General features: G+C 40.2%; 1 protein-coding gene across 1 annotated transcript; it reads right to left on the bottom strand.

Annotated features, from left to right (window-relative positions):
• Positions 1-21,201: 21,201 nt before the first annotated feature.
• Positions 21,202-55,353, bottom strand: AQP9 (aquaporin 9). The gene is made up of 6 exons (XM_067748230.1): positions 55,036-55,353; positions 36,240-36,366; positions 30,871-31,008; positions 29,357-29,475; positions 27,137-27,354; positions 21,202-22,197 (listed from the first exon to the last, which is right to left on the bottom strand). Exons 1-6 carry the CDS (start codon positions 55,144-55,146, stop codon positions 22,023-22,025), a joined length of 888 nt encoding a protein of 295 aa, XP_067604331.1. The 5' UTR covers positions 55,147-55,353; the 3' UTR covers positions 21,202-22,022.
• Positions 55,354-72,089: the final 16,736 nt, after the last annotated feature.

Genomic DNA, 72,089 nt, shown 5'->3' with positions numbered 1-72,089 from the left:
TGAGTGATTTGTTATACAGCAACGGATAACTTGAAACAACCCATTCAAAAAATATTCCCAGAAACAAAATTGATATGTCTAGTGCTGAGGATGGAAGGAATAGTGCCTCTGTTTATTCTGAGACTATTAACACTGTCCTGGATTTAATTTACATTTAGCGACCACATCACCAGATTGAACCATAAATCCCTGGCATTTGTCACAGGATGGCTGTTTGGCAACTTCTCTCCAATATCTTCCTAAGTGGTGTTATGGACCTAAAAAAGGACTTCAGATTTTTTTTTTCTTGATAATGTTCATCTTGTCTGTTGTGATTCATCATTCCAGCTTGATGAGATTTTTAGAACAAATCTTAGTTCTGTCATCTAATTTAATAATTATCCCTTGTGTCCTCTGCAATTTGACAAGCATATCATACATATTTTATCAAAATCATTGATAAAATTGATGAATAAGACCAGGCAAATCCGATCCATTTTCAGGCACCTGAGTAGATTTAGATGCATTAATTGAGCAACACTTTTAGGAAATGGTCATTCCAGCTAAAAAATCTCTTCAAATCTGTCATCCAATGTATAATTACCCCTCATGGCCTCTGCATATTAACACATACCATACATATTGTATCCAAGTCGTTGACAAAACGGTTGACTAGGACAGGGCAAACTCAGGGTCCCTTGGCAGGGCACTAACATCCTCCCGCTGAGTAGGGTTTTTTCCGCTGATTGAGGAGCACTTTTAGGAAACGATCGTTCCAGCTACGGGTCTATTTAATCTGTTGTCCACCAAGCTGCTTTTCTTCTTTTGATTCACAGTGACATTGCAGACAATGTGCCTTGCTAAGTCAAGGAATATTTGGCCTCTAGCCTTTCCCTGAACTTTCTGGATAAAACTTTCCAATAAAGTGGCTTAAATTTAGTCTGATATGACTGGCTGTTAATCAACTCATGTGGGTTCCTAATGGACACCACTTTATTTCCTACACAGTCAAGAGCAATATGTTTTAGAGTTTGAAGAGCACAAGTTTTGTAGTCAAACACACCTAGGTTGAAATCCTGGCTATTTTTACTGTGAACTAAGGCAAGTTACTCACCTTCTCTGAGCCTCAGTTTCCTCATCTGTAAAATGAGGATAAGAATACTTTCTTCATAGGTTTGATGTGATGATTAAAATGAGATTATGTGTGGAAAGCAGACAGCATCACACCTGGCATGTAGTAACTCAACACATGTTGAGTTTCATTATTGTTACTGTTTTTTTTAATTGTAATGATAAGTTAATCTATAGTTTCTAAAACTGATCTCTTTCTTTTCACTTTTCTGAAAATTTGAATAACACATGCCTATCCCTAATCTTATGGCACTGTGTTGAAGAATATAATAAAAATAAAGTAGTGCTGCTTTCTACCTGCCATCTGTTAACTTGAACCATCTGCCCAGAGCTGTGGGCCTATCCCTTTTTTGTTCTTCCTGCTCAAAACATCGATTAAAATGTGTCTCCCACCCCTGTACCCAACTTGAACCTTTTTCAGCCCCAGCATATTTCACATGACTCAACTGTTCTGGGGCTCCAACTGCCATCACACAGACCCTTTGGGGCCATCTTTTGTTCCTGCCTTTTTGCATAGGTGTGTCACCACCAGGAGCGGTTAAGTCCAGACCTAGAAGTCATTTAGGTCTTCCAGAATGGGGTAGAAAATGGGGTAGTCAACATCAAGAAATTATGAGATCTAGGATTAGGGAGCAGGACTTGGAGAAGCAGGAAAGCATCCTAGTCATGGGGAAACTAGGGCACCAGGAGGGGAAATGAAATAGGATAATAGTAACAAGGACGTGGCTACCAGGTCATAGAACCAGGCACCAGGCTGACATAGTGAGAGACCAGGAAGTACAAACCCACCTCTAAAGTTGGTGCTACCAGATCTTGGGTTTGAGTTGATTCTGTGAGTAGTATTAGGTGGCCTAGCAGTGGGGGTTACTGTGCTGCCCCAGCAGAGAGTCAAGCAAGGTGCTAAGATATCCTCCAAGAGAATTTTCAAGATTCCTGACACTTGCTCATCCCATTCAGTTCTTCCAGCTGGTCCTGAATTAAATCCTGGAGAGCACCTCTTTTTACTCGTTTCTGAGCCTTTTGTGAGATGACCTTATTGTAAGGACAGTCAGAAATCTATCAGATGCCTTTTTTTTCAGCAGGATGACAGTATTTGACTACAGCTGGGTGGTATCCAGGTCACTGGTGACTCTCTGAGTACTCAAAATGTCAGTTTAAGGCTAGGACAAATCTGATAAGAATGGAGCGAGGCAGTGATGGGTTATACTTTATGGGACAGTCATTTTTAATCCACTTTAATAACCCAAGGGAATGGTACTGGTTGTAACTGTCTGTACCATCAAGGTGCCCTTAAGTGTCACTCAAAAGCCATCTAAGACTTTTGCCATTTTTAAAACTAAAAAAATATTTAAAAATTTTTTAAAGAAATGGAGAAATAAACTGCATCACAATCCCACCTTCTGGAGAAAATCTGTTAAAATTTTGGAGTGTATCTGAGCTAGTTTCTTTCTGCCCTCCTGTCCACCCCGCCGCCATGTACCCCCTTTCTTGTCCTCTTCTTTCTCTTTCTCTCTTTGGACCTCAGGGGCAGAGAGTTGAGTTATTTATGCTTTTCAGGCATGACGCATTATCAACGTTAGCATGTCCTTGGCTTTGCTTCTATTTTACTTTATTATTTTCCCCCTTTCTACTGAATCTTTACTCTCAGTCCCCCCTCTTACTACTGGTGGCCATTCTAAGATGCTGTATTCTTGCATTTGCACTCATCATTGAAGAATATATTGTGTTTACGTATTTTCAGTTTACATACATGGTACTTGCTATAGGTCTTGTTCTGTTTCCTTTTTATTTTTTAGCACATGATCTGTTTATAGTGCAGATGTCCATCTGGCTCATTGCTGCGTACAGCTGCATGATGTTTGATAGTATATATTCACCACATTTTATTTGTCTATTTCCCTGAGTGATGGACTTTCAGGTTGTTTCTAACATCTTCCTGTCAAAAACAACACAATAAACATCCCCATGTATATACCCCTGTGCATCTGATTATCAGAAGTATATACACAGGAGTGAGATTGCTGAATCATAGGGATACACATATTTAGTATCACTAAGGTGTTCCAGATTGTTCTTCAAATGGTCATAACATTCTTTTTTATCGAGAAATGATTCACATTCCATAAAATTCACGCTTTTATGGTATATAATTCAGTGCTTTTTAGATTATTCACAGAGTGGTACATCTAATTCCAGAACAGTTTCAGTTCCTCCAGAAGAAACCTGATAACTATTAGCAGTCACTCCCCATTTCCTCTCCTCCCAGCCCCTGTCAACCAGGGGCTGAAAATCTACTTTCTGTCTCTGTATATTTGCCTACTTTGGACATTTCATATAAATGGAATCATTCTGTATGTGGCCTTTTGTGTCTGGTTTCTCTTACTTATTAAACTGTTTTCAGGGTTCATCCATGTTGTAAAATGTATCAGTACTTCATTCCTTTTTATTGCTGAATAACATTCTATTGTATGGAGATACAATATTTTTTTAATCCATTCATCAGATGATGCACCTTTGGGCTGCTTTTTGGCTATTATAGATTATGCTGCTATGGCTATGTATGTATAAGTTTTTGTGTGGACACACATTTCCAATTCTCTTGAATATAGACCTAGGAGGGAATTGCTTGGTCTTATGGTAACTTCACTTAATTATTGAGGACTGTTCCAAAGCAGCTGCACCATTCCATGTTTCTACCAGCAGTATATGAAGGATCTAATTTCTGCACTTCCTCACCAATACTTATTATTATCAATCTTTTTTATTTTAGTATATGTGCTGCCGAAGCAAGCACCAATCTTTTTTATTATAGCCAACAAAGTAGGTGGCTTCGCATTGTGGTTTTGATTTGCATCTCCTAATGACTAATTATTTTGAGCATCTTTCTATGTACTTATTGGCCATTTATGTATCTTAATTTGAAGGAATGTCTATTTAAATCCTTTGCCCATTTAAAATTGGCTTATTTGTCCATTTATTGTCTAATTGTAATGGTTTTTTAAAAAATACTATGGATAAAAGTTCCTTATCAGAAACATTCCCATTTACCATTGAAACAAAAAGAATAAAATACCTAGGAGTAAACCTACCTAAGGAGACAAAAGATCTGTATGCAGAAAACTAGAAGACACTGATGAAAGAAATTAAAGATGATACAAACAGATGGACAGATACACCATGTTCTTGGATTGGAAGAATCAACACTGTGAAAATGACTCTACTACCCAAAGCAGTCTACAGATTCAGTGCAATCCCTATCAACTACCAATGGCATTTTTCACAGAACTAGAACAAAAAATTTTACAATTTATATGGAAACACAAAAGACCCTGAATAACCAAAGCAATCTTGAGAAAGAAAAACAGAGCTGGAGGAATCAGGCTCCCTGACTTCACACTATACTAGAAGGCTACAGTAATCAAGACAGTATGGTACTGGCACAAAAACAGAAATCTAGATCAATGGAACAGGGTAGAAAGTGCAGAGATAAGTCCACGCACTTACAGTCACCTTATCTTTGATAAAGGGGCCAAGAATATACAATGGAGAAAAGACAGCCTCTTCAGTAAGTGGTGCTGGGAAAACTGGACAGCTACATGTTAAAGAATGAAATTAGAACACGCCCTACTACCGTACACAAAAATAAATTCAAAATGGATTAAAGACCTAAATGGAAGGCCAGACACTATAAAACTCTTAGAGGAAAACATAGGAAGAACACTCTGTGACATAAATCAGCAAGATCCTTTTTGACCCACGTCCTAGAAAAAGGGAAATAAAAACAAAAATAAACAAATGGGGCCTAATGAAACTTAAAAGCTTTTGCACAGCAAAGGAAACCATAAACAAGATGAAAAGACAACCCTCAGAATGGGAGAAAATATTTGCAAACAAAGCAGCTGACAAAGGATTAATCTCCAAAATATACAAGCAGCTCATGTGGCTCAATATCAAACAAAGAACCCAATCGAAAAATGGGCAAAAGACCTAAATCGACGTTTCTCCAAAGAAGATATACAGACTGCCAACAAACACATGAAAGGATGGTCAACATCACTAATTATTAGAGAAATGCAAATCAAAACTATAATGAGGTATCACCTCACACCAGTCAGAATGGCCATCATCAAAAAGTCTACAAACAATAAATGCTGCAGAGGGTGTAGACAAAAGGGAACCCTCTTGCACTGTTGGTGGGAATGTAAATTGATACAGCCACTATGGAGAAAAGCATGGAGGTTCCTTAAAAAACTAAAAATAGAACTACCATACTACCCAGCAATTCCACCACTGGGCATATACCCTGAGAAAACCATAATTCAAAAAGAGTCATGTACCACGATATTCACTGCAGCTCTGTTTACAATATCCAGGACATGGAAGCAACCTAAGTGTCCACTGACAGATGACTGGATAAAGAAGATGTAGCACATATATACAATGAATATTACTGAGCCATAAAAAAGAAATGAAATTGAATTATTTTTAGTGAGGTGGATGGACCTAGAGTCTGTCATACAGAGTGAAGTAAGACAGAAAGAGAAAAACAAATAATGTGCTAACACATATATATGGAATCTAAAAAAAAAAAAAGGTTCTGAAGAATATGGGGGTAGGACAGGAATAAAGTCGCAGACATAGAGAATGGACTTAAGGCCTTGGGGAGGGCAAAGGGTAAGTTGGGACGAAGTGAGAAGAGTGGCATGGACATATATACACTACCAAATGTAAAATAGATAGCTAGTTGGAAGCGGCCGCATTGCACAGGGAGATCAGCTCGTTGCTTTGTGACCAGCTAGAGGGGTGGGATGTGGGGGTAGGATAGGGAAGGTGGAAGGGAGATGCAAGAGGAAGGGGATATGGGGATATATGTATACGTATAGCTAATTCACTTTGTTATACAGCAGAAACTAACACACCATTATAAAGCAATTATACTCCAATAAAGATGTTAAAAACAAAAAGAGCTCCTTATCAGATATATGATTGCAAATATTTTTACCCATTCTGTAGATTGTGTCCTTGAAGCTCAAAAGTTAAAGTCCAATTTATCTATTAATTTTTGTTGTTGATTATGCTTTTGGTATAAACCACTGTCTAATCCAAGGTCATAAAATTTTATGCCTTTGTTTTTTTCTAAGAGTTTTATAGTTTTAGCTCTTATATTTAGAGACTTTGATCCATTGTGAATTAATTTTTGTACATCTTACAAAGTATTGATCCACATTCATCTTTTGCATGTGGATATACAGATATCCAGTTGTTCCAGCACCATTTGTTGAAAAGACCATTCTTTTCTCCATTGAATTGTCTGTGTACCCTTGTTGAAAATCAGTTGACTATAAATGTGAAGATTTATTTCTGGACTCTCAATTCGATTCCATTTTTATATGTCTATTCTTATCCACACTGTCTTGATTACTGCAGCTTTGTACTACGTTGTAAAATTGGGAATCATGAGTCTTCCAACTTTGTTCTTTTTCAAGATTGTTTTGGGAGTGTTTGGGCGTGTTAACCATCTGTATTAATTTTCTATGGCTCCTGTTATAAATTAGCACCAACCTAGTGGCTTAAAACAACAGAATTTTGTTATATTACAGTTCCACATGGATTCACCAAAATCACAAATTTCACATGGGTTCACCAAAATCAAGGTGTTTGCAGGTTTGTGTTCCTCCCTAGTTGCTCCAGGGGAGAATCTATTTTCTTGTCTTTTCTAGCTTCTAGAGGCCACCCTCGTTCCTTGGCTCCATGATATGCTTTTCCATCTTCAAAGCCAGTGGTGGCAGGCCTAGTTCTTCTCACGCTGCTCTCTCACACATTCTCTCTTTTGAAGGAGGCACACCTCCCTCCCAAAATAATGTTTTGTAGTTTTCAGTATACAAGACTTGCACGTCTTTCATTAAATTTATTTGTAAATGTTATTCTTTTTGGTACTATTGTAAATGGAATTGTTTTTGTAATTTTGTTTTCAGATGCTTTGTTGCTAGTGTATAGAAATAAAATCTATTTTTGTTTTCTTGATCTACCCTGCAAACTTCCTAAACTCCTTTATTAATCCAATGATTTTTTTGTGTGTGAAATCTTTAGGATTTCCCACAAGAAATATCATGTCATCTCAAAATAGAAGTAGTTTTACTTTGTGTTTTCCAATCTAGCTGTCTTTTTCTTGGCTTATTGCTATGACCTCCAATAAAATGTTGAATAGATGTACCAGAGTGGACAACCTTGTCTTGTTCCTGATCTTTGGGGGAAAGATTTCAGTTTTTCACCATTAAGTTTGATGTTGCTTTGTGTTTTTAATGTAGATTCCCTTTATCCCATTAAATAAGTTCCCTTCTACTACTAATTTGTTCAGTGTTTTTTTATAAAAAAGTGTTTTGAATTTTTGTCAAATGATTTTTCTACTTCTGTTAAGATGACAATATATCCTCCCATGTTTTTCTCTAAAAGCTTAATAGTTTTAGCTTTTATTCTGAAGTCTATGATCCATCTTGAATTATTTTTTGTGCATTGGGTTATCCTGAAGTAGGAGTCAAGGTTTCCTTTTTTCTAGTTGTTCAGTACCATTTGCTGAAAATAGTTTCCTTTCTCTATAGGATTGCATGGGCTCCTTTACTGAAAATCAATTTACTGCATAAGCATGGGTCAAAGTCTGAATTCTCTCTTCTGTTCCATTTATCTATTTGTCCCTCCTTATGCCAATAGCATACTGTCTTGATTACCATGGCTTTATAGAAAGTCTTAATATTATATAGTATAAGTCCTCTAACTTTGTTCCTCTTTTTCAAGGTTGTTTTGGCTCTTCTAGCTCCTTTGTATTTCACATACATTTTATTTTTTTTACACATCTTTATTGGGGTATAATTGCTTTACAATGGTGTGTTAGTTTCTGCTGTATGACAAAGTGAATCAACTATACATATACATATATCTCCATATCTCCTCCCTCTTGCGTCTCCCTCCCACCCTCCCTATCCCACCCCTCTAGGTGGACACAAAACACCGAGCTGATCTCCCTGTGCTTTGTGACTGCTTCCCACTAGCTATCTATTTTACATTTGGTAGTGTATATAGGTCCATGCCACTCTCTCACTTTGTCCCAGCTTACCCTTCCGCCTCCCCATGTCCTCAAGTCTATACCCTATGTCTGCGTCTTTATTCCTGTCCTGCTCCTATGTTCTTCAGAACCATTTTTTTTTTAGATTCCATATATATGTGTTAGCATACGGTATTTGTTTTTCTCTTTTTGACTTACTTCACTACGTATGAGTCTCCATGTCCATCCACCTCACTACAAATAACTCAATTTCGTTTCTTTTTATGGCTGAGTAATATTCCATTGTATATATGTGCCACATCTTCTTTATCCATTCATCTGTCGATGGACACTTAGGTTGCTTCAATGTCCTGGCTATTATAAATAGAGCTGCAGTGCACATCGTGGTACATGACTCTTTTTGAATTATGGTTTTCTCAGGATATACTCTCAGTAGTGGGATTGCTGGGTAGGATGGTGGTTCTATTTTTAGTTTTTTAAGGAACCTCCATACTGTTATCCATAGTGGCTATATCAGTTTACATTCCCACCAACGGTTCAAGAGGATTCCCTTTTCTCCACACCCTCTCCAGCATTTATTCTTTGTAAATTTTTTTTTGGTTTTCTGTACGTGGGCCTCTCACTATTGTGGCCTCTCCTGTTGCGGAGCACAGGCTCCTGACGCACAGGATCAGCAGCCATGGCTCATGGGCGCAGCCTCGGTGGCATGTGGGATCTTCCCAGACTGGGGCACGAACCCATGTCCCCTGAATCGGCAGGTGGACTCTCGACCACTGCGCCACCAGGGAAGCCCTGTTTGTAGACTTTTTGATGATGGCTATTCTGACTGGTGTGAGGTGATACCTCATTGTACTTTTGATTTGTGTTTCTCTAATAATTAGTGATGTTGACCATCCTTTCATGTGTTTGTTGGCAATCTGTATATCTTCTTTGGAGAAATGTCTATTTAGGTCTTTTGCCCATTTTTGCATTGGGTTCTTGGTTTTGTTGATATTGAGCTGCCTGAGCTGCTTTTATATTTTGGAGATTAATCCTTTGTCAGTTGCTTCATTTGCAAATATTTTCTCCCTTTCTGAGGGTTGTCTTTTCATCTTGTTTATGGTTTCCTTTGCTGTGCAAAAGCTTTTAAGTTTCATTAGGTCGCATTTGTTTATTTTTGCTTTTATTTCCATTTCTCTAGGACGTGGGTCAAAAAGGATCTTGCTGTGATTTATGTCATAGAGTATTCTTCCTATGTTTTCCTCTTAAGAGTTTTATGGTGTCTGGCCTTCCATTTAGGTCTTTAATCCATTTGGAGTCTATTTTTGTGTATGGTGTTAGGGAGTATTCTAATTTCATTCTTTTACTTGTAGCTGTCCAGTTTTCCCAGCACCACTTATTGAAGTGGCTGTCTTTTCTCCATTTTATATTCTTGCCCCGTTTATCAAAGATAAGGTGACCATAAGTGCGTGGGTTTATTTCTGGGCTTTCTATCCTGTTCCACTGATCTATATTTCTGTTTTTGTGCCAGTACCATACTGTCTTGATTACTGTAGCTTTGTAGTATAGTCTGAAGTCAGGGAGCCTGATTCCTCCAGCTCTGTTTTTCTTTCTCAAGATTGCTTTGGCTATTCGGGATCTTTTGTGTTTCCATACAGATGGTGAAATTTTTTGTTCTAGTTTTGTGAAAAATGCCTTTGGTAGTTTGATAGGAATTGCATTGAATCTGTAGACTGCTTTGGGTAGTATAGTCATTTTCACAATGTTGATTCTTCCAATCCAAGAACATGGTATGTCTCTCCATCTGTTGGTATCATCTTTAATTTCTTTCATCAGTGTCTTATAGTTTTCTGCATACAGGTCTTTTGTCTCCTTAGGTAGGTTTATTCCTAGGTATTTAATTCTTCTCGTTGCAGTGGTAAATGGGACTGTTTCCTTAATTTCCCTTTCAGATTTTTCGTCATTAGTGTATAGGAATGCAAGAGATTTCTGTGCATTAATTTTGTATCCTGCTATTTTACCAAATTCATTGATTAGCTCTGGTAGTTTTCTGGTAGCATCTTTAGGATTCTCCCAGTATAATATCATGTCATCTGCAAACAGTGATAGTTTTACTTCTTTTCTGATTTGCATTCCTTTTGTTTTTTTCTTCTCTGATTGTTGTGGTGAAAACTTCCAAAACTCTGTTGAATAATAGTGGTGAGAGTGGGCAACCTTGTCTTGTTCCTGATCTTAGTGGAAATGGTTTCTGTTTTTCACCATTGAGGATGATGTTGGCTGTGGCTTTGTCATATATGTCCTTTATTATGTTGAGATAAGTTCCCTCTATGCCTACTTTCTGGAGGGTTTTTAAAATTATAAATGGTGTTGAATTTTATCAAAATCTTTTTCTGCATCTATTGAGATGATCATATGGTTTTTCCCCTTTAGTTTGTTAGTATGATGTATCACATTGATTGGTTTGTGTATATTGAAGAATCCTTGCATTCCTGGAATAAACCCCACTTGATCATGGTGTATTATCCTTTGAATGTGCTGTTGGATTCTATTTGCTAGTATTTTGTTGAGGATTTCTGCATCTATGTTCATGTGTGATATTGGCCTGTAGTTTTTTTTTCGTGGCATTTTGGCTGGTTTTGGTATCAGGGTGATGGTGGCCTTATAGAATGAGTTTGGGAGTGTTCCTCCCTCTGCTATATTTTGGAAGAGCTTGAGAAGGATAGGTGTTAGCTCTTCTCTAGATGTTTCATAGAATTCGCCAGTGAAGCCATCTGGTCCTGGGCTTTTGTTTGTTGGAAGATTTTTAATCACAGTCTCAATTTCAGTGCTTGTGATTGGTCTGTTCATATTTTCTATTTCTTCTTGGTTCAGTCTTGGAAGGTTGTGCTTTTCTAAGAATTTGTCCATTTCTTCCAGATTGTCCATTTTATTGGCATATAGTTGCTTGTAGTAATCTCTCATTATCCTTTGTATTTCTACAGTGTCAGTTGTTACTTTTCCTTTTTCATTTCTAATTCTATTGATTTGAGTCTTCTCCCTTTTTTTCTTGATGAGTCTGGCTAATGGTTTATCAATTTTGTTTATCTTCTCAAAGAACCAGCTTTTAGTTTTTTTGATTTGCTAGTGTTTCCTTCATTTCTTTTTCATTTATTTCTGATCTGATCTTTATGATTTCTTTCCTTCTGCTAACTTTGGGGTTTTTTTGTACTTCTTTCTCTAATTGCCTTAGGTGTAAGGTTAGGTTGTTTACGTGAGATGTTTCTTGTTTCTTGAGGAAGGTTTGTCTTGCTATAAACTTCCCTCTTAGAACTGCTTTTGCTGCATCCCATAGGTTTTGGGTCATTGTGTTTTCATTGTCATTTGTTTTTAGGTATTTTTTAATTTCCTCTTTGATTTCTTCAGTGATCTCTTTTTATTAGTAGTGTGTTGTTTAGCCTCTATGTGTTTGTATTCTTTAATGTTTTTTCCCTGTAATTGATACCTAGTCTCATAGCATTCTTGTCGGAAGAGATACTTGATACGATTTCAATTTTTTTAAATTTACCAAGGCTTGACTTGTGACCCAAGATATAATCTATCCTGGAGAATGTTCTATGAGCACTTGAGAATAAAGTGTAATCTGCTGTTTTTTGGATGGAATGTACTATAAATATCAATTAAGTGCATCTTGTTTAATGTATCATTTAAAGCTTGTGTTTCCTTATTTATTTTCATTATGGAAGATCTGTCCATTGGTGAAAGTGGGGTGTTAAAGTTCCCTACTATGATTGTATTGCTGTCGATTTCCCCTTTTATGGCTGTTAACATTTGCCTTATGTTTTGAGGTGCTCCTATGTTGGGTGCATAAATATTTATAATTGTTATATCTTTTTCTTGGATTGATCCCTTTATCATTATGTAGTGTCCTTCTTTGTCTCTTGTAATAATCTTTATTTTAAAGTCTATCTTGTCTGATATGAGAATTGCTAATCCAGATATCTTTTGATTTCAATTCACATGAAATGTCTTTTTCCATCCCCTCACTATCAGTCTGTATGTGTCCCTAGGTCTGAAGTGGTTCTCTTGTAGACAGCATATGATCGGGTCTTGTTTTTGTATCCATTCAGCCAGTTTATGTCTTTTGGTTGGAGCATTTAATCCATTTACATTTAAGATAGTTATCAGTATGTATGTTCCTATTACCATTTGCTTAATTGTTTTGGGTTTCTTATTTTAAGCCTTTTCCTTCTCTTGTGTTTCCTGCCTAGAGAAGTTCCTTTAGCATTTGTTGTAAAGCTGGTTTGGTGGTGCTGAATTCTCTTAGCTTTTGCTTGTCTGTAAAGGTTTTAATTTCTCCGTTGAATCTGAATGAGATCCTTGCTGGGTAGAGTAATCTTGGTTGTAGGTTTCTCCCTTTCATCACTTTAAATATGTCCTGCCAGTCCCTTCTGGCTTGCAGAGTTTCTGCTGAAAGATCAGCTCTTAATCTTTTGGGGATTCCCTTGTATGTTAATTGTTGCTTTTCCCTTGCTGCTTTTAACATTTTTTCTTTGTATTTAATTTTTAATACTTTGATTAATATGTGTCTTGGTGTGTTTCTCCTTGGATTTATCCTGTGTGGGACTCTCTGCGCTTCCTGCACTTGGTTGACTATGTCCTTACCCATATTAGGGAAGTTTTCAAGCATAATGTCTTCAGATATTTTCTCGGTCCCTTTTTTATTTCTCTTCTTCTTCTGGGGCCCCTATAATTTGAATGTTGGTGCATTTAATGTTGTCCCAGAGGTCTCTGAGCTTGTCCTCAATTCTTTTCTTTCTTTTTTCTGTATTGTGCTCTGTGGTAGTTATTTCCACTATTTTATCTTCCAGGTCACTTATCCGTTCTTCTGCCTCAGTTATTCTGCTATTGATTCCTTCTAGAGAATTTTAAATTTCATTTATTGTGTTGTTCATCATTGTTTGTTTGCTCTTTAGTTTTTCCAGGTCCTTGTTAAACATTTCTTGTATTTTCGCCATTCTATTTCCAAGATTGGAACATCTTTACTATCATTATTACTCTGAATGTTTTCTGCCTATTTCCTGTTCATTTGTTTGGTCTGGTGGGTTTTTACATTGCTCCTTCATCTGCTGTGTATTTCTCTGTCTTCTCATTTTGCTTAACTTACTGTGTTTGGGGTCTCCATTTCGCAGCCTGCAGGTTCGTAGTTCCCATTGTTCTTGGTGTCTGCTCCCAGTGGATAAAGTTGGTTCAGTGGGTTGTGTAGGCTTCCTGTTGGACGGGGCTGCTGCCTGTGTTCTGGTGAATGTGGCTGGATCTTGTCTTTCTGGTGGGCAGGACCACGTCTGGTGGTGTGTTTTGGGGTGTCTGTGAACTCATTATGATTTTATGCAGCCTCTATGCTAATGGGTGGGTTTGTCTTCCTGTCTTGCTAGTTGTTTGTCATAGGGTGTCCAGCACTGTAGCTTGCTGGTCGTTGAGTGGAGCTGGGTCTTAGCGTTGAGATGGAGATATCTGGGAGAGCTTTCGCTGTTTGATGTTACATGAGGCCAAGAGGTCGCTAGTGGACCAATGTCCTGAACTCAGCTCTCCCACCTTAGAGGCTCAGGCCTGACACCTGGCCATAGCACCAAGACACTGTCAGCCAGAAGGCTCAGAAGAAAAGGGAGGAAAAAAAAAAAAAGAAAGAAAGAAAGAAGGAAGGAAGGAAGGAAGGCAGAAAGGAAGGAAAAGAAAGTTTTTGAAATAGAAAAAAATATTAAAAATAAAAATAATAAAAAAAAAAGAAAGAAGAGAGCAACCAAACCAAAAAACAAATCCACCAAAATAACAAGCAGTAAAAGCTATACTAAAAAAAAAAAAAAAAAAAATACAGTCAGAACTCTAGGACGAATGGCAAAAACAGAACTATACAGACAAAATCACACAAAGAAGCATACACATACACACTCACAAAAAGAGAAAAAGAAAAAAATATATATATAAATTAAAAAAGGAAGTGAGCAACCAAATCAGTAAACAAATCTACCAGTGATAATAAGCTCTCAATACTAAACTAAGATAAACATAAAACCAGAAACAAATTAGGTGCAGAAAGCCAACCCCAAGTCCACAGTGGCTCCCAGTGTCCACTGCCTCAATTTTGGATGATTCGTTGTCTATTCAGGTATTCCATAGATGCAGGGTACATCAGGTTGATTGTGGAGATTTAATTTACTGCTTCTGAGGCTGCTGGGAGAGATTTCCCTTTATTCGCACAGCTCCCGGGGTTCAGCTTTGGATTTGACCAAATCTGTGCGTGTAGGTCACCTGAGCACATCTGTTCTTTGCTCAGACAGGCTGGGGTTAAAGGAGCAGGTGATTAGGGGGCTCTGGCTCACTCAGGCCGGGGGGAGGGAGGGGTACAGAATGCAGGGTGAGCCTGTGGCGACAGAGGCTGGCATGACGTTGCAACAGCCTGAGGCGTGCCTTGTGTTCTCCCGGGAAAGTTGTCCCTGGATCATGGGACCCTGGCAACAGTAGGCTGCAGGGGCTCCCTGGAGGGGAGGTGTGGATAGTGACCTGTGCTTGCACACAGGCTTCTTGCTGGCTGCAGCAGCAGCCTTAGCGTCTCATGCCTGTCTCTGGGGTCCGTGCTGATAGCCGCGGCTCGCATCCGTCTCTGGAGCTCGTTTAGGCGGTGCTCTGAATCCCCTCTCCTCATGCACCCTGAAACAATCGTCTCTTGCCTCTTAGGCCGCTCCAAACTTTTTCCCGGACTCCCTCCCGGCTGGCTGTGGCGCACTAGCTCCCTTCAGGCTGTGTTCGTGCAGCCAACCACAGTCTTCTCCCTGGGATCTGACCTCCGAAGCCCGAGCCTCAGCTCCCAGCCTCCACCCGCCCTGGCGGGTGAGCAGTGAAGCCTCTCATGCTGGTGAGTGCTGGTTGGCACCGATCCTCTGTGCGGGAATCTCTCTGCTTTGCCCTCTGCACCCCTGTTGCTGCGCTCTCCTCCATTGCGCCGAAGCTTCCCTGCCGCTCTCCCCCATCTCTGCCAGTGAAGGGGCTTCCTAGTGTGTGGAAACTTTTCCTCTTTCACAGCTCCCTCCCAGAGATGCAGGTCCCGTCCCTATTCTTTTGTCTGTGTTTTTTCTTTTTCCTTTTGCCCTACCCAGGTACATGGGGAGTTTCTTGCCTTTTGGGAAGTCTGAGGTCTTCTGCCAGCGTTCAGTAGGTGTTCTGTAGGATTTGTTCCACATATAGATGTATTTCTGATATATTTGTGGAGAGGAAGGTGATCTCTATGTCTTACTCCTCTGCCATCTTGCAGGTGCCCCCCTGCACATACATTTTAGAACCAGCTTGTAAATTTCTACAAAAAAAGCATGCTGAAACTTTGATGGGCATTTCATTAAATATGTAAATCTTTTTTATTTTTGATAGATTTTTGGATAAATTTGGTAGCTCTATTAGGCAATTAAGTAGTTTGGTTAGCTTCTTTATTGAAGCTAGACTCTGTAATTCATGAACTAAGCATGGCCCTGTGCAAGTTCTTTGCACCTGAGTATATGAAGAAAAGTGTCAAATCTAAGTCAGTCATATGACTTGGATTATTTAAGTGTCAGCAAATTTACACTCCTGGAGATTTTTCTTCAGCGTTTTTTTATGTTAGGAAAGCAAATATACAGCTGAATTTGTAAATGTGAAATAGTAATAGAATCAGCTGACACTTACGAAGAGGAAAGTAAATTCCAGGCTCTGTGTTAAATGTTTCACAGGCATTTTCTAAATACTTCCAATAACAGATAGAAAGCAAGTGCTAGTATCATTCCCATTTTATGGATAAAGAGGCTGAGGTTTAGAGGGTCACACAGCTATTCAGCGGTGGATCAGAATTCAGTCTGGTTGTCTGTAAAGCCTGACCTCTTGAGAACTAGCCACTCAGCCACCAGCCTGTGATTGCACAGACTCCTTCCATGGTCTTGTTCCAGAGGTCTGTGATTCAGCAACAAAGCATCTATTCCCTGCCCTTGGCCCCAGGCTAAGAGCAGGCTCCTGGATCTCTTCTGCGGTGCATGGTCCTCTTTGCTCCTCGATCCACAGATGTCTTTTTGGCTATAAATATGTCATCTATTAAATTAGAATCTAATTCTCTGTATATCAGCAGATGAGATTTGCCAGCTGAGGGCCATCAGAACCTCCTTTGGTAGAGGTAATTTCCTTCATGCAAAAGTTGGGAAGTATTGTGCCGCTTTTTATTAGCTTTTATTTCTAAAGGTCTGAAGTCATTGGGCAAAAAGTATAAACAAAAACAAACAATAAACAGGAAGTATCAAATAAACACCACTACTCCAGGTAGAGAAGCTTTGGAATTTTTAGGTTTTCACTTCCCTTAATCAGTCACTGTGACTCTCTTGCATAGGGCTGCATGGATGTTAAATATCTGGATTTCTTTCCACAGTGTGTTTTACCTTTTAAAGTATAAGCATTTTATGGAGTGTGCATTTTTTGATGTAACAAAAGTCACTAAAGACCTTTTCTGCAATTCAGGTAAATTCAAGACTTCCTCTCTTTCTAAAAATAATTTCACTCCTGGCAGATGGCTACTTTTAGTAATAGTAGACAAACACATTTTCCTTTTGGTATAAAAATGAAAATATTTTGCAAAAATCTTACAGAAGACTCTGATACAAGGGTACAGAACTGAGGTAAACTTGTGCTACAAACTGAGGTAAACTTGTGCCCCATGTTCTCCTGAACAATTAGACATCAGAGTAAATCTTGTTTTCAGTTTTCACAGATTCCACATTATTAACTGGGGTTGAAGGACAGTCTCACTAGAAATGTGAACTGTGACTAGATATTTGATGATATTAAGAAATTATTGATAATTATTTTTATGTGTGATAATGGTATTTTGTTTTTGTTTCTGTTTTTAAAAAGAATCGTTATCTTTTAGATAAACATATTAAATATCCATGAATACAATTATATCATGTCTGGGATTTGCTTCAAAAAATAATCCTAGGGAGAGTAGTGAGAAACAGAGAGGGAGTATTGATGAAAGCATGTTGACTGTGTTGGCAACTGTTGAAGCTGGTGGGGAGTCTGTTATACTATTGTACTAGCATGATACTCTTTCCTACTATGGTATATTTAAAAAATCTTCCATAATAAAAAAAAAAGGCAATCCCACTGACTTCTGTTAAAGAGTGGAAAATAAAACTGGATCGTTAAGTATTTGAAAGATAGTTTCTGAAAGATACATGTAACTGAGAATTATTAAACTACAGAGAGTAAGAGAAGAGCTTGTGACCAAATTCTGATTTCCTTACTCTATGTCATCAAACTACAGCACATTAGAATGCCATAAATAATAGTAACAATAGCTGCTGCTACAGCAGCAACAGTTCATATTCATTGAATACATACCTTGAGCCTGGAACTGTTTTAAGAACTTGGCATTGATTATCTCACTATTTTTAGCCCCACTTAATAGATGACTAAACTGAGGCTAAGTAACTCGGCTACTGTCCTAGTAGTAAAATCCTGAGAAACCAGGATTTGAACCCAAAGAGTCTCACTCTACAATCCATTCTTTCATTCATTCTCCAAACACCTGTTGAGCAGCTACCATGTTCCAGGCACTGGAGCAGCAGTGGTGAATAAAAGAACAAAAAGTCCTGCAAGCATGGGGCTTCTATTCCAGTGGGAGGAGCAGACAAAACCTAACATACTTAATAAGGAATATGTGTGTTTTACTTATTTATTTATGTTTTTAAAATAGATTTTTTAAAAATTAATTTTTATTTATTTTTTGGCTGCATTGGGTCTTTGTTGCTGTGTGCAGGCTTTCTTTAGTTGTGGCGAGCGGGGGCTACTCTTCGTTGTGGTGTGCGGGCTTCTCATTGCAGTGGCTTCTCTTGTTCCGGAGCATGAGCTGTAGGTGCGCAGGCTTCAGCAGTTGTGGCACGTGGGCTCAGTAGTTGTGGCTCGTGGGCTCTAGAGCGCAGGCTCAGTAGTTGTGGCTCACCGGCTTAGTTGCTCCGCAGCATGTGAGATCTTCCCAGGCCAGGGATCGAACCCATGTCCCCTGCATTGGCAGGTGGATTCTTAACAACTGCTCCACCAGGGAAGTCCAGGAATATGTGTGTTTTAGAGATGGTAGTAAGTGCTGTGGAAAAAAATTAAGAAGGGAAGAAGATAGGGAGTGAAACGGTTGTCAGAAAGACCTGAAAAATGTGGTGACGTTTGAGAAGACCTGAACAGGTGGTATAGGGAATTTCAGGCAAGAGAAACATCAAGTGCAAAGGTCCTGTGGCAGGAGCTTGTGTGGTGGGTTCAAGGATCAGGACAGAGGCTTGTATGGCTGCAGCTGAGGATAGACAAGGAGTACAATAAAGGCAAGACCAGGGAGACCCACATATTACAGGGTCTCTGGAGCTTATGGCGCCCCAGGACCTCCCTGGTTCCTTCTCAGAAGGTCAAGAAGGCCCTTTCCTGCTCAGTGCTTGAGAAGGAGAGAGAAGGGCCAAGATGTGGATGGTCCCCATGGTCTCAGGCCTCAGACCTGGCCTCCAGAGTATCCTCACAACTTCTAGGACTTCCAAGGCTCTCCTCTGTTTCCATCCTTCCTCTTCCCTTGGCCGTGTTTCCTGAGACCCCACAGGCAGGGTGTTGAGGACCACAAGGAGGAAGAGGCTGCAGTATGACTGAGCTCTGGGACACCAGGGGGCGCGCTAGAGCCCAAGATGTTTTTAGCAGACCAGGAAAATGTTTTAGTGTCTTCTAACATGATATAAAACATAATAATATAGTCTAGCTTGCCACCAGTGCAGTCATAAAACATAATTTAAGCAATAAAATTTTCTGTGAGGAAAGGGGCCCATGAGGGCAAACATGCCTAAAGTCTACAAAAGACATAATGTAACCCTGGAGAGGAGATAGAGTCAAACTATGCTTGGACAACATGTCCATCCTCACACAGTTCTGTGGATTCTCTCAGCTAACTCAGTTCACTTATTCATGTTCAGTTTTATGAGGGCCTTCCTTTATTAATCTTGAGACTACGTTTCTTGATAGAGCTACTCCATTTCCAGCAACAAAAAAGAAGTTGGGGCTTGGTGGATCAGTCTGTCTACCTGTCTGTCTATCTATCTATGTCTATCTGTCTATCTAAATATCATTTATCTATCTATATTTATCTGTCATCAGCTATGTACCTATTTATTTTTATAGAGACTTAGAGAGTCAGTAAACCTGACCAGGTCTACCACTGTTTCTCTCCATATACTGTGATAAGTAAACATGTTGTCTCAGAGAACTTAAATTCTCAGTTTGAGAATTGATAAACAACTTGATATAAAAAATTTCTTTGTGGGTGATATTTGGTAGGTTGAGTAATTCTGTTTAACTTATCTAAATACACTTACCAAGAAGTCTTTGACAAATTACCTGAGATTGAACTAACATCGATTTTTGTAGGTTCTACACTTGAAACTTTTATAAAAATTTTTAGCAACAACTTGTCCCAAATTCTTTATCAATGGTTTTCAATTGGTGTCCCCCACCACCCACACAGAGCTTCTCTTCAGAGACCCTTCAGTGGCTGCGTTGGGGGTGGTGTGTGAGATGATATCACAGGCAGGATGAAACTCACATCCTCTTCCCTGCCCTCTTTCTATTTATAGCAGCTCTGGTTTACTTGTGGATACCATATAACATTTTATTTGAACAATAGGTTCTGTGGCTAAACAAAACTTGTAAACCATTCTCTGTAACTGGAAGTTGTAATTCTTTTTCCATGATGACATTTTTGAACACTGACGTACCTTTAAATAAGGCAAGTGTGTGTGTGTGTGTGTGTGTAAGCAATTTAAAGGAAATAATAGTTTATATCTTAAAGATTGGATTTATAAATGTAACATTTTTACCCCACATATTCTGTTCAACAGCTGAGTGTTAACTTTGGCTCTTAAAGGTTAGAAAAGTCCTACAACCTTTGGCATGCTCTGAGATCTCAACTGGTTGGGGAATCATAGAGAAATTCTGTCTTTGACATTAAATGCTTCTATTACGTTTTGTGATTGACAAGGAAGAGAGGAGGGAAGATGTTGCAATTCTACCTCCTAAAGAATCTATTTTTTAAAGGTATGTATTTGGCTCTAACTGACTTCTGACACATGTCATTCAACCCTATAGAAATTCTCTTGGATAAGAACCTGACCCAGGCAAACCCACTTGTAAACTGGGGAAGGGGGAGGATTTGAGTGTAAGCACCTTGAACCAGAGGACTTTTTTTTTCCATTTAGAAAAACCTTCCTGGGGTTGATTTCCATAAGTGTACATTTCCTCTTCATAATTCTAGTCATTAATCACCAGGTAGTGTTTAAGAGCACCTGCGTGGATCACAGATTCCACAATCCAACCTGAAAACTCGAATTTGGGATTACTTCTTTCTTTAAGAAGTATAATCCATCCCCCGGGTCTGCCCCTGGCTCATCTGGCATCTCTGCTTTTGAAAGAACTTGGATCAGGGCACAGGATTTCAGTATCTTCTCTTACTCCTCTCTTCCTGAATACAGGGTCTCTTAACCTCTGCACTGTAGACATTTGGGGCTGGATACTTCTTTACTGCAGGGGAGGGCTGTCCTGTGCATGGTAGGATGGTTAGCAGCATCTCTGACTTCTACCCACTAGATGCTAGAAATGCTCCTACCCCAGTTGTGACAACCAAAAATGTCCCCAGACATAGCCAGACGTCCCCTTGCAGAGGTAGTAGGTAGGACTGTGAAGGAGCAAACTGTCCCCTACTGAGAACCACTGCTCTCTAATCCCTGAGGATCCCCAAACTGAGAATCCTACCAGGAATTACCCGGTCACCACTAGACATGGTTCTTAAGGATACCCATGTACTTTAACCAGGTCAGTGTTCTCAACACTGGCTGCATATTAGAATCACCTGAGATGTTTACCAATGACCAACTGAGCATTAGCATTTTTTAAAAAGCTCCCCAGAGATCTCAATTTGTAGACAGGACAGACAACCTCTGAACTAAGTGTACTTAGCAATCTTAATACTTATTAAAACTCCAAAATAAAACCTCACCCCAAATTTATTTCAAATAGGAAATGCCAAGTAGTTTCAGAGAAATAAAAAAATCCATATATCAATCTATTACAGTCTATTATAGGCCCCTGGAGACATTCACATGTGCTTTTTGTTTTGTTATCATCACAAAGCAGTTGAGAAACTGGATAACTCTGGGAATTCTGAGCTTTATAACAGTTTGACTGAAGGTGCATCACTCCATGTAGAGCAGTTTCTCTGGTGCTTGTAACTCACAGACTTTTTTGACCAAAGTGACAGGGAGGAGCCTGACCAAGAGGAAATTCCTGGAATGTACAGTGTTAGAATTGGCAGGGAAGGAAGATCAAGACTTAGCAAGACTAAGCGTGGCCTAGGAAGGGAGGCCTCTGATAATGTTCTTCAGCAGATGAAAAGTATGATCTAATGGCTACCTCTTTCCTTTGTTAGTGCTTCAATAACAGTGGGAATAAAACCAGACAGTGGCGGTCTTCGTAACTTAGGATCCAAAAGAATGATGCCCAGAAGGTGTACATGTTCTGGCAGCTGCCAGTCCCACTTCTGGCCGGCCAGGAGGGGCTGGCCAAGGTTTTCATCCAATTACTAATCTTCTGAAAGGTATAGGGTGCATTCAGTGATGTTCAACTTTCCATGTGACCTTAGGCAACTCAACTTCCCTGAGATTTTGTTTTCTTATTTGAAAGATGAGCAGCATGATATTTACCCCAGACAGTGACTATAAGGATTAAATTAGATGATATGTGTGAAAGTTCTTTGTGAAGTGTAAAGCCCAGTAGGTAGCCAATTGTAAACCCGGAGCTGAGCATGCTGTTACATTAGCACATTAAGTTCATGTTTCTCTGGTTTGTCCTCTGGCTGTTCTTCCTCGCAGTCTGGGTTAGGATCCGGGTGGTGGATTTCAATGACAAGAACATAGATGAGGCCTCCAGCCATAGCACCAACAAAAGGGCCCACTACAGGAATCCACCAGAAGTTATTTCCAGCTCTGAAATCAAACAAAGAAATTAGTGATACACCACTTGGCCTTCTTCCTGGTATTACTGCTAGTTATTCACTAACCAGCTAGTCATTTCTCATGCTCATGACTCCCTTTTAAATGAGCAAGAGCTAAGTATAAGGGCACTCACTGTAGCTTGGCAACCATCATCCTAGATTTTGCAGTATACCTGATTTCAGATGATCTATTCCATTGTCCTATTAGTACTTGTGAGAGAAATGTCCCATTTATTTTCCTTTCAGAAAATATAGTCCCCGAACCCATGGCTACAATTGAGGGCATTTAGGTAAAGTTCAGGTTGATTATTCGGGAGTTGCCTTCCCCTCATCCTGAAATAATGAGTCCTGGGGATTGCGAATGGTTGGGAGATGTGGAGAGATTCCTGGACATGATTGGTATATGAGGGCACTTACAAAATAAACAATCAGGAAACATTTGCCAATAAGTGAATTAAAAAAAATCAAAGGTAGAGATACGAATTACCTACTAAATATATTGAATTCAGTACTTATATTTTGAGGTCACAGCTTACTTAAACTTACTCTCTGATAAGGACTTTCTGCCATGTTTCCCTCTCCCCTCCAGAAATCCTCAATGTCAGCACATTGTATTGGAGGTATAGTTCTGAGAGAAAGCAGGTGCCTTTGTGAATTGTCACCATCTCTTTTGGAGATAGAAAATCCACTTAAATAATTCCGTAGAAAGGACCATGAGTGGTCAGAAGCAAGTAAAACTATACAATTTGTTGTTTAAGGATATGTACGTTTGAGATAAAACTTTTTAAAAGCAGGATAATTATGAACAAAAAATTCAGAGTAATGCAGAGGAGGCAGAGGAAACAAGAGGAACACAACTACGCATGGGAATTTCACAATGTTCTATTTGGGGGAAGGATTCATGGCTGCTATTTTTAGTTTTATTCCTAACAACTATACATATTTCCATGGGACCTTTTTTTTGTATCAGTTTTTTATTAGAAAGGGTAATAAAGGAAATAAGCACAAAACAGGGGGGCCTGTCCTAGAATTCATGAGATTTAGTTCTAATCTCAGGAGGGTCCAGATGGTCTTTGGGCAAAGTCTCCTCATCTCTGAGCTTCATTCTTCCATCTGAACAGTGGTCCCTTCCACCTGCATCATCCAAGCACTCTCTTAGATCCTGAATCTTAGATCATCAATGCAGGCTCACAATAAGATAAGTCTTAGAGCATAAACGCAGGCTCCGGGGAAGAGCACCGTCATTAAGCACAGTGGCCAGCAGATGTCACTCTTACTGCACTGGAACGAGGTCACTGCATTCAGCTGTTCTCACAGCGCCCTTTCCCATGCCTCCAAATCCAGGTGGAATTTTCTTTGAGAGGCACCTGAGCTTTAAAGAACTAGGAGCCTTCTCTTCAGGTAAGCACATGAAGCAAGTTTAAGCCACCTTATTTGGTCCATCACTTCCTTTCTTCCATCACTGGTTTGTGGCACATCTCTTACTGTCATTTAACAGATTAGGGTCCAAGATATCTGCCAGCACACATGTCCTCCTTTCACTGGCTGGACCCTCTTGAGCTGGATGTGTTGCACCAGGGTCACAAGGCTTAAATGGAGGAGCTCTGATACGGTTCCCTGCCTGGCCTCACAGGTAAACAAGGTTATTTGCACACTGTGATTTGGGGGATGCCAGAAATATGTCTGTGTTAATTGCTTACGGTACCATCATGAGGGATTCATTCCTTTGGTTAAACTATTTTAAAAATTAACAATACCCCTGAGATCCTTCATCCACTAAGTTATCAACACTTTAAAGTGAATTAGTGAAGACCACTCGCTTACATCCTAATACTTAAGGGAAAAGCAAGAGTCAGCCAGGGTCTGTCTTGCCCTTGTCAGACCTGCTGGAGCCCCACTCCCGCTGTCATCCTCACTCCGTGCCATACAGGGGCAAGTGAGGATCCAAGGCAGTCTTGGTTTTATCTGAGACCTTGGGTGTGGATCCAAACTAGAAAGTCCCCTGAGATGCTTAGCTTGGATGTAGAACCCTGAAAGGATGGGGCACTTTAGGGACACTTTGGAGTCCTGTTATCCCTCAGCGGTTTCCTTGGGAACTTTTTGGTTGAGGATTATCAGTTAGTCTAGCTATTTCCTAACTGGTTTCTGCCCCCTCTACTCATCTTTAATCTGTTCTATATAATAATGTCGGATCAATTTTGCTAAATTGAAGTTCTAAACGTGTCAAACTTCTGCCCTAAATCTTTTGTTGCTTCCTATAACCTACAGAAGAGGGAGCAGCAAAAACCCCAAAGTCTCATTCTGGGAATCTAGGTCCTCTAATGGTCTGAAACAATTGCCCTTCCAAGCTTCTTCATGCACCCTTCCAACTAAACTAGATCATGTGTTATTTTAACATTCTGTCTTGGGATACAGAATCCTCTCTGCCTGAAATATCCTCTCTGTCTGCTGTTTAAGCATGTCCAAATACTACAAAATGCCCCTACTTCCACCCGCATATTCTCAAATTTGGAGCTACAAACCTTCTCTCAACTCTTGGAGTTAATTAGTCAAATCTCTTTAATGGCACTTGACAGCTCCAACCTGTGTAAGAGCCTATGCTCACTACTCTGAAATAGAATGTAAATAAAGCAGTGAAGGGCAACAACGGTGAGGGCCATCTTTAGCACAGGGCCTTGAATAAGAAATCAGGTAGCTGCATGGATGAATGAATGCATGAATGAGGGGAAAAGACCCTGATGCTAACAAGGGACATGGTGCTCAGAGTTTGGCATTAGGTGATTTCAGCATTCTCCCACAGACATGGTCTCCTGCCATATACTCAACAAAGCAAAGAAAAGAGGCAAGATCTCTACCTCTTTAGAACCACCATCACTCTTAGAACTTTGGGTGAATCACCAAGCAGGGCTCAAACAGAGGTCACATCACTGTGGAGCACCTTTGTTCTCGGGGTCTGTGTGAAGCTCACAGAGGTGTCTTGATGGTAGGGGCAGTGGTCTCCTGGAGTGAACCTCAGGAAATTGGGATTAAAGGAAACTCATGGGCCAATTCTGGGCTTTGGAAATAAGGAGATCTTTAACGTATGCTTTTGACAGTACATGGGAAGAATACAAATGATCTTCCTAGTTGGCATTTTGTTCAACCTTTTCACGTTCTAGTATGATCATTCTGGAAGAGAGCTCCTCAACTGTGGCACTCTTAGCGTATTTGGCTGAATAATTCTTAGTTGTGGCGATCTGTCCTGGATACTGTAAGATGCTTAGCAGTATCCCTCTACTGGCCTCTACCCACTAGATGCTGGTGACAACATCTGCCCCCACCCTCCCCAGCTGTGACAACCCAAAGTGTCTCCAGGCATTGCCAAATGTCCCTGAGGGCAATATCACCTCTGGCTGAGAACCACTGCTCTATAAATTCACTGCATTGTTCGTTTCTTAAAGATAGGGAATGTTTCTTGATTCTTTTTTATCCCTCATCTCCTAGGACATGTGTGTCACATAGCATTTATCCATACTTTTATTCAATAGCTTTTATTGAGGCTTTCTATGTGCCAGACCACATCCTAGTCACAGCAGACACAGCAGTGAAAACATGGTCAAGGTCTCTGTCCTCGTGATGCTTACGCTATAGCAGCTCTAATGCTGTCTGTGGTGGTTATCAGAATGGTGTCAGTGATTTCAGTAGCTTGTGTTTCATGATGGTGAAGGCAACCCAAACTCTTAAATGAATTCATCACTTGTGTACAGCTATATATAGGTCAGCATTAGGGACACTCAAGTGTTTTGTTCCCACAGCAGACATTAAAGTAAAATTTGCTCACACATGTTTTCCCTGCTTCTCTTTCTCCATGTTAGAGCCCTGTTTCCTGGGGAACAAAGGTGGGTGCCTTTCCCAGAGAGAGATGTGATGAGTGGTTGGGGACTGGCCACCATGACTTTGGGGGGGGACGGTGGGAAGGAATTAACGGGAAAAGTTTGTCCTGGGAGCTTGGTACCAGCAGTTGGCATGTTTCATCAGCACATTCTGAGGTGTAAGGCACGGGGTCTTGCCACTTCCTGTGCACAGGCTCTCTTTGATGCCTGTTCCGCTAGGAATTTCTTATGCTTCAAGAATTCAAGGACCAGTGATTAGGACTCCGCGCTCTCACTGCCGAGAGCAAGGGTTTGATCTCTGATTGGGGAACTAAGACCCCGCAAGCCACATGGCATGGCCAAAGAAAAAGAAAAAAAGAATAAGCTCAGCGCTCACTTCTTCTGTGGTGCCTCCCCCAGCTTCCCCGGGTAGAGGCAGCCACTCCCTCATCTGTGTTCCCTTAGCACTTTGTTTCAGGGGTTACCAGAGCACTTGTTACATTGCTCAAGGCCAGTGTCTTATCTGATTTTGAAATTTCCTTGCCTAGCACAGTGACCACAGCATAAGTGGTGATTAAGGTAGATCTGTTGAATGAATGAATGAAGCGAAGCTAGCATGGTCTCCTAGAAAGAGCTCTATAGTAGTATCAGAAGATAGAAATTCTACCCCTTTGTCACAAAGTGAATACGTAGACAAGTTCTACATCCAAAATAGTCACATAAAGCCATATACCAGTTGAGAAATCATTATTATATATGACAAACCTATCTCTTTGAAACTATCTAGAGCCTCTCTATCTTTCTCTGTCTCTCTGTCCCTCTCTGTCTCTTATTATGTCTCTGTGTCTATCTCTTTGTCTCCCTCCCCCTTCTCTCTCTCTCTCTCTTTCCTACACACACACACACACACACACACCCCGTATCATAAATCACCAGTGATACGTTCCACACTTATGATGAGGATGTGCTTAACCTCACCCTCCCATCTGCACTCTCTTGGATCTCCAGGTCAAAGCACAGCCCTCCCCATTGAGGCACAGTGTGAATCTTCCTCCCTCCTCCCTGACCGTTGTTACTTACGTGAAGACCTCAAACCCCCAACCTGCCAAGGCAGTGAAAAGTCTGGGACTCAGGTCTCGAGCTGGGTTCATGGCACAGCCACTGTTCATTCCCAGAGAGGAAGAAATGACAACAATCAGGAAGCCAATGACAATGGGCTGTAGGCCTTTGGGGACTCCCAAGTTTCTTGAGTCAAAAATGGCAAAGATGACAATGAGGAGAAACATGGTGGCCACTACCTGGGGGAGGGAGAAAATATACAAGGGATTTAGCTTATATTCTTCCCCCTTGCCCACCTCAAAATTCACCCACTCTCATTAAAAACAAACCTAGTAATAAGTAACGTATGCTGGTTGAGCACTCTGTGCCAGACCCTTATCGCAGCAATCCTAGACATGGGTGCTGATATCATTCTCCTTTACAGATTAGTTACCTGCCCAAGGTGACACAGTCAGTGACAGGCAGGTGTGGATCCAGAGAGTTCAGCTCTAGAGACTGTTATCTTTACTACACTATCCTGCTGAGCTACTACCAGCTAAATGGAGAGCAAGCTACAGGCTGGAAAAATGAACAAAGGGGCTCATTCAAAGTGGTGAGAAAAGCAATGTGAGACATCAATAGATGAATGGGCAAAGGAAATGGAAAGAAAATTCATAAAAGAAAAATAGATGTAAGAAACAAGAGGGAAAAACTGATTCACAATGAAAAAAAGTGCAAACAATACCAAGTGTTAGGGAACTGATACCACTCCTCTCAGGCTTTCCTAATTAAACTAAGCACATACTACACTTTTGAAAGGCAATTTATCAGTAATTTAGCAACCTGCATTAAAAATAATCCGTAAGATTATGTACTGAATTTGGCCCAGTTGGATATTTTGAGAACCACATCATGGAAATAATCTAAAATATGGAAACATCATAAAGCAAATATGTAAATAAATAGTTAAACATCATTTATAGTATTGAAAAACTGGAGTCCCCATCAATAGGGAAAGGGCTAACTATATTATGAAGTGCCCATTCTATAGTCTATTATACAGCCATCAAAAACAAATACAAGGGCTTCCCTGGTGGTGCAGTGGTTGAGAGTCCGCCTGCCGATGCAGGGGACACGGGTTCATGCCCCGGTCCGGGAAGATCCCACATGCCGCAGAGCGGCTGGGCCCGTGAGCCATGGCCGCTGAGCCTGTGCGTCCGGAGCCTGTGCTCCGCAGCGGGAGAGGCCACAACAGTGAGAGGCCCGCGTACCGCAAAAAAAAAACAAAACAAAAAAACAAATATAAGAGCTATCTGGTAACATTTTTAAATGCTTATGATATTAAGAAAAATATGTGCATTATATTTTATACTTGAAAACAACATAAAAACAAGTTGTAAGAGATTATACAAACAATGAGAGCAGGTATTCTGAAGTGGTGTGGTACGGTGGGTGTTTTCCCCACTCTCTAGTTTCTAAAATTTCCAAACTATTATTTTACTTTAACAGCTAAATCATAGCTTCTATTTACCAGACACTTATTATGTGCCAGGTACTTCGTATGCTTTTTCTCATTAGAACTTCACACCAATCGGTGAGATAAATCCTATTTATTCACAGTTTACAGATGAGGAAATGTAGATAGAAGGAGGTTAAGAAACTTGCCCAAGGGCACACAGCTCATAAGCAGAAGAATCAGGACGAGAACCAGACAAGTGATTTTAGACCAGAATAGTTGTGCTATTGGCTACACGACAGATGCTTGGATGCAGCTTGTTTAAATGTCATTAAGGCAGAGACACTTCTAGCTGCCTAGAGAGTCTGGATAAACCTATGCACGTGGGGAGACACAGAAGACCTGGGATACTCTAAGCTCAACTACTACACTTCACAGTCCTTGAACTGAGATCACAGTGTCTTTTCTTGAGGCCTCTACGTTTAGATCACGTGCACAAAAGAGACAGTTAGGTGGAACAAACCCCATTTGCCCCTACAGGGGTTGAAATGTCCAGTCATGCACTTTTCTCTGAAGCTTGACTATGTGGAAGAAGTGTATGTATTAAAGAGGAGGCAGGAAACCCGTAGTGGTATCCACTTTGGCAAGGGCAGAAATTTGTCAACAAAGCTTGGGTTATGCGTAGGGACCTCTGACTTTGGAAACATAGCCTTTCTTTTCTGATAGGCCTGTAATGTTCCTATGCATCCCCCTTATTAGATTATGTCTTTTCACGAAAGTTAGGTCTTTGTTGAATGTACACTTACTTGGTCTGCAAATGCATTCACCAGAGACAGATACGGAGCTGGGTATGTTGCGAAAATGTGTGCTGTTGCGTTTTCTCCCACGACGAGCAGTTTTCCACCAGCAAAAGACAGAAATGCATCTATGGAAGACAGAGCTCTGGCATGTTAGCATCCTCTGGGCAGGGGGGGACGTAGGCCTATGCCAGGTCTTGTGCTGAACAAGTACAGGCGAACCCTCAGGTTCAGCTAGGAAGATCCATATCATTTGCCTCTTTTCACTTCACAGTATGGTAGCTTTAGAGATACCCAGAGAACTCCCAGGATAGCGGGTCAGAGAGAGAAAGCCCCGGCTGCCCTTGATGGTTCACTCCACGTTTGAGCCAAATCCTTATCCAGTGGGTCTTGGGAACCATTTTTCTTTGAGGGGAATTCTTGGAATTTTCAAGATTGACTAAAAGTGAAAGTGAAGCTTGGACTTGCTCTATGCAGAGCTCATGATTCCCAGAGGGTTCTCAGTAACCCCTAATAGCGGTCCAGAATTTGAGGGCATCAAGGTACAGTGAAGATGCCCTTAGAACAAGGAACACAGCAGTCCCCGACATAGCCAGCACCACGCCCGGGCCTCTCTGGCCACAGCAGCTGGTGCTCTAGGTTTCTGGTCTGGTCTTGAGTAATTCTTTAGTCTTCTTACACTCTAATTCTTAGGATACTCTGTGGGAAGAGGTCCCTTTCCACAATGTACCTCTCAGGCTTGGCTCATAAATTCTAGTTCCTAAGGGCTTCAGTTTGAGAGTCATAAAGTATTAAGACTTACCTTGGGTTAGAGAGTAGGAACTACTTTAACACTTGATTTTATGGAACCCCAAGATTTTTTAGTTTGAAGGGCCTAAGAAGTCACCTACTAGTTCAATTCCTTTATTTTCCAGAGGAGGAAACTGAGACCAATAAGGTCAGATGACTTACTGAAGTCACACAGCTACATACATAGTCCACATGGAACTAAAGTCTGGGTCTTTGATCGTCAGTACTGTGGTTCCCCCAGGACTGTTGCAGAATGGAAGCCCTGGCTACTGGATGGAAGGGAGAAGAGGTTCCCCACCCAGCCCATTTCTCTGCTATGCTTCTTCCTTCAAAGACTTTGTTCCAGATTCCTTCTTTAAGTACTTACTCATCATTCTCCTTGCCACAAGTCAACGGCCCCCTTCCCAGCCAAATCAGAGAAAGCCATGGAGAAGCCAGTGGCCTATTGCTTACTTTGGCATTGTTCACAGTGTAGTGCTGGTTGGGTCTAAAAATATACTTCCTTTAAGTTCTGCCCTCCATTTAAGTTGTGACCATTTTCACTAAGAGGCTTCCTGAACGTGCCCTGATGATAATGTTGGCCCCATTATTTAGAACTTAGGACTCTTAGAACTGCGTGTCAAGTGGAGAACGTTTTCTGTTCTTACCTCATCTCACCTCTTCCTACCAAGTAATTCTGACTTTCAACTTATAGCCAGTTCTCCCTAATCTCTGGACTCAGGGGTCCTACTCACCATAATAAATGCCAAAGAGGGTTGCAGCCCCTAAAAAGGCTCCCAAGAGCTGGGCCCCCACATAAAAGGGGAATTTGAACCACTTCGTCCGTCCAAAAAGACACATTGCAAAAGTCACAGCTGGGTTGATGTGGCCACCTGCAAGGAAGATAAGGTGATTAGGAAAGTCAGAGGGCAGGCCAGGGAGAATTATTGTGAAGGAAACCTTATCTAGGGACTGCAGGCAGAATTCAGTCTTCTAGGTGTGAGGAACTGTATGTGAGGAGACAGAGGTGTGTGTGTGTGTGTGTGTGTGTCTGTCTGTGTGTATGTGTGTGTGTGTGTTTGAGTGGAGAGGAAGAGAGGACTAATAATCCTCATGGCCTCATTAGACACTGTTTAGGAAGTTTAGCTTTCTCAAAAGAAAGTCAAATATATAAAGAAACTTGTACTCAAGTGGCTCATTTTCTCGCTCTCTCTCTCATCTCTCTCATCTCTCTGTATCATCTATCTACTGGGTTTTGCCTAACTATAAAGCAATAACCCCAAAGAGATTGATATAAACAGTTAACTTCAGTATATTTGTTAGTCAATATACTTATACTTGTAAGATTTAAATCTATGTCCAGTCATTTCTAAGTCCATGTCCAGAGGATGTAGAAACAACCTTAGGACTCAAAAGAGATATCTCTTTAAGGGGAAATGGCCCTTCCTTTGTGGGCTGTGCCTCTCACTGAGGTAAGGGGCTCAGTTTATTTTGAGGTAGTCACAGTGTCTGAGTGGATTTTCTGTAGTTTCTCTGCATAAACGATGTATATCTCACACACACAAATGGAGCAACACTTCCTCCTCCACTCCAGCCTAAACTCTGACTAGAGAAATCAGCCTCTTTGATTCTAACCCAGTTGCAAGGTCAGGTAGAGGGGCTTGCTCTGGGGTAGGTTACTGATATCCCCGGCTGGCTTTGCTAGTAACAACAGTAACAACAATGCATATTGAACACTTGCGAGATGCTGTCATAGTTGTATTACATGCACTTGATCCTCCTAAGAACCCGGTGAGGTGGGTACTAGTCCAGTTAACTGCTGAGGAAACTGAGGCACAGAAGTAAAGTAAAATTTTAAGGTCACATGGCTAATAAGTGGTAGGTCTAGGATTCAAATTCAGGTTTATTTGAACTCTTGGGCCTATGTTCTTTTCTAGACCTTCTTCACCAAGTTTATAAAGGTTTCTCTGCCTTAGAAAGCAGGGAAAAAATTTTCAAAGGTCATCTTTGAGCATATGGGCTTGATTCCTAGGGATGAAGGACACTCATATGAAGAGTGCCAATGACATTTAGTGTGGAGGGGGGAATTAGAGTAACTGTCAATGTGACCACGCTGAAATGTGGACCTCTGGGTTGTGGAAATAGTTGTAAACAAAGGAGTGATGATGATGATGATGGTGATGACACTTTGCCATTTGACTCCCCACAGAACCTATTGGTGAGCTTGTTTTGGGAAGCCTTCCCTCCTCTCCCCGGTCCGTGAAGAAAGCTATGCTTTTCCTGAGTCTCTAAGCCAAAGTGGGCTTGCAGTGGGGAGGGGTTCTGACTGCTGACTACACCGTGAGGGTCCTTTCTTCACCTGCCTCTGCCACTCTGGGGCTAATATGAACAAGAAAATGCCAATATATCAAAGCACAGGTGACTTCCTGAAGCCTTACACACGTATCACCTGTTTTGTTTTACTTTTAAATCTAAGAGAGTCATAATTTTGGAGACTGGCAGGAGTACAAGCTTCCTAGGGAAGCTGGAAACAGGGGTTAGAAGAGGGGAGCACCCAGGGCAGTGGAAAGTTCCTGGAGCCAGCCCTGTTCCTCTTCTCCCAGAGCTGGTTGGAGGGTAGCCGCCACCCAGCCAGCCTGGAGGAACCCATTGTGAAAGGACAAGGGGACGTAAGAAATCACCTCCAATCAAAAATGTCTCCCCTCAGGTGAGTCCACCAATGGGACAGTTACTGTTTAGCAAGCTCCTCTTTCAAAATAAGACTTGCTGTAGGTAGGTTTATGCTTTTAGCCCCTCAAAAGCACCCTGAGGCAGGAACTATTGTTCACCTTGACCTTGACATGCTGCAAGGCACTTAGTAGGTTTTCAAGATATGAAAGTTGATGTATGTGGAATCTAAAATATGGCACAAATGAACCTATCTACAAAGCAGAAACAGACTCATAGACATAGAGAACAGACTGGTGGTTGCCAAGGGGGAAGTGGGGAGGGAGAGGGATGGACTGGGAGTTTGGGGCTGGTAGATGCCAACTATTACATTCAGAATGGATGAACAGCAAGTCCTAATGTATAGCATGGGGAGCTATATCCAATCTCCTGAGATAAACCATAACGGAAAAGAATATAAAAAAAAGAATGTCTCTATGTGTATAACTGAGTCACTTTGCTGTGCAGCAGAGACTGGCACAACATTGTAAATCAACTCTACTTCAATTTTAAAAATTGAAGAAAAAAAAAGATATGAAAGTTGAAGAAATAGTCAGAGGTCTTTATTCAGATAGCTCAGACTACAAAGATCTACAGAGGGAAAGTTGTTTGGGAGTCAGAGAGGGTGTGCCCAGGAGGGTGCTTTGCAAAGCAACGAGGAGAGTTTCTCCTTGCAGAGATGCGTGATCACTTGGCTTACCCGAAGGACAAAGCAGAGCAGTGTAGTGGAAAGAACATGAGTGCAAGAGTCAGAGAAGGCCACACTCACATCTTGGCCCTGCCAAGGTGGTTGTGACGATCAGATTATTCACATAAAGAGCCCAGGGGGATAGCTGGATTCCCCGAGGCCTGAGATGAAAGTCTTACATGAGCAAGGTGAGCTCTTTCAAGGTTCTGTCCTAGATGAGTCTCCTGCCCACCACCCACAGATGATCTGTGATAGAGATCATCTTAACATTTTATTTGTCATTAAGCAAAGCTATTTTGATTTTTCAGTGAATTTTTATTGCTTATAAAAAAAACTACATCAAAAACAACCGCCATAGTCTAGGTACAAGCTGGCAGTGTAAACGCTTTGTGGGGGATGGTGCATAATTAGGGCATTATGAGTTCTGATTGGCCAGATTGGATTGCCAGACTACTGGCAAGTTCACAAGGGAGCAGGGTGTGGTAACTGCCATGCAGTAAAGTAATGCTTTATGTTCCACAACCAGATGTCAGCTGACCTTACCAGTCTGGACCACAAAGTGGGATCCCATTTATGTTTATGCCTAATATACATTGGTTAGTTTTGGAATTCCCAAAGAGGGCCTCACATATGCCCACAAACCAGCATGTTAGCTGCAGCCACTGTGAGAAAGTCACCTCCCCTATGTAGTCTTCCTCTCCTGTTCCTGGGCTGCTGAAGCCAATACTGAGTCTGCACTGATGTCATCAGTGGGCCAGTGTGTTGTCTGTGCACGTTCCCCCCCAGTTCTCAGGGAGCTTGAATATCATTTCCAAACAGAGATGGGGAGATAAGCTCCTTTTCCAACTCAGTGCTACCTTATATCAGCCAGGCTCAGAAACTGCTCTCCTTGCATTTTGAGATCTCACAGTCTCTCATAAACAATGTGGACAGCTCCCAAGCCTCACCCAGAAGCAGCCTCTAGTGAAAACAGTCCCATCAGTTCTGGCCCTTACTCTGAGCGCAGGGGCTTAATCCCAGTCTAAAGGCCGGATGGGAAGACTCCACACCATCCTTTACTCCCTCTTCCCCCTTCCTGCTGGTCCCTGTCCCTTCTCCTCCTATCGTGACTCCAAATATATCAGTGGATGCAAACAGACATTGACAGTGCTGGTGGTAAAGGGTGTTAGCTACATTGGTAGGGTCTGGGACCAATTTATCCTAAGTAAATATTTGATGAAGTTTAATTCAGGGTGTTATGCAGGTGAAATACTGCAAAACCACATCTCCACCTTAAAAAAATCGCTGAAAACATGCCTACATTTATATTGCATGGTTTGTGGAAACAACACCTGTGTGAATGTAGTTGGGAGCGTGAGGGGAGGCAGTGGAGCATCCTGCATGCTTATTTGAAGCCAGGAGTGTGTTGTGTGTCTGGTGTCAAGGCCTGCAACTGTAATTAAGCCTTGGCACATTCATTGGTGTTCCCCTGGTTATTCTTGTGTCTTAGGTAGGTAGTACAGTGCTGGGATCACAGCAAAGGCTCGGCAAGAGTTTGAACAGAAACACTGCTCGGGCCAAACAAACCACATGTATGGGGATCTGTAACCTGGTCTGCCCCAGGATCTGAGTCGGCCTGTGATATGGAAAGGCTGACAGCTAGCAAATGACTGTTCCAAGTGCCCAGCCCGTGGATGCTCCGTGGGGGTCTGGGCAATCATTCTTTAGCGCTCCAGTGGCAGCACTTGTCACCAGTCCAGCCAGCTCAACTGCAGGATCCTCCAGCTGCACCGTACTGCCCATAGGCCCTGCCTGTACTGTCCTTCCCATAGTAGACCGCTGGAAATGTTGTATAATAATGGGGGCCTGTGCTTTGCTGTCGTATAGACCTGGGTCAAATCTTTGATCTGTCTCTTTGCCAGCTGTGGGACTTCTGGCAATTTACTCAATCCCTTGGAGCTCCAGTTTTCTCTGTAGAATGGACAATAATACCAGCCTCAGAGTGCTGCTATAGAAGTGAGAGGAGATAAAGTATGTACAGCACCCAGTACAGTGCCCAGCATGCAGGGGGTCCCTTCTTCTGTTATCACCAACAGTCTTGCCTTAGTTCTCTGAGCCCCCAGACAAGGCTGCTGAGGATTCTGCAAGCCTTTGGGAAGTGGATCATTTCCACAGTTCCTTCCTAAGGTCCCAGGCTGTATTAAATATCATTTCATTTTGCTCCTCAGAACCTTGAGAATGGCTTCTAATTAGCCTACCACTCAGAACAGAATTGGACCAAGACCTTCTGACTAGCCCTGCAGCTCCATGAACACACTAGCTATTTTGCAGATGACCTAGGCTCTCCCTGATTGCTGTGGATAAAGGTCCAGGGAATTGCCTCTGTTGGAGTGATATTCACTGGGCTATTCACAGCATATCTGGGAAGTAGTTTCCAAGCATGGGGAAGAGCTAGTAAAAGACTCTATTGATAGATGAAGAATACTATTCCGTAACCAGATTTAGGAATCAGTCAGTTCTGAGTTCCAACCCTCATCTCTGTCTTTTGCTAAGTGTTGCCTTTGTGCCACTCACTTAGCATTTGCTGGCCATTTAAATTTTGTCATCTATAAAAATAGAATCAAATACATATTCTTGCAGGACTGTTGAGATCTAAAAAAATTAAGGTCTGTAGAGTACCCAGAACTGCACTAGTACATTGGAATGGTTGAGTTAATAGTAGCTGTTATTATTATTATTTCTATTACTTACCAGAGACACCTCCAGCAACATAAATGGCCATTACTATTGCCATTGAAAGTCCAATATTGATAGTGATGATTCCTCCATGACGTCCTCGGCTGAGGACAGCTTGGGCAACACAGCCACATCCAAGGACCTGGAATGAAAGGGAAGTCAACAAGTAAATGAAGATGGCCACTGTCAAAGACAATGGAAAGTCAGAGTAACAAGAAGCATTTTTCAAGCACACTCATGGCTTGGACTGCCATAGGCCTCGTGCAAATCAAATGATAATCTTCCAGCTGTGCACAGGTAGCAAAATGATGGTCCCAAGGCTGCATCTGGCTTATGGATGAGTTTTGTTAAGACTGCACAGTGTTAAAATGTTGTATGAATTTATAAACCAAGTGATTTGGTAATCATTTCATAATATATATAAATATCAAATCATTATGTTGTAAAACTGAAACTAATATAATGGTGTATGTCAATTATACCTCAAAAGGAAGGAAGGAAAGAAGGAAGGAAGGAAGGAAGGAAGGGCAGGAAGAAGTAAGGGGGGAAGAAAGGAACATTTGGTGAGGGAGGGTTATTGGAAAAGATGAAACAGTCACATACAAGTTTGGTAGGAAAACAACAGGACAACGAATCACCATCAGCCTTTGTCACTCTGTGGTTGAAAGAGCCAGTGTGGTCCTGGAGGAATAAGTTCTGGGCTGCAGGATCATTAGATCATTGCTCTTAGATGTCAAGTAGCCACAACTTTTTGTAGAATACAGGTTCTGTTTTGGGTTTTATAACTAAAGAAGAGCAACCAACTGGAGGGAGGGCTCAGCATCAAGTAATGGATATTATTTAAGGGCATATGAAGAAAGGTTTCAGAAACAAACGTATTTAAGGAACAAGAGATTAAGAATGTGAAGACTTCTTATCAGGACGGTAATAACCAGCTCTTGTGTCCCTTCACAAAAGAATGAGAAAGGAAGTCTGAACCTGAAATATGAGAAGTTGCACATAAGTCATTTCCTGATAGTGATGAATTAATTCTAAATAGCTCCCTTGGGACCCATTTGTGGAGTCCTTCAGAGAAATACAATTTAGAAACAATGGATATTTAATACATATAGAACGATTTTGGTTTACTCCTCCCTGAAGGCAGAGAAATTACCTAGATGATCTTTTAACATCCACTCCAGTCCCTGATTCTAAGATATATTGATTTAGCTCTACCTGATAGACAGTAAGGAGAAGTAGGACTTGACATCTCAAGGGGAGCACAGGGGCTGCATATCACATGCACAGGGCTGTCTTTGACGTTAATCACAGACTCCAGACCCTGTACTGAGAGCTAAATAAAGTTGCAGCAGGAACATGTTCCCTTTTCCCTTTCCAAAAAGAAAAAAATCCCTTGGGTTCGTTTCACAGCCTACCAATTTCACCTAGGCTTGACATTATTTTTTTCTAGGATCCCTATCTGTTATAATAACTGTCAGAATACCGTATGCTAACACATATATACGGAATTTAAGAAAAAAAATGTCATGAAGAACCTAGGGGTAAGACAGGAATAAAGACACAGACCTACTAGAGAATGGACTTGAGGATATGGGGAGGGGGAAGGGTAAGCTGTGACAAAGCGAGAGAGAGGCATGGACATATATACACTACTAAACGTAAGGTAGATAGCTAGTGGGAAGCAGCTGCATAGCACAGGGAGATCAGCTCGGTGCTTTGTGACCGCGTGGAGGGGTGGGATAGGGAGGGTGGGAGGGAGGGAGACGCAAGAGGGAAGAGATATGGGAACATATGTATATGTATAACTGATTCACTTTGTTATAAAGCAGAAACTAACACACCATTGTAAAGCAATTATACTCTAATAAAGATGTAAAAAAAACACAAAAACCACACTGTGTCTTTCTTTTTAATTTATAGCCAATTAAATGCACCTGGCACAACTTCCAAGCTAACTGGCATTTTGGTAGCATCTTCTGAAAAAAGGAGAAAAACACTCCTGACAGCTGAGATGACCTGATTTAGACAACCGGGGGTAAGAAGAGACACATCCAGACACTGGCCAGTCCTGAGCTATTACTACTTTCCACATAAGCTTCTTCCCTCTTTTATGGTCTGATGTTCATGCACTTGTGATAGTCTACAGGGGGCGTAAAAGCTTTAAATGGCCTGAGTGGACCTGGGGAGGCTTCTGTCCTGTCAAACTTCATTGTGATTAATACTCTCCTCTTCTACCCTAGATGTTGAAATTGCTTTTTTGTTCTTTTCTAGAGAGGATAACTGATGCTGTGCACTGCAAGAAAGGAGCAGATGGAGAAATGAACAAGGTAAGTTACCCTAGTCAGAAATTGTTACTCAGAGGATTTCAGCCCAACTTGACATCACTGCTTCTTAATTTTTAAATACATTCATACAGCCCGAAAATCAATGAGGAAGACAGGTAATTGCCTGCTAGTATCTTTCCTTGCCTGCTTCATCCCAGCTGCATTCACAGCACCAGGGAAGCAGATCTGGGATATTCTAATGTTATCATGGTCTGAGTGCTAGGGAATTGGTCATCCACTCTGGTTTCCTTCTTCTCTGTGCCCACTGTAATTTTTTTCCTTAAAAAAATGAGAGAACTGTTGTTTATGGTGTTACTGATAGAATTTCCAGCATGATTCCGTGCTCTAACCTTTAAGAACTGCCATACTTTCCCCCTTCTTAGACACAGAAAGAGCCAACCTGTCTCAATTTTTCAGGTCTCCCTATCTAGAAATCTTTTTTTGGACCCATCACCCTTTCATATTCTTCTCACTAAACCTAACCTCTTTTCTCTGAAATTCACTTGTACTGTCTGTACTGAACAGTTAATACTTAGTTGTTCTCCAGATGCCTGATCTAGATTTCCTTATCTAGAAAACAATCTCTAAGATTCCTTTACATGCCAACAGGCAACAATATGCTAGTCTATCCTGTTTTATTCTGTTTCCTTGGGTGTTGTGTTTCCCAAGTCCACCATCCATATGCATGCCATCAACAGACCGTCAAGGTCTCTTCCACCTTCTTGTCAGGATCCAGCACCTGCCTTCTCCAGGTAGGTAAAAAAAATCACAAAACCATGTAGGGGAGGGAGGGTATTACAAAGCCATGGATCTAGTCTTCACTGTGCCCCCAGAAGTCTTCGTTCATTTCTCATTCATATTCTCCCAATAGTTTCATCAAGCCTTCTCTTCTCTCATTAGCCCAAGACACCTGAGCCCCTTTCTGCAAATAATATCTCCTTCTACTTGACTCAGTACCTGTAGGTGGCCTTGAAGATCAATGGCAATTCAGAAGATCACATAAACATTGTGTTCCGGTTATTCAGTGCTACGAAACTAACTACTCCCAAACTTAGTGGTTTAAAATGGTAACATTTATTTTGCTTGTGAATCTATCATTTGGGCAAGGTTTGGTAGAGCATCTTACGTCTGCTCCATTTGGTATCAAATGTGGTGGTTCAAAACTTGAAAGACTGGAATTATCTGAAGGCTCACACAGTCACATGTCTAGTGGTTGATGTCAGCTGTCAGCTGATGCCTCAGCTGGTGGGTTGGCCAACACATCTACAAATGGTCTCTGTGTGGCTTGGCTGAGTTCCAAGGGTGAGCACTGTACAGCCTTCAGAGCCTGCGTTCTTAAACCCTGCATCATGCTACCTCTCGGCCATAGCACTGCTTTGGTTCTGAACTCAATAGCACACAAATTACAACATCTTTAATAGGCATTAACTTGGCCCATGTTGGTTACCTTTAGGAATAGGGAGCTCATTACCACATCAGGTAGCTTGTTCTAAATATTTTTGGTGTTCCAGTGGTTGGGGAGTCCTTCCTTATATGAAGTTGGAGTCCTTTTTTCCCGTAACTTCTGTTCATTAGTTCCTGGCTTACTCTTGGGACCTCAGAGAAGAAGCCTGTTTTATACCCAGGCACTCCATTAAGTAGAGGGAGCAAAAGGTCCTCCCTGAGTTCTTTTCTGCTGGATGTTTGTCCCTTCGCCTTTGATCCCTAGGGCTCCTCAGATTCCCAGTGAGTGTCACCTGGATAAGCTCTAGGTTGTTAGCACCCCTTTTAAGCACGGAGCCCAGGAATGGACACAATCCTCCCTTATTTTTTTTAAGCTTTTAGAAATGTTTATTATTTAAGACCAAAAATCCTGTGTAGGCTCCTTATAGAGAATATGAGGAATATATAAAAATATAAAGAAAAAACCCAATCACAATGCCTTTACCTATGAACAGACATTATAAACATTTTGGCTTATTTCTCCCCAGTAACTTTAAAAATATTTATTTATTTATTAAAGTATGATTGACCTAAAACACGATTCACTATTTTCATACATTACAAAATGATCACCACAAGTCTAGTTACCATCTGTCACCATAAAACTTATTACAGTATTACTGTGTTCCCCATGCTGTACTTTTCATCCCTGTGACTCATTTTGTAACTGGAAGTTTGTACCTCTTAATTTCCCTCACCTATTTCACTCATCCCTCCACCGCCCTCCCATTTGGCAACCACCTGTTTGTTCTCTATATCTGTGAGTCTGTTTCTATTTGTTATATTTGTTTATGTATTTTGATTTTAGATTCTCTGACTTATTTTACCTAGCATAATACCCTCGAGGTCCATCCATATTGTCACAAATGGCAAGATTTCATTCTTTTTATGGTTGAGTAGTATTCCATTGTATATACATACCACATCTTCTTTATCCATTGCTCTATTGATGGACTCTGAGGTTGCTTCCATATCTTGGCTATTGTAAATAATGCTGCAGTGAACATAGGGATACATATAACTTTTCAAATTAGTGTTTCTATTTTCTTCGGATAAATACCCAGGAATGGAATTGCTGGATCATGTGGTAGTTTTATTTTTAATTTGGGGGGAAACCTCCATCCTGTTTTCTATAGTGGCTGCACCAATTTACATTCCCACCAACAGTGCATGAAAGTTCCCTTTTCTCCACATCCCTGCCAACACTTGTTATTTGTTGTCTTTTTGATGATAGCCATTCTAACAGGTGTGTGGTGACACCTCATTGTGGTTTTGATTTGCATTTCTTTGATGATTAGTGTTGTTGAGCATCTCTTCATGTGCCTGCTGACCATCTGTATGTCTTCTTTGAAAAAATGTCTGTTCAGGTCCTATACGCATTTGTTTCTTTGATGTTGAGTTATATGAGTTCTTTGCATATTTGGGATATTAACCCCTTATCAGATATATCGTTTGCAAATGTCTTCTGTTTTGTAGGCAGTCCTCCCTTATTTGTGCATCACATTATGACATGGTAATTAATCATGTACCTTCTGCTCCTTGCTTGTATTGCTGTCTAGCGGAGCACTTAACCACAGGATGTAATTCAACTGTTCACATATTAATGCCTGGTTTTCCCAATTTTGTAAGATGCTTACGATTGTGTAATCAACTTATTTGCCTTTTAACAGCATCTAGTATACTGGACGTAATTAAATAACCAGATCCTACATGTTATTTCCAGTTATGACACTTGGTGTCTGTGTAAATGAACATGTTACTTCTCAGCCTAAGCTTGCTCATTTCTTAAAAAATAATACCTGCCAGACTTGTTTCATAGGATTGTTCAGTGAAGGTTCAAATGGGATAACCTTAATGAAGGCACTATTTAAACAACAAAGGACAATAATAGATGCAGGATATTATTGCCTTTGGTATAAACTCAAAAGGAAAGCCCCAATTCAGGGTAAATAAATTGAAACAAAGGGACTCATGAACTTAACCACTAATGCACTGCCTGGCAATAAAAATGGGGCGAAAACACATCTATGACAGATATTAGAAATAGCTACTATTTCATTCCAAACATGAGATCAAAATTTTGGGGCGAGAGGGGAAGTGAGAAACTGACGAGAACTTCAAGGTGTTTTGCGTATTTGTGATTACTCTTGAAAGATAGGTCGTTGCATAGATGGCAAGATTTTAGTGCTTTTGGTAGTAAAGCAACACTAGAAAAGAGAAGGGGGTAAATACCATTGTTATCAGGTTCCTTGCATGGCAGGAGTGGGAGAAAGAATTTCAGTGGAAAAGGAAGAAAGACATTTGAAAGGCAGAACTCCTATAAAAGATTGATTGGTGAGTGAGGTACCCCCAGTCATTCCCAGTCACCCAGGCCATACATTCTGGAATCTTTTGGTATTCCTTCCTCTTCTCTCTCTTGGCTGCCCATAGTCAATCATTCCCAAATCTTCGGAGTCGTCTTCTGTGGCCCCTGACCAGGGTCTCCACTTCCAGTGTCTCCCCACTCAGTGACCATGCCAGATGAAGCACAACATACATACTCTCCCACCCCCGTTGCTCAGGAATTGCCAGCATACCGAATTGCCCCTTAACCTGGTACTCAGGGCCTTGCCTCACAATCCCCAGCTACTTTCTGCCCAGGGTTCTTCAGCATAAGTCTCTGCATCAGCCAGTCACTTTGAGTCCTTTGAGCTCATGACACTCATTTCCACCTCTGCACACCTGCTCATGCTATACCTACCAGCAGAATATCTTTTCTGCATGTTTCCCAATCAAAACCGATCTATTCTTAACCCTGAGCTAAAATGCTACCTTTCCCCTAGGGCTTTCTCTGGCAACTGAAGCCCTCAAGAGTTCTCATCTGCTTATTGTGCCATGTCTATACAATGTCATTTCATTTCACCTTGCCTCGTGGCACCCCACCAAGGCTGTAATGTTCACCAGGGCTCTCATGCTTCTTTGTATTCCGTGCTCAAACAATACTTACGAAAAAAATTAAAATATCTATAAACAAGCAGGAAAAAATCCTGCGTAAAATGCTTTTTCAAGAGAAGAAGTTAATTTGAGGGTAAGATGTAAAAAGTGGGCGGTGTAATTTCTAAGACACACCACTTGGGACTGCTGGGAAGTTCCCAACTGAGCCATGAACCCTATGACAGGCTGATTAATGGACACAATGAAATGCTGGAGATGAGGAGAGAGGATAATGAGTCCACAGATTTTATTTCATTTGAGCCTTCTCAAATCCCCTTTGCATATACTACCTCCTTTAAAGTGAAAGCCAAGATGTTCTGAGCACAGAACAGAGTGCAAAACAGGCACTCAAAATATTTGTTCAGTGAGTATGTAAAAACTGAGCCCTTTCAGAAAAGCAGTTAGCGAAGGTTAGGGATCACTTAGCAAAATGTTGGCAAATGCATGCACCCTGGAGCCAGGGATCACCTGGGAACCTTCTAATTATCGCAAGAGGTCTGTGATTCCCTGTGCACATCAACGTTATCCAAAGAAGGAAAAAATTAACATGTCTTGTATCTACCTTTCTGTTTCAGTATTTTCAGAATTAATGGATACTAAAAGAACAGTTTCTATCCTATAGAGCTCCTGAAAAAATTTTAAAGTCGAAAGGAGCTCCTTGGGAATCGTTGTCATAGACTTTGGAATAAAGGCTGTATGAAACGTTAACTATCTTTACTCATCTGTTTAGGGTAATGTGAGTAAAGGAATACAAATACCACCTACCATCTATTTGGTGTGTGCTTTGTGCCAACTTCCGTGCTAAGTGCTTTTCCTGTATTACTTCATCATTATCCCATTAACTTATGATCACCCTGAAGGGGAAGTATTATTATCTGCATTTTATGGATGAGGAAATTGAGGCTGGGAAAGGCCAAGCAATTTTCCCAATGTTACATAGTAAAAATAAAGGAGACAGAACCAGGATTTGATCCCAGGTCTTAGTCAGAGGACTGTGCTCCTAACCATGATGTATTGGACAGGGCAAAAGGTCATCAGAACCAACCAATGCCCCCAAGAATTCATGGAAGTTTTCAGGGAGGACATTGGGTTTTCCACAGGAAGTGAGATGGGGCACCATTTTTCCTATCTGCGTACTGAGAGTAAAGGCTGTCTGGGAATGTTGAAGGACTTGGAGAGCCCAGGCAGCAACCATCTGTTACCATCCACCCAGTATAAAAGGCCTCCCTGCAGACCAGATACAGTCTGAGGAAAAAAGACTGAGGTTGAAGCTCAGTTGGAAGCCTCCTTGTAGAACCTGCTCTTTGTGCCAGGACAAGTGGCTTCTCTGCTGACAACACATGTGATCACTCTAGTTCAGAAAAGTACCCAACACTTGTACTTTTTCTCTAAAGCTTCCCATGACCTAGAGAAAAATTCTTTTCAGCCCCATTTCCCTTCCTTTCTCAGAGATCAAAGAGACATGTTGGTGATTAAGTGCAACTTTTTAGTTTATGCAAAACTTTTTTTATGGATTTCTGTTTGCTTGATTTCTAGCTCCCTTTGCAGAGACAACTTCCACTAGATGACCAAGTGCTCACCGGGGAAAACTAGACCTGAAGGCAGAGTTAAACCTTTTCCTCTCTTGTTCTCTTTTGCTCGTTTTCTTTCCTCATAGTGTCTCCCAATCTTGTAGTCATCAGCAGAAATCACACTCCTCCCCCTAATGCTGACAAAACCTGCCTACTCCGGGGAGTCAGTGGGCTGAGAGAAGGTGGGGTGGGCCTTTTCTACACTTACAAACCACACCCACGAGCCATGTGGATTTCTTGTGGAGCTGGCCAAAATTTAGGGCACTTATTTAGCATTCAACCTATTCACAACACCAAGACTCAAGAAGTCAACCAATTCCACCTCTTCCTCTCTACCCGAAGTGCCCCGTTAGTACATTTTACTGAAAAAGAGCCAAAGAACTAACCCAGGTGGCCATTCTAAACTGCTCCAGTATCTCCAAAGCACACCTGGCTAGTGTTTATTTACTATTGTTCTTTTAAAAATGTATCTAGGAAGCCAATATCCTCCTTTAATCCAGTAATGTCAGTTTGGGTCATGTTTGCTGTGTGCCATGTGGGCAGCAACAGCGTGACCCAAGACATGAACCATGTATGACTATTTACCTTATGTTGCTGCAGGTCTTCTTGGAAATAGGTAAGGAATATATTTTGAATGAAAAGTATTCTTCAGTAGATAATTTGTCATTAAATGATGTAAATATTCATAAAACAGAAGTCAGCATTAAAAGGGCATATCTGTGGCAACATTTATATTTTAAATAAACTGAGTTGTATTATGTGTAGGTGGGTGAGTGTATATGTATACACCCACCCACCCACCCACATATATATATAGATATAGATATGTTATAAATAATCTCATTTAGTCCCAATAATAACCTAAGGGGGAGGAAAACTGCTCTTTTCATCTAAAGAAAACTTAGGTCAAAGAAATTAAGTAATTTGCCTGAGGACTATAGCTAGTGAGAAGATCGTTTTGAACCTAAAATTAACATTTCCGTCCAAAGTTCATGTTCCTTCACTTACATAAACAGCCCTCAAGTGTACCTGAGCCAAATAAGTCATTTGTCCAGATTTGTACTTCAGAAGCCTCTCTTTCAAAAAATCAAATTGTGGGAAATGAAGATCTCCAAATCTACAAATACCTCTCACTGGGAATTGGCATTCACTTTTCTTCATCCATTCCTCCCTGTTCATGTACAATGAAAACTTCTAAGTGCCATGCACAGTGCCTGGTGTCATAGGGATGCAAAAAAACAGACACAGGGCCTCCAAAGTTCACAGACCAGTAGGAGAGGTAGGAGCTGGGAACTGGTAAGAATCACAAGAACAGTATGAAGTGATTCCCTGTCGTTTTATGTTATAATCCTGTTATTCGTGGATGGTTTAAGTATTTATGCCTAGGGAAAGTGTGCATGGGGATGTGGTTTCATAATTCAGCCTTACTAACTAGGTGATGGAAATTTTGACATTTAAGTCTCCCCAAATTCTTGAATTACTTGATTAATACCCAAAATTATTGAGCCACCTGACAATACAATTAAGTCCTAGATGTATTAATATATCACGAGTGTATAACAGATTGGCCTCATGAGGAACTTGACTACGATAATATAAGATCAAGATTTATCTTCTGATATTGCCAGAAATAAAACTGTTTTCACCCTATTGCCTCAACCAATTTTACCAGGGGGTAGGATGGGGAAAGGAAAGGACCACAATCTTGCATGTAGGACTTAGATTTCTAATAGCCAGGGCCCCTGTAAACAGACGACATTGGACAGTAGCCCTCACAATCTCTCCATTTGCGCTTTTGTGGTGAGAATATTTTGTCTTTGTAGAATGTGGTTAAGGACACCTTCAGGGCAGAGTCACAAACTGGTGGTCCATGGCTAAAGACAGCCTATGAGTAGGATTGACTCAAAGATGTGTTTTGTTTGGCCCACATGGTGATTTTTTATAATTTTAGAAATTGTTACCAGTATTTAAAAATAGAAAAATTGTGCTTCCCTGGTGGCACACTGGTTTAGAATCTGCCTGCCAATGCAGGAGACACAGGTTCGAGCCCTAGTCCAGGAAGATCCCACGTGCCGTGGAGCAACTAAGCCCGTGCGCCACAACTACTGAGCCTGTGCTCTAGAGCCCATGAGTCACAACTACTGAAGCCCGTGTATCTAGAGCCCATGCTCCACAACAAGAGAAGCCGCTGCAATGAGAAGCCCGCGCACTGAAGCGAAGAGTAGCCCCTGCTTGCCACAACTAGAGAAAGCCCACGCGCAGCAGCAAAGACCCAACATAGCCAAAAAAAAACACATAAATTTGCTAAAAAAATAGAAAAATTACACACAGAACTCTGGATTACTGACCATTCTTGAAAAACTGGAACATCTGATAAAGCCTTACCCCATTCCCACTTAGCCACAGTGGAGACGGTCTGGGTGGCAGCTGCCCCCCCAGGACATGGCATACACTGTCCACTTCCTCCCTAACTCCACCATGCCCATGTCACTCAGATATCTTACCTGACTGGTCTCAATAAGCTTTGGGGCTATTGAGTACCATCTTAAGTCCTAGAAAGAGAAACCCATTGAGATTTTGGGGCCAGTGACTTCCTGGCCCCACAGATACCATGGGGATAACCTACCTGGGCTGAGACGCAGGACAGCCTCCCACTTTCTGGAGGAAGGATTGTTGGCTACGTTCAAGTGAAGGAATAACTATGGGCAAAGCTTTATCTAGGGAGGTAGTAACAGGGAGACCGAAAACACAGTCCTATTCTTGAGAAGAAAGTCATTTTGGGGCCTGCCACAGGCTCTCCTCTCCCTGTAAGCGTTGTGTCTTTTGTAATTGGAGAGGAAGAACAAATCCCAACCTGTCAGTACACTGGTCTCTGCAAACCTTGTCCCTCCGGCCCGTGCTGTAGGTATGTGTTACCAGAAGTCCCACCTCCTACTCTATCTGTCTGTATATACCTATTTAGTTTATGTAACTGTGTCCATTGGAACATGTAATGATAGTAGTAACAACAAGAACAACAATAACAAATACTACTTATTGAGTATAATAGCATACATTAGCCCATTAATCCTCACAAAGACCCTATGAGTCAGGTCCTCTTAACTGTCTCCACTTTACATATCAGGAACAAAGCTTAGGGAGGTTAAGAGGTCAAGAGAATTCCTCACATACACACAGGCAGTATGTGATAAAGCCCAGGTTTGATTGCACATAATTTTGGCCGCTGGGTGGATGAATGAGCAAACATTTACAGCATGTATACTGTGGGCCAAGCATGCTCACTTCTGTTACTTCCGTTATTCCTCCCAACACTTAATCCTCATTTAAAAAGTGAAAGACTGGATGACTTAGCAAAAAATCCTATAGCTAATAAGTGACAGAATCTGAGTCGGGAGCCAGGTTCTCTGATTCCCAGTCCTGTGTTTCTCCTGAGACAACTTCTGCTACCTTGGTGGGGCTGCTTGGTTTGTTTATTAGGACAGAATGCCTCTTCAGGCACGGCTTTCCAGTCAGTTAGTTTTCCAACTGGAAAATAAAACTTTCTCAGTCATAACAAAAAAGGTCACAAAGAACCAAGACTGAAATCTGGACATTCCAGTTAAAAATAAAGTATTGGGTGGCATGTAGCCTGAGATAATATCAGAATGTGATCAGTGACCTCTCAAGAACCAGCTGTACTTCAAAAGAGATGATATTAAGGCAGGTTCATCAAAAGAGAGGAATCTGAGATTTGAGAAACAGGTGAATGGGCAAATGGCCAATTTTATAGGTCTCCAAATAGAAAAGAGTACCAAGAACCAACACAGACCTCAGAAATGAGAGATGACTAAACTCCACTATTTCCACTAGGCTGAAAAGAATAGTGCTCTCCTTTTCTGATCTACACCAGGCATTCACTCCTCCCTCAGCTCATCCCAAATAATGTTAGCTTGGACAAGAGCTTGACCATGATCCCAGGGCCAGAATAAGAAACTAATTATTGATTAAGGTGTGTGTGTTCATATCAGGATAACCATGGGGCTGAGTGTGCTGGGTGTGGATGGGGGGTTGCTGAGGACAATTCTCTCTTTATTCAGAGTGGCCCAACAAAGTCAAGTATACCTCGGGTCACCCTCAATCTGGAAGATAACTGAAGATGGAGGAGTTTTGGGCACTGATTTGTTTCTTAGGTTCATTCCAGGGCTTGCAGTTCCCAAAGTGTGTTCCACAGTTTATCAGTTCTGTGAGGTGCTCCTCAAAAAAAGTGGTATGTGGTCAAGTAACTCTGGGGACAACTGTATGTTCTAGTCCCCTCTTAGAAATTTACAGTGAAGATTAAAGGCTCTGATAACTCCTACAGTTAAGAAAACTACTTAGGGCTTCCCTGGTGGTGCAGTGGTTGAGAGTCCGCCTGCCGATGCAGGGGACACGGGTTCGTGCCCCGGTCCGGGAAGATCCCACATGCCACAGAGCGGCTGGGCCCATGAGCCATGGCCACTGAGGCTGCACGTCCGATCTGTGGGACCCTGAGTCAGTATCAGCTGAAGAAGGATTTTTCTGCGGGCTTCCCCTTATCATCAGTGAACATGAAGGGCCAGACTAACTTGGGAAATTTCAGAGTTCCAAAGAACCTGGGGAGAAACGTCTGTTCTGAGTCACTGATCTAAGGGCTGCAGACTCATAAAGCCAAATTTGATTCTGCCAAACAAAACTGTGCTTGTGATCCCTGAGTTTTAATTTTGACCCAGAAAACTTGCTGGGTCAAAAAAGCATTTGCTTTGCTTTCCAGGGTCAGTGAACGTAGCAATCCTACCTCAGATGTGAAATAAGGTGCCCACTAGATGCATGGAGTCACTGCTGGGCTCTTTCAGCATCTTGATATGTTGTATGGGTTGTCTCACTTCTGTGAGGCTTCCCTTCCTCAAAGGCCTCACTTTATGCCATATGTACATCACAAGGCTGATGAGTAAGGAGGAGCCAGCTTCTGCTCTCATCCCATGTTCTCCTTTCTTGTCAAGTAATGAAAACATGTTGCAGAAAACTTTGTCATTAAAGAAAAATTAAGCAACTCCACTTCTGGAAAGTAAAAAACAAAAATACTTCCCCTTTGAAAGTAATGAAAATAGCAAGTTTTCTGGGTCAAAATTAAAACTCAGGGATCACAAGCACAGTTTTGTTTGGCAGAATCAAATTTGGCTTTATGAGTCTGCAGCCCTTAGATCAGTGACTCAGAACAGACGTTTCTCCCCAGGTTCTTTGGAACTCTGAAATTTCCCAAGTTAGTCTGGCCCTTCATGTTCACTGATGATAAGGGGAAGCCCACAGGAAAATCCTTCTTCAGCTGATACTGACTCAGGGTCTCAGGACTTGAAGAGGATCAGCCTCATTTAGAGAAAGCATGGGGTTTCCTAGTCACTCATGGTCACACATCCCATGTGGGAGAAAGGGAGCAGAGAGCTGTTCTCTAGAGTGAGTGCTCTTCACCACCACACCCACATTCATCAGTCTTCTTTTTTGTCAGTTTTCTACCTCACAGTAATCATTTCTGGTTGGTGATATACCTGGACACCCTAGCAAAAGCAAATGCAAACCTGTTCTGGAAGAGCAACTCCACAGGTTCAGGCCGTACAGATTTCCCACACTGAATAATAAACCTTCCTGAAGAGCTTACAATACAAATTTACAAAACACTAAAGGAAATGATCCTTTGTGAATGAGACAGTGGATAAAATAAGCAAGATGATTAGCAACTCCAAAACTTGAGATGATGGAAATAAAATATCATAAAATACTGTAAATATGTTAGGCTTTAGTAAGTTAAACAGATTAAAAATAAACACATAAGGAGGGAAAAGAAAAGCAATTAAGTAAAAGAACCAAATAGAACTTCTAGAAATGAAAACATATTAATGAAACTGAAGACTTAATGAATGTATTAAACAGAAGACTAAATATAACTGAATAGGAAATTAGTGAATCAGAAGACAGATTTAAGAACACTACAGAAAATTCATCATAGAGAGATTGAGATAGATTTATGAAAGAATGGTTAAGAGACATATAGGAAAAAGTGAGAGGGTCAAGCATATATACAAATATAATAGGAATTCTAAAAGGAGAAAATAGTCTGGAGGAGAGGAAAGGTGATAAGCTGAGAATTTTCTAGAATTGATGAAAATTGCAAATCTTTACATTGAAGATGAACAGTGAATCCTGAGCACTACAAAGATTCATTCCTAGTCATATTATAGTGAAGTTTCAGGAAAAAGAAGAAACTTGTAATAGTAGGCAGAGAAATGCAGGTTATTACGGACAAAAATTAGACCAGTAACAGACTTGTCAATAGCAATAATAAAGACATTGGGATGACACCTGCAAAATGATAAACCAATCATCAACCTAAAGTTTATCAACTAATTTATCACTGAACCTTGAGAATGAAATAAAGACATAGGCAAACAAAGACTGAGAAAGTTTATCCCTAACACACCCTTCCTGAAAAATTTCCTTAAGAAAGTTTATTGCACAAAGAACATTGCACCTGAAAGAAAGTAATGAATGGATGCAGTAATGATTAGCAGGTAAACTGGTAAATGATAGTAAATTTAAATGAGTATTCACTCTTAAAAACACTAATATTAAGAATAATGAGAATAGAATATTAGATAACAATGGCATAAGATGGAGTGGTTGATTACAATGAGGCTTTTAAAAAGTTTTTGTGTTGTTCAGAAGCAAAGAGATATTAATTCACTTTAAAGTTTGTGAATGCAATAATAACATTTTTAAATGTAAGGATAAGTACTTAAAGAATAGAAAGTGTAAGCAGAGGAGAAAAGGGAGAAACAAATCTGATCAACTCAATGGGAGAATATAAGAAAGGTCAAAGCAGAAACTACTAAGTGGAAAACAAAGAAACCACGTTAAAAATTAAAGAAAGGGCATCACCACAGGTACAGAAGAGATTTTTAAAAGCTGTAAGCAAATACTATGAAAAATCATCTCAAAATTACTGCTTTCACTATGTTAATTTTGAAAGTATTAACAATTTTGAAAAACTACATTTGAAAACAGAAATGAAGTGTACAGTTCCCTAGGAAAAAAATAAATTGCCAAAATGGAATTAAGAATAGAAAATCTAAATGAGACATAGCTTTAGAGAAACCTTCTCTCACACATCTCTCTGTCTTTTTCTCTCTCCTCCCTTTTTCAGTTCACATGCTAAGTAATCTTTAAGAAACATAATCCTCATTTTATACAAAATGTTCCAGAAAACATAAAAAGAGGGAAAAATTCCAAAACATTTCATGAAGCTAATATAGCTTTGGTAATAAAACTAGACAAGGGCAACATAATAAATGAAATTATAGTTCAGATCCTTAATAAGACATTGCAAACTGAATGCTGCATGAGTAGGTGGGAATTAATCTCAGGAATGTAATGATGATTTAACCCAAAAATATTTATCAATGTAATTTTCTTTATCAACAGATAAGAAGCCCTTGTGCTTATTTTAATAGATGTAGAAAGGTATTTTTTAAAAATTCAACAATCTTTCCTAATGAGAGTTTTAGTAAATGAGGAACAGACAGGAGTTTCCTTTCTCAAATCAAGAATGTCTACCAGGGCTTCCCTGGTGGCACAGTGGTTGAGAATCTACCTGCCAATGCAGGGGACACAGGTTCGAGCCCTGGTCTGGGAAGATCCCACAAGCTGCCTAGCAACTGTGAACCACAGTTACTGAGCCTGCGCGTCTGGAGCCTGTGCTCCACAACAAGAGAGGCTGCGATAGTGAGAGGCCCGCGCACCGCGGTGAAGAGTGGCCCCCACTTGCCACAAGTAGAGAAAGCCCTCGTACAGAAACGAAGACCCAACACAGCCATAAATAAATAAATAAATTAGGAGTATCATTCTCTGTTAAAAAAATATGTCTACCAAAAACTTACAGAAACTATCACATTTCATGGTAAAATACCAGAAGCAGATTTTTGAAAGTTGGGAATAGAACAAGAATGCTGCAATTATAGCTTCTAATAACATTGAACAAGAGGTTTTAACCACTATAATAAGATAGTAAGAAGAAATTAACAATTTAAGGACCAAAAAGAAAGAAAATAAAAACTCTCATATTCTCAGAAAAAAGTATTATCTGTGTCAGCACAGTCCAATAATGCATTTTTCAGTGAGAGAAAAGTTCTACATCTGTGTCGTCCAGTATGGTAGTCAGTAGTCATATATGGCTCTTGAGCACGTGAAGTGGAACTAGGAAGACTGAGGAACTAAAGTTTTAATTTTATTTAAGATTAATTTTAAGTAGCCACATATGGCTAGTGGCACTCAAATTTGATGGCCTTGATCTATACAGAATAGCCAAGATAATCTATAAACTTATTTGAATTAATAAGAGAATTACCAAGTTTGCTGAATGTAAAATCAATATACAAAAATCAATATTGTTCTTAAACCCTAGTAATAACCAATTAGAAAATATAATTTTTAAAAGGTACTATTCACAATAGTGATAATAACCATAAAGTAGCTAAAAATATATCAAACAAATATTTCCCTGGCACTAGCAAAGGCATAAAGACTTACCTATCCTAATGTCTAAAAGGCCAAATTAGAGCTAGTTTTTTAGCTTATGACTTAATTATTGTTGTTTTTAGTTGTAGTATACAGAGAATTTTTCATGGACCTGCTCTTTCCTTAGTGCTACGAGTAGCCCTTATTAGTCATTTATACCACAGTGTGAGTGAGCTTGAGATGCTTCCCTTAAGAGCAGTTTTCGAGACGAGGGAGGCAAATGGCATCAGACTCCCAGTGTCTGGGGGAAAACTAATTTTACATATGAAAGACCAGTGAGTCCTGCATATACTCTGTCATCTTTTCAGTGCTCCCTTTGCTCCATGCCTTATCAACATGCAAAGCTTTTTACTAGAGAAAGTCAGGCAAAATGCACATTTTCTAATAAAGCAGAAACAATTACTTTGAATAACCTTTGAGAAAAACCATGTAGATTTATTAAAAATTAAATTTTTAATTTACATGTATATTAAAAATTGTGTTTTTGCAGAAGTTTCTTGTTTACACGTCCCCACAAGCCTCAACAAAATTGAAGATTATACTCACCATGAAAGATTTCATCAGGGTTTGTTTTAGAACAGTATAAATAGAAATCAAACCTTTCAGGAAATTATTGGCTTTAGCCAGACGATACAAAGTTTAACTTTTCAGCATACAGTATTAAGATATTATTTCTTTAGCTCCCACCTTGAATAGTAGGGAAAGACACAATACTATTTGCATGAGTAGAATAGTGAATGGCTAAAAGCCACTTTCCTTTACTTAACTCAGACAGGATGGGATCATGAAATAGGTTCTTGTTAAGAAATAAAGAGGGTTTTAACTTTTTTGGTTACAAAATACATAGATGTTTAGTTTACTTCCTCTTCTGTATTTTTTGCAGAGCACTTAGAATTGTAACTGAATTTGCCTCACTTCTCTATACCACAGATCACCTTGAGGATGAAGTTAGGCCCGGGGCAGTAACCACTCTCCCCTTTGGGACCAAATTATCAAGTAACATGACCCCAGGGTTTCTGTCTCCCTGAGGGCAATTTTCCAGTAAAGAGTGACGAGAATCAGAAGAATCTTGGACTTTTATTTTCTCTCTCTGTTCCTTCCAATGCCCTTCTCCCCCACACTACCCCTGCCTAACAAGTCACCATAGATGAGAGGTGAGGATGGTCAAGAGGGAATGTAGGAAATTGTCCATAACACCTTGAAAATACTTGAACAAATCAGGTACAAAGAGGTTTTCAGAGACCAGAAAACGTATTGCTCTCTCTTATTTTACACTAGTTCCATTTTTTGAATTCACATTTGTTTCTCAGTGTTGGCTTAGTCTCCTAAAGTATTATGTATTTACCCAATGCAAAGAACTTTTTAAAAAATTAGGTATAATTAGCATATAACAATTTATTAGTTTCAGGTGTGCGACATACTAATTCAATATTTGTTTATATAATGAAATGAGCACCACAATAAGTCTAGTTAACATCTATCACCACACATAGTTACACTTTTTTTTCTTTTTTTTTGCGGTACGCGGACTTCTCACTGTTGTGGCCTCTCCCGTTGTGGAGCACAGGCTCCGGACGCGCAGGCTCAGCGGCCATGGCTAACGGGCCCAGCCGTTCCGCGGCATGTGGGATCTTCCCAGACCGGGGCACGAACCCGTGTCCCCTGCATCGGCAGGCGGACCCTCAACAACTGCGCCACAAGGGAAGCCCAGTTACACATTTTTTTATCTTGTGATGAGAACTTTTAAGATACACTCTCTTAGCAATTTTCATATATGTAATATGGTATTATTAACTGTAGTCACCATGCTGTACATTACCAAAGAACTTTTAATGTACAAAGTTTATGGACAAAAATAACTTTTTGTTATTTTTTTATAACAAATCAGAGAATACTCACAATCATTATAAATGTGCCCAAGAACTCGGAGAGCATTTCTTTAGCTAAGCTGCTCTTCAAGACCAGTCTCTGCTTCAAGCTTTTTTTCTTTTGTTCCATCTCAGGCTGCATCTTGGGGCCTCTACAGGGACCACTCTTTTCACCAATACCTGCTTCTTCTGGTCCCTATTTCACTGGCACATGGAAGTTTTAACAACTGCTCACAGATTCCTGGAGATGCCTGATTAGATAATATGGCTGTACAAATCCAGTCCCAATTAGAGCCTGTGGCTTAATCCTCTTCTGGTGAAATTGTCATTCCCTGTTTGCTGCTGTTTATTTGAAATGGCGTATTAGAACCTGAAATCCTGAAAACAGTCTTTCTTGTACCTGATGGATTAATCATTACCTTTATTTTCAAGGTATTTTTTTTTCTCTGTTGGGTTTTTTTTCAAGAGATGAGAGAAGATATATTTTGGTTGCGTTGCCAAACCACAGTAATGGGCTCCAGTCCAGGAGAGATTTACATGTTGCACAATTGCAAGCTTCTGATGTTTTTTTCCTATTCAGAATTGGTTGGTTGAGGTGTAGTTTGGAATTGTCAGATCAGGTATGTACACATCTAATGTAAACATTCTTTTCTGAAGGAGCTTTCATGCAAATTGGAGAACAAGAAGAAAAATAAGATGTGTTGTTCAACAAAATTAATCACTCTTTTTTCTTCCAGTAACATTTCAGTGATTTAATTACACCTCCCTGAGGGTGTTAAGAACCACTGCATTTGTTCTAGAGGTGGAGAAATTAACGTACAGAGAGACCATTCCAAGTCTCACATGGCAAGTCTGTAGGACAGGATGGGATCTACTCCTCTGTTACTGTAGCTGGGGTTCATCTACTGAGGATAGCTTGGGATCGAGAATCAGAAAGATGGAGAAGCCAACTTCTTAAGAAGCATTCTAGTTTGAAAACCAAGTTACTCTCCTTCATTTCCCATGAAATATTTAGGCAAAATGCATACAAATAAACAATAGTAGCTTGAAAGTCTATACTGCTTGGAGATCACTAAGCCAGAAGGAGATCAATCTGAGTATATGTCACCCCAATTAAACAAGAAAGGGAGTAAACATGCCTAAACAAGGCTCCTAGATTATATCTTTTAAGTTTGATGAATTAACATCCTTACAGGCAACAAACTGTGTTCAGGACTAGCTTCTCATCATGTCAAGTATTCAAGCCTTGTTTTTCAAAACTAGTTTGTGAGAGGAAGTAGAATCCAGCAGTTGTTTCTGAATACCAAGGCAGTCCCATGGAATTAGTACCCTTGCTGTGTGCTTCCTCCCAGTCCTCCCACAGAAAAGCCTGCTCTTTTTCAGACCCTCCCCTATCTTTGCAGGAGGCCCACAGTCATTCCCAGTTGAGGAGGCAGGCTGGAAGAGGGGCCTGGAAAAAACAGCTATAGAGATTTCAAGGACAGAAGACATACCTAGTCTGTAGGTGAAATCAAGTGTTAAGGCCTAAAGAGGTTCTAACTTGCCTGAGGGCATGCCATTGCAGAGCCAAAACAGGAATGAGCATTTTGACTGTAACTCCTGGTTAACTTATGGATACCATCCCACTACTGGGCATATACCCTGAGAAAACCATAATTCAAAAAGAGGCATGCATGTACCACGATGTTTATTGCAGCTCTATTTACAATAGCCAGGACATGGAAGCAGCCTAAGTGTCCATCAACAGATGAATGGGTAAAGAAGATGTGGCACATATATACAATGGAATATTACTCAGCCATAAAAAGAAACGAAATTGAGTTATTTGTAGTGAGGTGGATGGACCTAGAATCTGTCATACAGAGTGAAGTATGTCAGAAAGAGAAAAACAAATACCGTATGCTAACACATATATATGGAATCTAAAAAAAAAAGTTGTTCTGAAGAACCTAGGGGCAGGACAGGAATAAAGACGCAGATGTAGAGGAATCGACTTGAGGACACAGGGAAGGGGAAGGGGAAGCTGGGACGAGGTGAGAGAGTAGCATTGACAGATATGCACTACCAAGTGTAAAATAGATAGCTAGTGGGAAGCAGCTGCATAGCATAGGGAGATCAGCTTGGTGCTTTGTGACCACCTAGAGGGGTGGGATAGGGAGGGTGGGAGGGAGACATAAGAGGGAGGGGGATATATGTATGCATATAGCTGACTCACTTTGTTATAAAGCAGAAACTAACACACCATTGTAAAGCAATTATACTCCAAGAGTTATTTATGGCCATGCTATTCCCAGGTCCCAGTGGATGGACCAGAGAGACAGGACTTCATTGTGATTACAACTAATACCACACAAGGGTGTTCTGTGGTCTCTCCATTCCCTCACCTAACAAATATTTATGGCATACTCATTATGTGCCAAACACTGTACTTAACAAAAGCACATGGGGTTCTTGCCCCTTATAGAGCTTAGAGTCTCATGAGGGAGAGAGACGTGAGTGAACTAATCATAAACACAGAAATATGAAATTACAACAGAAATGTATGCTCTGAAGATACAGGACATATTTCTGTAAGCAGATGTAAGAGGGGGATTTCATCTTGCCAGAGATCTCTGATAGCTTTTCCAAGGACATCATGTCTGAGCTGAGATCAGAAACAAGTGTAGTGGGGAATGTCTTGTGGGCTGGGGGTGGGAACAGTATGATGTGTATCCAAGAATGAAAGAGAGGGAGCAAAGGAGCACAGTGCGGAATGAACCTGGAGCCGTGGGCAGGGATCAGACCATAGTGACCCTTGTAAATCAAGTTAAGGGTAAGAGCAATAATAAGTCACTGAAGTGGTTTAAGCAGGAGCAGGACACAATCAGATTTGAGTTTTAAAACTCATTTCCATGACACATAATGTTTGAATAAACATATGTTGAGGTAGGGAGTGAGGAGAACCCTCATCCTAGCTGTGAGGTGGAGAGGGGATTGGTGGGGGCCTAAGGTGGGCATATGTAGACATTGGGGGATATTCCAGAATTCCAGGACTAGGTGGTGGCTTTCACAATGGAGAGAAATGGAAGGACTCGAGAGTTCTTTATATCTTAAATTGGAAGGACTTGATGGATTGGATATGAAGGATGAGGAAAAGAAACTCAAGTTTGATGGCTGTATTCCTGGCTTGTTGGGGAAGGAGGTGCTAAGCCTCCAGAGAGGAAATGCTGGAAGAGGACCAGGACTGCAAGGGAAGGTCATGAATTCTGCTTGTGCAGGCTGAGACCTCAGGGGCTCTCTGGTGCTTCTGAGAGAAGATGTCAAGTTGGAAATGATATAGGTCTGTATTCAGAGGGAAGGTTCTTGTGCTCATCGAGGTGATAACTGAAGCCATGAATAAAGATGAGGTTACCTAAAATTAAATTAAATTTTTAAAAAAGATAAGGTTACCTGAGGGGAGAGTTTGAAGAAAGCACAGGTTAAGCTTGTGGTACTGAACATTTCAGGCTTAAGTGGAGGAGATGAAATATTTATCATTTCTTTCAGTCTACCTTCAGAGGACAGTTACACTTTTTACCTACATCACCATGAATTCATCATCAGACCTAACTCACTCACACCCCCCTTTGCAAAGCACCCTCATGCCAAAGTTCCTGTTAGAAATATGGGGCTGCTTAGTTTCTTTCATTCATTCAGAAGAACCTTTCATTATTTACCATACGTCAGGCACAGCATTAAGCAGTAGGGATTCAAAAATAAGGAATACAAATCTCTGCTTCTAAGGAGTTATATAGTCTACGTGACAAGTACCTCCAAATGAACACATCATATGGTAAAATAGAAGCGTGCGCAAAGTACTGAACCAGAAGTCCAGCTATCACTGCGTGGATATCCTAGAGGTTACCGTGCTGCCAACATACTGACTCATCCTGCCACCAACAGTCCTAAAATTGTGCTTACCTAGACACAGTGCCATGCTGAATCTATGGAGCTAGCCTACCCAGCTCTTTTATTTATTTGTTGCCTCAGTTTCCTCATCTTTTATTTTTTTAAATTTTTATTGGAGTATAGTTGATTTACAATATTGTACCCAGCTCTTTTATTGCTCCCTGACTCTGTCCCTCCGTGACCCTGACATTCTCTTCTCTGCTTTTGCCTTGAGAAGAGAAACCATCTTTGCCTCCATCATGGGATTCAACAAATCTGTTGTTCGTAAGGATAATCATCTCACACTCTGACCTTTACTCCCCAACCTCTTCTACTTTGGCCAAATTTATCCCCACTCTAGTTCAGAAGCCCCTTACATGGCCACTGTTGGAACTGTGTCACCATCTCCTCTCTCAAAATCTTTCATACCAAGACACATCCCACTGACTAAAACTTCCAGTTCCCGCCCTTCACCCACTCTCTTTCACAAATCTGCTTTACATCCTCTTCATAGATTACAGTTTCTCAACTCCTCCCTCTCCACCCAGCCCTTACCTCACTGTCACCCGGGTTAATGATGCACTTACCAGCGTCTCTGGTTCCATTGACCCCTTGACTTTCTTCTACACCCACATTGCCAAAGCCCAACTCTGAGTAAATCCAGTGATCGATTTTTCTCAAATGCTCTCTTCCCACACTGTGAATAATGCTGGAAAAATTATATAGACGTGTCGATTGACCCTAGAGATAGTTGCGATCTAGCATCAGCAGTGGTCCCATATCCTTAGTTAACCTTTTATTTCAAAGGTTCCAGACTTCAGGGTGCATTCGGACACCCAACATCAGAGGGTGTGGTTTGGTAGATCCGGGATGGAGCTCAGGAATCTCACACATATACCTGATACTCCAGATACCATGCACTATTTCATTCTCTGCAGCAGTAATACACCTCTTCCATGCCCCTCCAGTTCCCTGTCCCGGTCCTCCTACTCAGCTGATGACCTTTTCTCCCAATCCACTGGGAAAGCAAATGGGTTCATTAGCTATAATACTTTTGTACCTCTTCTCCTCAAAAAGTTGCCCTAATTTTATTTATATTGTCCTTTCCCTTCTTTCTTTCTAAAGTTAGCCCTGATGCTGGTGTACTGTCCCAGCCCCTCTGAGATCTTGGCTGACTAACATTCTCCTCACTCTCTCAATCTCTTTCCCCCATTGGCTTCTTTCCTGGGGCCTAAAAACAAGCTTAAGTCTTGACTGTCCTGAAAAACGTTCCTTCAGAATTGTTTCACCTCAAATTCCACAGTCTTAGTCAATTTGGGCTACTATATCAAGACCCGTAAACTGGGTGGCTGAAGCAACAAGCTTTTATTTCTCACAGTTCTGGAGGCTGAAAGTCTGAGTAGGATACCAGTAAGGTTGGGAGAGGGTGAGAGCTCCTTTCCTGGGTATAGACAGCCACCTTCTTGTTGCATCCTCACATGGCTGAGAGTTCTAGTCTTTTTATCCTCTTTTAAGAGAACCAGTCCCACCATGGAGACTCTACCTCCATAACTTCATTCAAAACCAGTTTCCCCCAAAGTCCCCCCACTCCAAACACCACCGCATTTGGCAATTAGGGCCTCGTGTATGAGGACACGAACATTCAATTCATAGCAACCATTTCATGTCTCATCTGCTTTTTTTCTTTTCTAGTTGGGGTAAAAAATAACCACTTTACCTTGAGCAAAAAATCGTACTAAACTGAAAAAAAATCAAAAGTATTTAAATTAAAACAAAAATCTGTCATAATCCCAGCCCTCATAGATAACCACTGTTAACAGATTGAAATATATCCCTCCAGAATTTTTTTCAGTAGATCTATATAAATATTTTTTTCTAAAAGTGGGATTATATTATACATACTAGATTAATGTGTTTTCTCTTCAGAATTTCTGTCTTCTTTCTATGCCAATGTATGACTCATCTTTTTAATGACTGTAATATTCAATTGTACAAATGCGCCATGATGTAAACAACTTCCTTTCAATAGACAATTGGTTGTTGCTATTTTGCCCCCATTAAATGAACATCCTAGTGTATATAATTACCTATCTATCTCTTAGCACAATGACCTAGAAGTTGAATTACTGGTCAAAGAATATGCATATATTCTGGGTTTTAAAAGTACCTATGTATCCGGGACTTCCCTGGCGGCCCAGTGGTTAAGACTCTTGGCTTCCACCGCAGGGGGCACAGTTTCGATCCGATTCTGCATGCAATGTGGTGTGACCGGTGGGGAGGGGGGGCGGGAGGGAAGTACCTATTTCTCCCATTCTCTTTAATATTGGTTAATGTAAATTCTTTCTAATTCTTTTCCGACTATAGCAGTTAAAAAATTACATTGTTTTAGTAGACATTTCTTTGGTTAACAGGGAGGTTGGTCATCTTTCATGTGTTAGCTATTTGTGTTCATTCTTTTATATGTTTTAAATTTATGTGTGTTTATTCTTTTATACATTTTAAATTGATGTCCTCTACCCCTTTTTCATCCATTTCATTTATTTATTAATTTTTGTCACTCTTTATAAGAATATAAATCTTTTATCTGTTATATGTGGCAAATCATTTTCCACTTAATCTTTTATCTTTAATTTATAATGATGATGTGTGCATGCCATAGAGAAGTTTATAAAATTTGTCTAAGTCTATAAATATTTTTCTGTATGGTTACCAAATTTGGTATTTATGCTAAAAAGGCCTACTCTATCTCCAAATTACAAAAATATTAAACTTTGTCTTATGTTTTATTCCAATATTTTCATGATTTTACTTTTCACACTTAAGTTTTTAATTTTTTTAGAATATATTATGATGTACAGTATAAGGTAGAATTCTAATATATTTCCAAAATATTTTGACAAGTTTTGCAACACTGTTTGGTTTGAAATTCCATCTATGCTATATAAAAGAATTCCTGAAAGTAGAATTGTAATTTTTTAAACATCTTTATTGGAGTATAATTGCTTTATAATGGTGTGTTAGTTTTTTCTTTATAACAAAGTGAATCAGTTATACATATACGTATGTTCCCATATCTCTTTCTCTTGTGTCTCCCTCCTTCCCACTCTCCCTATCCCACCCCTCTAGGTGGTCACAAAGCACCGAGCTGATTTCTCTGTGCTTTGTGGCTGCTTCCCACTAGCTATCTGTTTTACGTGTGATAGTGTATATATGTCCATGCCACTCTCTCACTTTGTCACAGCTTACCCTTCCCCCTCCCCATATCCTCAAGTCCATTCTCTAGTAGGTCTGTGTCTTTATTCCCATCTTGCCCCTAGGATCTTCATGACCTTTTTTTTTCTTTCCTTTCTTTTATATTCCATATATATGTGTTAGTATACAGTATTTGTTTTTCTCTTTCTGACTTACTTCACGCTGTATGACAGACTCTGGGTCCATCCACCTCACTACAAATAACTGAATTTCCTTTCTTTTTATGGCTGAGTAATATTCCATTGTATATATGTGCCACATCTTCTTTATCCATTCATCTGTTGATGGACACTTAGGTTGCTTCCATGTCCTGGCTATTGTAAATAGAGCTGCAATGAACGTTTTGGTACATGACTCTTTTTAAATTATGGTTTTCTCAGGGTATATGCCCATTAGTGGGATTGCTGGGTCGTATGGTAGTTCTACTTTTAGTTTTTTAAGGAACCTCCATACTGTTCTCCATAGTGGCTGTATCAATTTACATTCCCACCAACAGTGCAAGAGGGTCCCCTTTTCTCCAAACCCTCTCCAGCATTTATTGTTTGTAGATTTTTTGATGATGGCCATTCTGACTGGTGCAAGATGATATCTCATTGTACTTTTGACTTGTATTTCCCTAATGATTAATGATGTTGAGCATTCTTTCATGTGTTTGTTGGCAATCTGTATATCTTCTTTGGAGAAATGTCTATTTAGGTCTTCTGCCCATTATTGGATTGGGTTGTGTTTTTTGATGTTGAACTGCATGAGCTGCTTGTAAATTTTGGAGACTAATACTTTGTCAGTTGCTTCATTTGCAAATATTTTCTCCCTTTCTGAGGGTTGTCTTTTCGTCTTGTTTATGGTTTCCTTTGCTGTGCAAAAGCTTTTAAGTTTCATTAGGTCGCATTTGTTTATTTTTGCTTTTATTTCCATTTCTCTAGGACGTGGGTCAAAAAGGATCTTGCTGTGATTTAAGTCATAGAGTGTTCTGCCTATGTTTTCCTTTAAGAGTTTTATAGTGTCTGGACTTACATTTAGGTCTTTAACCCATTTTGAGCTTATTTTTGTGTATGATGTTAGGGAGTGTTCTAATTTCATACTTTTACATGTACCTGTCCAGTTTTCCCAGCACCACTTATTGAAGAGGCTGTCTTTTCCCCACTGTATATTCCTGACTCCTTTATGAAAGATAAGGTGACCATATGTGCGTGGGTTTATCTCTGGGTTTTCAGTCCTGTTCCATTGATCTATATTTCTGTTTTTGTGCCAGTACCATACTGTCTTGATTACTGTAGCTTTGTAGTATAGTCTGAAGTCAGGGAGCCTGATTCCTCCAGCTCTGTTTTTCTTTCTCAAGATTGCTTTGGCTATTCGGAGTCTTTTGTGTTTCCGTACAAATTGTGAAATTTTTTGTTCTAGTTCTGTGAAAAATGCCAGTGGTAGTTTGATAGGGATTGCATTGAATCTGTAGATTGCTTTGGGTAGTAGAGTCATTTTCACAATGTTGATTCTTCCAATCCAAGAACATGGTATATCTCTCCATCTGTTTGTATCATCTTTAATTTCTTTCATCAGTGTCTTGTAATTTTCTGCATACAGGCATTTTGTCTCCTTCGGTAGGTTTATTTGTAGATATCTTATTCTTTTTGTTGAAATGGTAAATGGGAGTGTTTTCTTAATTTCACTTTCAGATTTTTCATTAGTGTATAGGAATGCTAGAGATTTATGTGCATTAATTTTGTATCCTGCTACTTTACAGAATTCATTGATTAGCTCTAGTAGTTCTCTGGTAGCATCTTTAGGGTTCTCTATGTATAGTATCATGTCATCTGCAAACAGTGACAGCTTTACTTCTTCTTTTCTGATTTGGATTCCTTTTATTTCTTTTTCTTCTTTGAATGCTGTGGCTAAAACTTCAGAAGTACGTTGAATAATAGTGGTGAGAGTGGGCAGTCTTGTCTTGTTCCTGGTCTTAGTGGAAATGGTTTCAGTTTTTCACCATTGAGGATGATGTTGGCTGGGGTTTGTCATATATGGCCTTTATTATGTTAAGTTCCCTCTATTCCTACTTTCTGGAGGGTTTTTATCATAAATGGTGTTGAATTTTGTCGAAAGCTTTCTCTGCATCTATTGAGATGATCATATGGTTTTTCTCCTTCAATTTGTTAATATCGTGTATCACGTTGAGTGACTTGCATATATTGAAGAATCCTTGCAATCCTGGGATAAACCCCACTTGATCATGCTGTATGATCCTTTTAATGTGCTGTTGGATTCTCTTTGCTAGTATTTTGTTGAGGATTTTTGCATCTGTGTTCATCAGTGATATTGGCCTGTAGTTTTCTTTCTTTGTGACATCTTTATCTGGTTTTGGTATCAGGGTGATGGTGGCCTTGTAGAATGAGTTTGGGAGTGTTCCTCCCTCTGCTGTACTTTGGAAGAGTTTGAGAAGGATAGGTGTTAGCTCTTCTCTAAATGTTTGATAGAATTTGCCTGTGTAGCCATCTGGTCCTGGGCTTTTGTTTGTTGGAAGATTTTTAATCACAGTTTCAATTTCAGTGCTTGTGATTGGTCTGTTCATATTTTCTATTTCTTCCTGCTTCAGTCTTGGAAGGTTGTGCATTTCTAAGAATTTGTCCATTTATCCAGGTTGTCCCTTTTATTGGCATAGAGTTGCTTGTAGTAATCTCTCATGATCCTTTGTATTTCTGCAGTGTCAGTTGTTACTTCTCCTTTTTCATTTCTAATTCTATTGATTTGAGTCTTCTCCCTTTTTTTCTTGATGAGTCTGGCTAATGGTTTATCAATTTTGTTTATCTTCTCAAAGAACCAGCTTTTAGTTTTATTGATCTTTGCTATCATTTCCTTCATTTTGTTTTCATTTATTTCTGATCTGATCTTTATGATTTCTTTCCTTCTGCTAACTGGGGCTTTTTTGTTCTTCTTTCTCTAATTTCTTTAGGTGTAAGGTTAGGTTGTGTTTTTGAGATGTTTGTTGTTTCTTAAGGTAGGATTGTATTGCTGCTATAAACTTGCCTCTTAGAACTGCTTTTGCTGCATCCCATAGGTTTTGGGTCGTTGTGTTTTCATTGTCATTTGTTTCTGGGTATTTTTTGATTTCCTCTTTGATTTCTTCAGTGATCTCTTGGTTATTAAGTAGTGTATTGTTTAACCTCCATGTGTTTGTATTTTTTACAGATATTTTTCCTGTAATTGATAGCTAGTCTCATAGCGTTGTGGTCAGAAAAGATACTTGATACGATTTCAATTTTCTTAAATTTACCAAGGCTTGATTTGTGACGCAGTATATAATCTCTTCTGGAGAATGTTCCATGAGCACTTGAGAGGAATGTTTATTTCATTGTTTTTGGATGGAATGTCCTATAAATATCAATTAAGTGCATCTTGTTTAATGTATCATTTAAAGCTTGTGTTTTCTTATTTATTTTCACTTTGGATGATCTGCCCATTGGTGAAAGTGGGGTGTTAAAGTCCCCTACTATGATTGTGTTACTGTCGATTTCCCCTTTTATGGCTGTTAGTATTTGCCTTATGTATTGAGGTGCTTCTATTTTGGGTGCATAAATATTTACAATTGTTATATCTTCTTCTTGGATCGATCCCTTGATCATTATGTAGTGTCCTTCTTTGTCTCTTGTAATAATCTTTATTTTAAAGTCTATTTTGTCTGATATGAGAATTGCTGTTCCAGCTCTATTTTGATTTCCATTTGCATGGAATATCTTTTTCCATCCCCTCACTTTCAGTCTGTATGTGTCCCTAGGTCTGAAGTGGGTCTCTTGTAGACAGCATATATACGGGTCTTGTTTTTGTATCCATTCAGCCAGTCTATGTCTTTTGGTTGGAGCATTTAATCCATTTACATTTAAGGTAGTTATTGATATGTATGTTCCTATTACCATTTTCTTAATTGTTTGGGGTTTGTTATTGTAGGTTTTTTTCTTCTCTTGTGTTTCCTGCCTAGAGAAGTTCCTTTAGCATTTGTTGTAAAGCTGGTTTGGTAGTGCTGAATTCTCTTAGCTTTTGCTTGTCTGTAAAGGTTTTAATTTCTCCATCAAATCTGAATGAGATCCTTGCTGGGTAGAGTCATCTTGCTTGTAGGTTTTTCTCCTTCATCACTTTAAATATGTCCTGCCAGTCCCTTCTGGCTTGCAGAGTTTCTGCTGAAAGATCAGCTGTTAACCTTATGGGGATTCCCTTGTATGTTATTTGTTGTTTTTCCCTTGATACTTTTAATATGTTTTCTTCGTATTTAATTTTTGATAGCTTGATTAATATATGTCTTGGTGTGTTTCTCCTTGGATTTATCCTGTTTGGGGCTTGCTGCGCTTCCTGGACTTGACTATTTCCTTTCCCATGTTAGGGAAGTTTTCAACTATAATCTCTTCAAATATTTTCTCAGACCCTTTCTTTTTCTCTTGTTCTTCTGGTACCCCTATAATTCGAATGTTGGTGCATTTAATGTTGTCCCAGAGGTCTTGGAGACTGTCCTCTATTCTTTTCACTCTTTTTTCTTTATTCTGCTCTGCGGTAGTTATTTCCACTATTTTATCTTCCAGGTCACTTATCCGTTCTTCTGCCTCAGTTATTCTGCTATTGATCCCATCTAGAGTATTTTTAATATCATTTATTGTGTTGTTCATCGTTGTTTGTTTCATCTTTCATTCTTCTAGGTCCTTGTTAAACGTTTCTTGCATTTTCTCTATTTTATTTCCAAGATTTTGGATCATCTTTACTCTCATTATTCTGAATTCTTCTTCAGGTAGACTGCCTATTTCCTCTTCATTTGTTAGGTCTGGTCGGGTTTGCCTTGCTCCTTCATCTGCTTTGTTTTTTCTGTCTTCTCATTTTGCTTATCTTACTGTGTTTGGGGTCTCCTTTTCGCAGGCTGCAGGTTTGTAGTTCCCGTTGTTTATGATGTCTGTCCCCAGTGGCTAAGGTTGGTTCAGTGGGTTGTGTAGGCTTCCTGATGGAGGGGACTAGTGCCTGTGTTCTGGTGGATGAGGCTGGACCTTGTCTTTCTGGTGGGCAAGTCCATGTCTGGTGGTGTGTTTTGCGGTGTCTGTGGCCTTATTATGATTTTAGGCAGCCTCTCTGCTAATGGATGGCCTTGTGTTCCTGTCTTGCTTGTTGTTTGGCATAGGGTGTCCAGCTTGCTGGTCATTGAGTGAAGCTGGGTCTTGGCGTTGAGATGGAGATCTCTGGGGAGATTTTCGCCATTTGATATTACGTGGAGCTGGGAGGTCTCTTGTGGACCAGTGTCCTGAATTTGGCTTTGCCACCTCAGAGACACAGCCCTGACGCCTGGCTGGAGCACCAAGCGCCTTTCATCCACATGGCTCAGAATAAAAGGGAGAAAAGAAAGAAAGAGAGAGAGAGGGAGGGAGGGAGGGAGGAAGAGAGAGAGAGAGAGAGGGAGGGAGGGAGGGAGGGTGGGAGGAAGAAAGAAAGAAGATAAAATAAAGTTATTAAAATAAAAACTAATTATTAAGAAAAAAATTTTTTTAAGTTAAAAAAAAAAACACAGACAGAACTCTAGGACAAATGGTAAAAGCAAAGCTATACAAAATCACACACAGAAGTATACATGTACACACTCACACAAAGAGAAAAAGGGAAAAAAAAAATATATATATCTTTGCTCCCAAAGTGCACCGCCTCAATTTGGGATGATTCGTTGTCTATTCAGGTATTCCACAGATGCAGGGTACATCAAGTTGATTGTGGAGATTTAATCCACTGCTCCTGAGGCTGCTGGGAGAAATTTCCCTTTCTCTTCTTTGTTCACACAGCTCCTGGGGTTCCGCATTGGATTTGTTGCTGCGCCTCTGCGTGTAGGTCACCCGAGGACGTCTCTTCTTTGCTCAGACAGGACGGGGTGGAAGGAGCAGCTGATTCAGGGGCTCTGGCTCATTCAGGCCAGGGGCAGGGAGGGTATAGAGTGTGGGGCGAGCCTGCAGCGGCAGAGGCCAGCATGACATGCAACAGCCTGAGGCGCGCCGTGCGTTCTCCCGGGAAGTTGTCTCTGGATCATGGGACCCTGGCAGTGGCGGGTTGCACAGGCTCCTGTGAGGGGAGGTGTGGATAGTGACCTGTGGTTACACACAGGCTTCTTGGCAGCTGCAGCAGCAGCCTTAGCATCCCACGCCCGTCTCTGGGGTCCGCGCTGATAGCCACGGCTCACGCCCGTCTCTGGAGCTCCTTTAAGCAGGGCTATTAATCTCTCCTCGCACACCGGGAAACAAAGAGGCAAGGAAAAGTCTCTTGCCTCTTCAGCAGCTCCAGACTTTTTCCCGGACTCCCTCCTGGCTGGCTGTGGTGCACTAGCCCCTTCAGGCTGTGTTCACGCTGCCAGTCCTCTCCCTGGGATCTGACCAAAGCCCGAACCTCAGCTCCCAGCCCCCGCCCACCCACCCTGGCGGGTGAGCAGAGAAGCCCCTTGGGCTGTTGAGTGCTGGTCAGCACTTATCCTCTGTGCAGGAGTCTCTTCACTTTGCCCTCCGCACCCTGGTTGCTGTGCTCTCCTACGTGGCTCCGAAGCTTCCCCCTCTCTGCCACCCGCAGTCTCTGCCTACGAAGGGGCTTCCTCATGTGTGGAAACCTTTCCTCCTTCACAGCTCCCTCCCACTGGTGCAGGTCCCATCCCTATTCTTTTGTCTCTGTTTTTTCTTTTTTCTTTTGCCCTCCCCAGGTACGTGGGGGGTTTCTTGCCTTTTGGGAGGTCTGAGGTCTTCTGCCAGTGTTCAGTAGGTGTTCTGTAGGAGCTGTTCCACATGTAGATGTATTTCTGATGTATTTGTGGAGAGGAAGGTGATCTCTGCGTCTTACTCTTCCGCCATCTTGAAGCTCCTCCTCTGTAATTTTAATTACTCTTGTCTTGCTATACTTTTTGATGTGTTTTTGGTAGTGTAGGACCCTCCTAATTACTGTTTTCAAATATTTATTATGTAGGTGAACTTTAAAATCATTTTTAAACTTTCATATCCTCCCAACTCTGATTAATGAAAAAGCATTAACTTTATGGATAAACTTATAATACTGAATTTTCCCTTCAAAAATATAATTCTCATCTCTCCATTTATTCAAGCCTTTATTTATGTTCTCAAGTAAGGTTACATTGTTTTCTCCACTGGGTCTTGCAAATTCTTAAATTTATTTCTAGGCATTTGATATTTAGTTGTCTTTATTTTTGGAGTTAGGATGAGATCCCTGTTTTAATTCTGTTTTCTGACTGACCATTAATTAATAAGCAAATTTCTGCATGTATATCTTTTATCTGCCCATTCTAATGAACTTTCTTATAGTTTTAAATAGGTTTCTAGTTGACATTGTAGTGAACAGCATTAGTTGCCTGCTTGGAATCTGTTAAGCCCCCTTTCTAATAGGAACAGATTTTTATTTGGATATCCACCTTTTTTTCTAGGCAACTATAGGCTTTGGGTGGAACACTGAGTAAGGGTAAATACAGGTTTAAGGTTTAAGGGTAAAAACAGATTAGTCTAACCTATGAGAACCATTTTTCCACCCTTGAAACAATGCCTGGTTCAGAAATAACAATGTGGTTTAATTTGGGCCAACGAAATTTGACAAGAAACTTTCTGAGGCTTTAGAAAGGAATTCCTCAACTCTCTGAAAGCTGTAAGAACCCAATTCTCTGTCATCCCGTGGACATGAACAAGGAAGCTTATAGCCCCAACTACTGTAGACACCCATCCTATAACTTTAAGGGAAACTAGCCTTTCAATTAAGCTGACACAGGGACCAGGACATGAAGGCAGAATGCAGCTGAGTCCTTGATGATATCACTGAATTACTGGATCAATCAACCCTGAGGCCCATGCCATTTCTGGGCTTTCAGTTATGTAAACCAATAATGTTTAATATTTTCAAAACCAGTTTGAACAGGATTTCTGTTAATTTCAATGTTGAAGAGCCCTAACTTGTTTGGTATCTTAAATTTTTAAGATAGAATATAATATGAACTATAAATAATCATCATTTACTCTCTTTTTTTCTTTTTAATCCTTATATTTATTTCTTTTTCTTCCCTTATTATATGGGCAGAAATCATTACAGAAATACTGAATCATAATAATAAAAACAGGCATCCTTGTATTGTTCCTTAATTTACTGACAGTGTCTTTAGTGGGCCATTCATTAAGTTTCATGTTTCCTGTTTCTCATGATAAGACTTTAAAAAAAAATTTAAGCAATGTGATTTTAAAAACAAGAATGAGTTTGGATTTTATCAACTTTCTTTTGAATATTTAATGAGGATATTGCATTTCAAACAATTCTTTTGTTTCTTGTTATTACTTAATTATACTATATTTTAAATGTTCTACTGTTGAGCTAGCCTTGTATTCCTGAAAGGACCCCTATTTAGTAATGATACACATATTCATATACTGCTAGATTTAATTTTCCAGTATTTAGTTTTTGATTTCTTTTTGGCTTGGAAATTATAAGTAGGTGATTTGTGTTTTATTTGTCAGACTTTGATATCAAACTAATACTATACATGAACAAAAGAACTGGAAAGATTTCCATATTTCTCTAGCCTATGGAACAATTTAAATAACCCAAGAATGATCTGTTCCTTAAAAATAATGTGTTCTATTTATATACAGATATGAGCCAACCTCCTCTTTGGTTAGCAGATCTTGGAGAAAGTTTTAATATCTACTATAGTTATTGTTGCTTATATGTCTTAAGTGATTTTTGATCAGTTATGCTTTTCTAGAAGTTCTTTTATTTGATGTAGATTTTTAAAATTAGTAATACTGATGTAACATACAATTTCAAAGCATCCGTTTTCATTTCAAAAATTATTTACTTATATTTTCCTCTCTTTTTTCCTTGGTCTCAGTTGCTAGAGGTGTATCTGTTTTCATAGTTATTTTTGAAGAACGATGCCTTGATTTTTGTCAGTTAGTTTTGTTTTATTTAAAATCAAGTAGTTTCTTATTTTTCTTAATATATTTCCCCTAATATATTTCCCCTGATTTAGTTTAATTTCTTTCATTGTTCTTATTTATTTCTTTAAGTTTACTGATTTTAATTTATATTCTTCCTTGTAGAAGTAATTCAGGTTTTGAGTTTTCCTCTGAGAACTGCTTTGGTTGTATAAATATATTTTGGTATATTGTGTTTAATTGTTGTTAATTCTTAGAAAAATCTGTCATTTCTGTTTGATTTCCCTTAGACCAAATAGTTATTTGTCAGTGTGATTTTTTAATATAGTATCCAAGGAAGTTTTATTAGTAGTATCTAACTTTATTGTAGAATATTCAGAGAATGTGTGCTAAGATTTCAAATTTGTGGGATATATTGTAAATGTCTTTGTGGCCTAATATACAATCAAAGTTTTTAACAGTCTGCAAGCTTTTGAAGAATATCTTTGCATTGCACAAAGTTATATATTTATATAATCAAGATGAATGCTTATTTAAATTTGTTACTTTATTATACTTATTATATTAGTTTTCTATTATTGCATAACAAATTACCACAAACCTAGCATCTTAATACAACACAAATTTATTATCTTACAGATTCTATGGGCCAAGATGGCATTGACGGTTCCTCTGCTCAAACCTCACAAGGCTAAAATCAAGCTGTTGGCCAGCCATCAGCCAGTGTCCTTACCTGGAGGCTCGACTAGAGAAAGCCATTCTAAGTACCTCAGGTTTTTGGTAGAATTCTTTTTCCTTTTGGTAGAAAGAATGTTTCCATTGTGTTGCTGGTTGTTGGTTGGGAGCTGCTTTCAGACCCTAGGGTTGCTTTCAGGTCCTTGCCATATAACCCCCTCCATAAGCCCTCTCTGACTTCCAAATTTCTTAGTTTGGGAACAGCCCTGTCCATTTTAAGGGTTCCTCTAATTAGATCTAGCTCACCCAGGATAACCTCCCTTTTGTTTAACTC

The sequence above is a fragment of the Pseudorca crassidens genome, chromosome 1 (genome assembly GCF_039906515.1).
Source record: "Pseudorca crassidens isolate mPseCra1 chromosome 1, mPseCra1.hap1, whole genome shotgun sequence".
Taxonomy (NCBI): Eukaryota; Metazoa; Chordata; class Mammalia; order Artiodactyla; family Delphinidae; genus Pseudorca; species Pseudorca crassidens.
Note: the sequence above shows the minus strand (reverse complement) of the source record. Positions and strands in the feature narration are given on the sequence as shown.

Excerpts from the sequence above, each read along its gene's own strand:
- AQP9 (XM_067748230.1), bottom strand. The coding sequence starts at position 55,146 with ATGCAGCCTGAGATGGAACAAAAGAAAAAAAGCTTGAAGCAGAGACTG. Across the intron at positions 27,355-29,356 it reads TGAATGCATTTGCAGACCAA|GTAGTGGCCACCATGTTTCT; the intron begins GTAAGTGTACAT and ends TCCCTCCCCCAG. Across the intron at positions 22,198-27,136 it reads TGGGGGTTTGAGGTCTTCAC|AGCTGGAAATAACTTCTGGT; the intron begins GTAAGTAACAAC and ends GTTTGATTTCAG.